This window comes from Carex rostrata, chromosome 24 (genome assembly GCF_964058835.1).
Source record: "Carex rostrata chromosome 24, lpCarRost1.2, whole genome shotgun sequence".
NCBI lineage: Eukaryota > Viridiplantae > Streptophyta > Magnoliopsida > Poales > Cyperaceae > Carex > Carex rostrata.
In genome coordinates, this window is record NC_135941.1 from 5,858,982 (window position 1) to 5,930,180 (window position 71,199).

Here is a 71,199-nt window from a genome sequence, read left to right on the forward strand (position 1 = left end):
TTAGATCAAATGATTTTAGTAGCTTGATAAAAAGTTAACAGGCTTGCATAGCAGAAGTTGTTTTGTACTCCAATTTGTCTTTCGTTCTCATCCATTGTAAATATAACCATATACTGATTTTTTCCAGCAGTTCTTTTTTCTAGCAAAAGTTATAGGCAAATATAGCAGAGATTATTTTGTACTCCATGGTTAGTCTTTGGTTTTTGGTTATAATTATGTACTGATTTTTTTTTCTTTGGTTAATGAATTATAGTAGGCTATTAAATTACTACTTTAGAAAAGAAACCATAACCTATCTACTTTTACTCGGTCCACAATTCCCGGTAGGATTCGTATAAGTCCAGCTCGGGACCAGATAGGGGCCAGGTATCAGAAAAATAGCACTCTTGACATACTGCAGCATAGCATATTAGCATGACATCCTAATAATTACATTGCAATTCATCATGCTTTACATTCAAGTTAAGCCCTACTTAAACAAGGAGAAAGAGGTAAATATCCTAAGGCATAATGATCCATCCATAGAACACACAAACTATATGGCGACCACACTACACAATTTATGCCTATTTATTTCTAATTAAAAACACGTACTAACATAAGATTATTCAGTCAGGCCAAGCACAGGCCAAAGGGTCATGGAACCAGACGGAAAAGAGGCCCGAATCGAAGGAACGCGCTTCACCACCGAAAGGGCTTCATTCAGACGGCCCGCACGAGTCTTTAACTGTGTGGCCCTCTGCAAAACATGAAAAGGAAATTATATAATAAAAATAAACAGTGACAGATATAAATAGGATGAATAAAGTATTAGCTTTGGTACTAGCAAAATATATATGCTCTAATTCGGTCAGCAACCATTAGCCAGTAGCGTTACGGGCAAATACCAATTTTTACCAGCTCAGTCAGAGATTAGGTATCATTAGGTTCCATTTAGTACCATACATCTCTGCCGGTCCATTCCTCTATTAATTTGATTTTGTTTTGAGTTTTTATTAAAGCTCAAGCTAATCTAGCGAAGAAAAAGTAAAATTGAAAATCAGTTTAATATCAGTTCTTATGTACCAGAAAGGCAGTATAAAATATCTTGGCTCTATTGAGGTTAAACTGTTAAAGTGATCCCGCTAAGTCAAAAAGAACCACAACAATTGGAACAGTAGGTGCAATAACAACGACAGCTATAACAACATAGTACTAACTATTTACTGCATTTCTATTGCATCTCTCACTATTTCATAAGAATTATTGAACAGTATATTCCTTTTATGGACTGTCCCAACATGCCTGGTGCCAAAGAAATCACAAGGCTGCCTGGAATTCTATGTGGCCACAAGGCTGTGTGATCTTGTGCATGCAGTCTATATTGCAACTGTAAAAGTGTATGTTGTCACATGCTTGTGGTCGCATGTCCTGTGATTTCTTCGGGACAGACCAAATCTAGAGTGGACCAAAAAGTTCAAATGTTTTTCTTCCTTTTAATATGAAGCACGAAAATAACATAATATATCTTCATTTTTCTTATTCCTGCTGAATTAAGAATTAAGCATCTTATTGATCAAAATTCAACCATAGTTTGAAACTTACAATTATACCCAATATCATGCATCACAATTCTAACTCATAGTCAAGATCTATATCTAACTTTAGTCAATAAACAGCTGTTGAGTGTTGACATAAACTTAATAATAATTTATTGATTAAGATTTTCATACCAACTTTTCTCAATTGCTTCAATGATGGCCAGAGTAATAAAATATATTCAAAATTGACCAATCAAACCATAATTAAGACCACAAGTTTGGAAGTCAATTAGTATTGAATGACCAACTAAACCATATCTATAACAATTGAAACAATATAACAAGAAATTGAGATGGTGTAATTTTAGTAGACATAAAGAAAGGCTCACCTTTTCTTCAGAAACTATCTTCAATGGCATTGGAGTCCTACTCTTATACTGGTGCTTTGATTTAACCAATTTTCCACCCAAAATCACAACCCCTAAAATTGCAGCCGCAACCGAAAGAGACCAAACAGGTCTAATTCGCAAAACACATAGTTTAATCATCTGAAAAGGAACTTTCCACCACACATCCCATCTCTTTTCTATCTCTTTCTCTCCATTTTCCGCAATCGAATTGCGGGTTTCACTTTCCAATTCAGAGGGACATCTTTCGCCACTTACCCGGCTGCTCTTGTCAGAGTAATACGACTCATCAGACCAGAATTCCCGGGGTTGATTCATAGGGAAAGATTCTGGATCGACCCAGCTTGGATTGTCTGAGTGATAAAGCGTCTCTTCATCTTCACTGGGAGCTCTTTTAGGATACTTGGCGCCTGAATCGAGACAGAAATAGTCAGGCTTGATCGCACCAGCATCAGATTCGTAATCGAGTCGTGGCGACTCAAGCTCTTTCATAGGCTTAGGAGGGGAATCGGAAGAGCGATAAAGATCCCAATCATGGAGTTCGCTGAGTTCATCCATATGGAGAGAGAGAGAGAGAGAGAGATCCTCTGCCAAGGTTTCAAAAGAGAGAGAGAGAGAGAGAGAGAGAGAGAGCAGAGAGAGGAGGACGGTCCTTTGTTAGTTTGGTGTCTCTCTTCGAATAGAGGGACAAACTCAGGAAAGAGAGGATCGTATCCTCCCAGGTACCTGACTCAACACAATTGAAATAGACGGCCCAGATTTAATTTCAGCTGGTGGGTGATCGGATGGCAGTAAGGTCAGTATTATTTGGGCTTTAAGATCCGTGCCAAGCCATTTTCAGACCGTCCGATTCAATTCTACTCAATCATGTAACCTGAGGGGATACGAATTCGGAAAGAGAGGGTGACAGATGTCCAACGTTTGTACATTAAAAAGACAAATACCGAAATACATAATTTTAGCTGAAACCAGAGCATGACCGTACAAGAAAACGGTTAATCTTAACCTCGGTTGGATTGTGGATTTGTGGTTCGGGTTCAGCGTAAGAATTCGCGACTACGCTTGTCTGTGGTTTAAAATTAATCAAATGGTAATTAAATTTCGTAATTTAAAATTGTGGTTTGCTGGATTGATGTTCGGATTCAGCGTTTACAAAGACTACGCTTGTCTGTGGGGTGAACTGGGTGCAGCGAAATTATTTGTGGTGTGGTAGCGGGGGAAAGTAGCTGACGTGCCATCTCGGAAAGATGTACCGTGAATCAATGGCGCTGTTCCGCAGGACATGCGGATTTATTCCGCGCTATGGAAGAGTTGTTCGGTAAGTTAAAAGAAGGGATAAGAGATTACGATAGCTAAAAGAAGAAGAGATGCTCTAAGGAAGTAGGGGATTAAGATTCGGACAAAAGAAATTAAAGAAGGTCTAAGACGCTAAAGAATCGGTATTTAATAAGATTAAACGGCTAAGAAAATTAAAAGATGTTACTTTAGTTTTAAGGAGGCTCTTGCAGAACAGCACTAATGAGTCATTGGATTGGATCATCTCGCATCTGCGTATTAATTTATGTTTTGACACGATTCAATTCTTTGAGTGTTATGGATAAAATAAGGCTATTTGTGTAATGTTTGGAAAATTTATCATATAAATTTTAAATTTTAATTTAAATAGCTCAGTAAATTAGTTATATAATGAATTTATAGAATATTAATTTTGTTATTTTTAAAATATTTTTATTATTTTTTATGATTTATGAAAGATGACAAAAAAATTACTAAAATATTGACTTTTTTATTTTTAAGTCTTTTTTTGACATCTTTTATAAATTATAAAAATAGTAAAAATATTTCAAAAATAATAAAAATTAGTATTCTACAAGTTCATTATATAACCAATTTAATGAGCTACATATATCGAAATTTAAAGTTTATTTGATAGATTTTTGAAGTCGTAGCACTGAAATTTTTAAATATACCATACCATACCCCCCCCCCCCCCCCCCCCCCCCAAAAAAATAAAAAATAAATAAATAACCATATTTTCTGAAAAATTCAAATTTTGACATGACCGCCTCTCATAGATGCAGCCCCCAGAAAAGGGTCCGCATCTAGGGGATGCGGCCAGGTATTTTTCAAATTTTCAGGATTTCATGATTATTTGATTTTTTTTTTTTTTTTGAAATATAATATTTTTAAAAAATTTGGATCGTAGCATGAATGGTCTTATGTTATCCATAGCATCCAAGCCTTACTCTTCTGCTTGATCTATTAAATCCGAATTTAAAAAAAAAAAAAATCTGGATCGTCCCCAACGGATCACATGAAAGTGAAACGGATAAAATTTCAAACAAAAGTAAAAGGTTCGTTCAAAACAACCACACTCCTGGGATTAACAGACCTCAATCAGATAACCAAGAGTTTGCATTAAAAATATATACATCGAAACTGGCGAAACAGATACAGTTCCTAGGCACTGGTAAACCAATACATACTAAAAAATATCAAAGGAGAACAAAAAGAACCTTCACAAAAAAAAGTATAAAGCAGGTGAAACAATGCTACAAGATTGCAACCCTTTGTAATACGTCTCGTGATGATATTGCAAGCGGATTCAAAGGGAAGAAACAGTCTACCAACAACATTTTGTGTTACACCAACAACATTTACATGAGACGTATCAAATAAATTTATATCGGTAGACTTCTGTTGTTGGTAGACCGATTCTATCAAAGGGAAGATACAGTCTACTAAAAATATTTGCAACAAAATTTATTTTCATCCGTTACACCTCAAACTGGGAGGGAAACCGATTCTATTAATTACAATGATACAAGGTTAAACCTTTCACCTCCCGTATCATTCACCTTTGATATAACTCTTGATGTGAATTATTACAATACAAGTAATAAATCCTAGTTGATACTCAATTCAGTTGCAAGTGTACAACCTTGTCAAGTAGTACTTATGGATCGTCTCCACAGGGACAAGTTGGAATATTAACTCTAACCTAATAATTTAATTTAGTAAAAGAAAGTAAAAATGTTTTGTGTTTGTTCAAGTGGTTTGGTTTCGATTAAAATGAATTAAACTAAAGTCTTTAAAGCAAAATCTGATTTTTAACAAGTATGAGAAATTAGGGTTTCTTAGGGTTCCTATCCACTAGTGTTACGACTAATTGGTTTGTAAATTTTGTTCTTATATTTATGAAGGCACAGTTGGGTGTTGTAGGTACAAAGTGATAACTTTATATTAATATCATCTTTCAATTAGAATAAACGTCACCTCTCGGTACTTGGCTACTCTAATCTAAAGTCATTAAGTTCTTACTGTCCCAATTGATCTAGAAAACTATCTTTCACCTCTCGGTACTTGGCACAATTTTCTAAACTATTAGGTGAAGCCCGTATAAGACAAGCGTCACCTCTCGGTACTTAGCCTATCAAATACTCTATTCCTTATGGTCTGGACCTAATATTTAATTTCTCAATTGCAAATACCAAATCCTAGAGTTTCATGTGATTTCGATTAAGTCCTCACAATCAATTAAAATAAAGAATAGATCATAACAAAGAACAAGAATATATAAAATAAAACCAACTAAATCATAACAAAAGTTTCAAGTACAACCCTAATCAACTCTAGAAAAGCCCTTAGCCAGTCATGGCTAAAGCACAAATGAAATCAAAAGAATAAAAGAGTTCACAAAGGAAAGAAATTAATAAAACCGGTTGATCAATGATCTCTTCTCCCTTCTTCTCTCTTCTTGCTTTTCCTTGTTTTTCCTTGTTCAAAACCAGAAATTATCTCTAAAAAAAACGTACTCAATCTGTTCTACAGGTTCCTATTTATACCCAAATCAAAAACCTAGAAATAACCAACCAAAAATAGCAAATTCGGGCTCTGAACCGACCTAATTGCGGGCCGCAATACATTCATTGCGGGCCGCATTGCATGGTGAAAGTTAACATATTGCAGCGAAGAATTCTGAAGGCCATTGCGGGCCGCAATCATACCCATTACGGGCCGCAATGCATGGTGCTGAAATCTTCTGGAGTTCTTGGTTCTGGCTTGCTTGGTTGTGGACCGCAAAGGATCTCTTCCGGGCCGCAATGCATGTGGCAGAAGCTCATTTCTTCGTGCTAACTCACCCGTTTTGCTTCGTTTAGCTCCAAACACTTGATTACCTGTAGAACAAACATAACTAGGGCAGTAACTTGAACTTTTGGACATTTCTAACCTAATCAAACCCAATTTAATCAAAACTTGGCTTAATTTACATAACAAACCCTAGGTTTCAATAGATACAATTTTGGCTTATCAACTCTGTCAACCAAACACGATTCGACGAAAAGTATATAAAATTTCCATGCTTCCTATTTCACATAAGAGGAAATTATATAAAATTTCACAGAATAACCAGTCTTTGATCTAGTGGCAAATGCACATGGTCTCTCTATGTGAGAGATCATAGGTTCAAAATTCGGATGGAGAAGATCATTTGTTGTAATAACATGTGTATTAAATAGCTAGGTGGATTAACCTCCAACCTTTACTCAAAATATATATATATATATAATTTCACTGTTTGCAAGTTAAAAAATTAAACAAGTACTACATTAGGTGCAAGAATATTATTAACTTAATGATGAGCTCCTCAAATTACTCAATGACCATCCTACAAAGCTCCTTTCAAAAACTATATTTTCTAAACATATTTTATCATTTGCAGTACAAAAAAAGATATCAATTGCATGTCAAATGATTGTGAAAAACAATAACATTATCCTGTCAAAATGGCATATTTTATTCAAAAATATCAAGCACATCAAAGAGGCAAGTACACATGCATCATTCTATTGTTCTCACTATGTAAACAAAATGGAGATAATGGCAGACATACCTTGAGGATATCAAAAACTTTTTCAGCTATATACTTTTGCTGGAGGGTAGCCTGTTGCACTTCTTTTTTTTTTTTTTTTGAGAGAAACCCGCAGGTATATTTCATTGAAAACTAAAATTGTTACATCAGAATTTAAATTTTATGAAACATGAAAGCATTAAAATTGTCATCAAAGACTTAAAAGAAGTAGAAGAGTAAACTAAAGCATTTAACTAAAAAAGAAGAACTGCTCCATGAGATGAGTTTTAATTCCTTGCGCTGCCACCATTTGCATTCCCAGTATACCCCTTGTATCTTGTACAGCACATCTGAAACCGTTCGCCAAGCAATGGGGCTGTACCAGTAACTATCTCCTTGCAAAACTGATACCAGTTGATTGACGATTTCTTCAAACACAGTCATGCATTCCACCACTGTTTCAATTGCTTTCCATGAGAGTAGATCCTCCACATTTCTATTCTTAATTGCATCAACCAGTACTTTGCAATCAGAGAAGATAGTGGTTGCTTGTGGGTTACCCTGCTGGTAAGTATTACGTACCAGTTGGAGCGCCTGCAACATGGCTATGGCCTCAGCGTGGAAAGGGTATACAGAAAAATGCTTTCTGTATGAAACCGAATCGTCTGCCCCTCGGAGCGCAGGAAATTCCTGCCCCCAGAGTCTCTGTAGGGTGGGACCGGGGTGGGACCGGTTACTGTTTAAGAGTTTAACTATTGTTACTGTTTTTAAATGGACCCCATCCGCAGAGACTCTGGGGGCAGACGATTCGGTCTCTTTCTATATACCTTATATGGATGGATCATGGATGTAAAGATTTGCCTTTCTGTAGTTTGCCATTGTGGCACCATCCTGACAAGGTTGTAGGTCAAAATTTGATTGAAATATTTTAATTTTAGGCGTGCCTTTATCATTTGTACAAATTAATTAGAAAACACTCTAGGAATAAGATTAGGGCTTCATTTCCACTTTTGGTGATTACAAGTGCAATATTAGAGCTTTCTGCTAATCATGACTAGTTTCAATCTGTTGAGTATAAATGTTTTCCAGTTTAAAAGTTACCACGTTTACAGTACAGAAACAACAATAGCATTTGCCAAGTATCAATAAGCCTATAATCAGTACAGTAGCAGCGGTGGAAAGAGCAGGGCAGCGGGCGTTGCTCTGCGGCAGGGAAAGATAGTGTGCCAGTAGCCAGGGGCGGAACCAGACTTTTGAACTATGGGGATCAAACGTGAATAGAGATCAATCATATAAAATATTTGTACTACGAATGAGGGTCAATTTTACATTATTCATAATATTTTACTCTAAACTATATTGAATATCGTGTATAATTATAAATAATTTAAAAATAAATGGGGGTCAATTGACTCAATTACTTGTAGCGATCAAAAGGTGCAGCAACAACCACCGAGACATGCATCAGTAGCAGACTACAGCACCGGCTACTGCCGAAATGGCAAGCCAGCGGCCGGTAGAAAGCAGCATGCACCCACAATTATTGTTGGCAGTGTTCAGGCAGAGGCCGGCACTGTAGCTGCAGTCATGACAAAAAAGGGTTGTATTTTTTAGAAAATAGAAAAAGAGATGATTGACATGGAGTAGAACTAGGGTGTTTAGGGTTTAGGGTTTAGTCTAACTCTAAAATCCATCAAATTAGTTTTAAATGATGAATCCGAACCGTTGGAACCCGCCTACTTTACGAGTGATGCGTCTACATGTGAAAATTTTAAATATTTGAATTAATTTAGTATAAAGTCAATCGGTCAAAATTAGAAGGTTAATAAACTAATTTTAGTGCATTTATTTTTTGAACGTTTTTTGACCGCTTGACTTTATACTAAATTAATTCGAATGTTTTAAATTTTCACATGTAAATGCATCACTCGTAAGGTATGCGCGTTTCAACGGTTCGGATTCGTCATTTGAAATCGATTTGATGGATTTTGAAGTTAAGCTCACCAAAGTGTTTGGTGAGCTTAAAAACACCTAGTTCTACTCGATTGACACAACATCAATTGCTTTAGCATTTCCACTTGCAAATTAAATTCTGCATAGATTATTTTTTCCAAAGTTCCATTAATAGAGTAGCGTGATCATAATAATTTTCAATAGATTGGATGTTTTCTTTTCTTTATCAATCAAAATGACTAACATATATACAAGTCTTTAATTTAGTGATAAGAATAATATTTTTCACGTAGAAAGTTGTAAATTTGACAAGAAAATTATCAATATGTAAAAGATTTAGATTCATCAGGTTGAATTGGTATCAATAACGTTGGATAAAAAGATAACATTTTGGTGCAATAGAGTTTGGGATTAACATTTTTATTCAGGCAAAAGGTAATATAGTTAGAATGGCAATTGGGAAAATGTTAAAGTTTCGATCATAAATTATAGTAAGGCCGGTTTTAAAAGTCTAATCTATTCCGTTCTAAAATGTTACAATTTTTTTTTTTGTCAAACATGATTTCTTAATTTCGGATTATGTTTTGAGTAGAACTCGGGTGTTATTAAGTTTATCAAGTTTCTTAGTGAACTCAAATTTAAAATCTGTTAAATTGGCTTCAAATAACGAATTTGAACTGTTAAAAACCGCCTACCTTACGAGTGATGCGTCTACATGTAAAAATTTTAAACATTTGAATTAATTTAGTATAAAGTCAAATGTTCAAATAATGAATGCATTAAAATTAATTTATTAACCTTCTAATTTTGACTGCTTGACTTTATACTAAATTAATTCAAATGTTAAAATTTTTCACATGTAGACGCATCACTCGTAACTCATTAGGTAGGCGGATTTCGACAGTTCAAATTCGTCATTTGAAGCCGATTTGATGAATTTTAGACTTCAATCATCAATAGACTTGGTGAACTTAAGAACACCCTAGTTCTACTCTTATGTTTTTTCTTAAAAAACAGAAAAACCGAACCCGATATTCGTTGGATCCGAATCTGCTGAAATTCAAAGTCGGTACTGTTCACCCTGAAATATCTGCAATCCGAATCCAGCCATCAAACTGTTTCGAGATACGTGCAAAAAACCAGTTGTTTCAAAATGCATTCTCGAAAAAATTCAATAGCTGAATTTCGAATTTCAAAAATTTCTGGATGAACAGTACCCGATCTCGGAATTTGCTGATTTATTTCCATATTCGTTAGATTTAGCCGGATATATTATTTATTTTTTATTTTTGCATTGAGCCGAAGGGATATTCAATATTGCCTAGGGAACTGGATTCAAGGTCTCGAAATCGGATATTCGGAATCAAATTTGTTTCGTCAGTTTATACACTGACAGTGACAGAATCACACAAGTCTAGAACACTGAACAGGGTTCCAGTTTGAACTGGATACATCCATTTCCACGAATAATCGCACTGATCATGATGATGCCACGTGGGTAAACGCCTCTCTCCCAAACCTTCATCTCGATCCCTCCATTCCTCTCTCCTCCCCTTATCACCACACACTCTCTCTCCATGCTCCATGGCATTACCCCCGGTTCGCGCATAATGCCCTCCATTTCATTCACCTCTCGCTTCTCTCTCCTCTCCCCAACCCTCCCTTACTCTCCCTCTCTCTTCCTTCGCCACCGCCATCACCGCCACTACCACCACTCGCTCAAGCTCTTTTCTTCGCTCAGAGAGTCAAAGAAGGCGACTCTGCGCAAAGCCTCGCCTAATATACCGAACAATTTGAAGTTTGACCGGCAAAAGAAGCCAGAGAAAGATGAATCGAAGGAAGAATCTGACAATGGTATGGCCGTTAAAGGAACTGTTCTCGCTGGATTATTGTTAGTTGGTGTAATCGGTGGAGTTGGGGGTGTTGGATATGTGTACAAAGATCAGATCAATGCGTTTCTCACACAATTTTCAGAATACATTGACGGTATGAGCTCTTAATTTGATGTTTTGTTCCTTCTAGCTTCTTTTTCCTGTATATATGGATTCAATTTTTATGAACTTTCTATGATATCAGGTTATGGCCCGGCTGGATACGCACTATTTGTGCTTGTTTACGCAGGATTAGAGGTATGTGTAGAAATCAGCTTTGCTTTCAGAACTTGTGGCTCAAATCATATAAACATATCTAGCAAGTGGAAACAATATCTTTCATTTGAATTCACATGAAGAACCTCACAATCAAGCAAACCTGTTCTCAAATCCATGTTTCTATGGATGCCAATGGTAACATAATAGATGTTCACTAATTGTGGCACCTGACAAGATTTTTACTCCCCGTAGGTTCTTGCGATTCCAGCAATTCCGTTGACCATGTCAGCCGGGCTTCTATTTGGCCCTGTTACTGGTACCGTCATTGTTTCTATCAGTGGAACGGTACGTTACTCATGAATTTGTGAAAGTTACAACAGAAATTCTTTTTGTCTTTATCCTTACTGGCAATAATATGCACTGGCAGTGTTATCATTAGGTCCTGATTGATTCCGTGTTATATATTTTTCTTTTATAAAATTCTCTTACTTTGTTTTGCTGTTTTATTATCTCATTAGTCAAACACCAAAATAAAGTTCAATAAAATAAAGAAGAACAAGTTCTGTACTGGACTGTATTTCTGTATTTGTGCTGGTATGAACCAAAAACATGGTAGATACCCCACTCCTATTTCTTTTGAATTTTCAGGTGGCAGCAGCTGTGGCTTTTCTTATTGCAAGATATTTTGCAAGAGAGCGCATTCTTAAACTGGTGGAAGGAAATAAGAAGTTTGCGGCAATTGATAAAGCGATTGGAGAGAATGGTTTTAAGGTTGTGACGCTTTTGCGATTAAGCCCTTTGTTACCGTTCTCTATTGGAAATTACCTTTATGGCCTTACCTCCGTGAAATTTTTGCCTTATGTTCTTGGCAGGTGAGGTTGAAATTTATTTAGTTTCCTTCTTTTGTGCTGTTGAGCTATACTGCTGTAGTATCATACTTTCGCTAGTAGCTGGAATCAACAATGGTAATACACAAGTAAAAGTACAAGAGGATCCCACAGGATTTCCTCAAAACAAAAATAGAAAAAAAAAAAAGGAAGCACAAGAGGAAATACCACAATATAATACGCTTCAGAAGGAGAATGCTTTGATTGAACAGATAAATAAAAATTTCTATTTTAAGTAACAAATTGCTTTAATTTTGGTTCACAGTTGGTTGGGGATGCTTCCTGGTTCATGGGCTTATGTTAGTGCTGGTGCATTTGGTCGAGCCATTATTGTAAGCTTTAATTTCCTTTTCGCCTATTATTTATTATTATTATTTTTATTTAAACTTGGCAACAGTTGTCACCAATAGAAATAGTAATGATGCTAATAGATCCCTCTGTGTACTCCATTCTGATAAGTTGATCATTTCATTGTACCCCTATATTGTGGGTTACTTTCTGATTTGATGATATTTTCCTTCTTTTCTAGCAAGAAGAGTCGGAGGTAGGATTGCCAGGTGGCAATGGGCAATTAGTCACATTAGGCCTTGGTCTAGTTTTTACAGCTATAGCTGCAACTTATGTTACTCGTCTTGCAAAGGTAACGCTCTTGCTTTGTATTTTTAAATTTCATTTTTGTTAATTTGTAAGGTGATGTTCTCCTTTCCTTTTGCACTTATTAAATTAATCATGTTTTTTAAGAGTTGTTATTTGAGATCCTGGGCTACTTTAATAAAGATGCGTTTTTCTCAGTAAAGGTACATCCTGGCTGGTATTGTGGTACAGTTCAGTACTGTGCTACTTTGATACAAACTCGGACGCGCATCAGTAAAAAGCTGCTTATTAGTTTTGTGTCAGAACATATGAATAAAGTCTTGGGTAACCTGGCCATGTAAATAAACCAAAAAAAGGAAAAAAGAAAGACGTTATAAATATTTTCTAGTTGCCAACCTCTTAAGTCTATTTAAATAGTAACGACATGTTTGTTCTCTTTTTGTGCAGGATGCGATGAAAGACATTGATGAATAGCATTATGACATTTTAAAGCTTGCACAAGATTACAAAGACAGAATGAACTTTTCATTGACGGTGTCAAATTATAGGAGTTTAAAAAGAGAGACATTTGCAGAACAAAAACAAATTGTCTAACAGGGAACAAAATACAAAAATCCCTTGAATTGAAGTCATTTTATGAAGCCATAGTGGTGTCAGGTGATATTCACACAGCTCAGATGTTGTAATGTTAGTTGCTAGATCATAATGAGGAGATTTATAGATTCCCTTGCCATGTACATTATTAGTACCTTCCTGCTTAATAGTGCAATCTAATCATAATCGTAGCTTAGTCCAGTTCCATTTGGCAACTTACATATGAGCAATGGCTTGTGTTAGATTCAGATACCAGCAATGTTTTAAAATGCGGTTTTGTTCATGCATGCGGAAGGCCACTGCATACCGCATAAGCGGTATGCGGATTTTAAAATTTATTTGGTATGCGGATTTTAAAATAAAAATTCACGTATATATATTCATATTCATATAGTTGAATTTATTTCTACATAACCAACATGAAGTATGCCTTATTGTATATAAAAAATACAATAATTTGAGATTAGATAGTAAAACTCTGCATAATGCATATGAACTTTTAATTACATGCGTTGCATATTACGTTTTTAATCCACATATCCGCATATTTGGACCGCATATGCGGTCCATGCGGTCGCATTTTAAAACACTAGTATCTATCACATCAATTTGGTGAGGCTAATCGGTTTTTGTGCTAACAAATTGAATAGGCTTTTAGTTTATGAGTACATGTACAATGGTCATTGGATTAGTGGATCTACTGCAGAGATGGGAGAGTTCCTTTGGATTGGCCCATCAGATTCAAAATTATAACCGATATAGCCAAGGGTTTATGTTATCTTCATGAGGATTGCAAGCAAAAAATTGTGCATTTCGATATCAAGCGACAAATATTCTTTTAGATGAAAAATTTAATGCTAAAGTTTCTGATTTTGGATTATCCAATCTTATCGATAGGGACATTAGCATAGTAATGATTAAAAAAATGCGGGGCACTCCGGAATATTTAGTACCTGAATGGCAAACATCAATGGTCACTGAGAAGGTCGATATTTATAGTTTTGGTGTGGTGGTAATGGAGATTCTATATGGAAGAAGAAACAGTGATGATTCCCATAGTGAAGGGAATTGTCATCTGATTAAACTGTTAGAAGAAAAATCTAAGAGCAATGCAATATCAGATTTGATTGACAAAAATGTTGGTGATGTCGAATTATATGAAGAAAAATTTGTGAATGTGATGAAACTTGCAATGTGGTGATTGCAATGGGATAGTACGCAAAAGTCTTCAATGTTAATAGTAGTTAAGGTTTTAGAGGAAGCAATGGAGGTTGAAACATCATTGGATTATAATTTTGTTTCTTCAATTCCAATGGTTGCGAATCTACCTAGCGTAGTGGATCAGTCAGCTCCCTTTCCAGCTTCAGTGTTGTCATGCCCTCGCTAAAATTTAGTGATCGTTTATTCTAAGCATTCTTACTCCAAGATGAAAGAGTCCTTGGTGCATTCCTTGAACTGCATTGGTGAGAAGTATGTTTTGATACGTAGTTTTTAATTATAAGGTTATTTTCTATTTGATGCATGTATATTTGAAGGTATTTACTATTGTAATGTATTGATGATTTTATGGATGTATGTTTCAAGGTATTATTATTATTTTATTTTTTTAGAAAAACAATAACGATCTAGTCCCTATTTATATTAACCACAATTGGTTACAAAAAAAAATTATGATTTCGAGAGTGCTGAAACCCTTGAACAAATAGAAATACAAAAATTCAAATAGAAACTAAAGCTTATGCCGACTGCATATGCATATGCTTATGCCGACTGCATATGCATATGCTTATGCCGACTGCATATGCATATCCTTATGCCGACTGCATAAGCATATGCGGCAGCATACGCGGTTCATGCGACCGTATTTTAAAACAATGGTATGCATCACATCAATCTGGTGAGGCTGATCGGTTTTTGTGCTGACAAGTTGAATAGGCTTTGAGTTTATGAGTACATGTACAATGGCTCATTGGATAAGTGGATCTACTGCAGAAATGGGAGAATTCCTTTGGATTGACCCATCAGGTTCAAAATTATAACCGATATAGCTAAGGGTTTATGTTATCTTCATAAGGGATACAGGCAAAAAATTGTGCATTTCGATATCAAGCTGGCAAATAATATTTTAGATGAAAAAATTAATGCTAAAGTTTTTGATTTTGGGTTATCCAAGCTTATCGATAGGGACATCAGCATAGTAATGACTAAAAAAATGCGGGGCACTCCGGAATATTTAGCACCTATATGGCAAACATCAACGGTCACTGAGAAGGTCGATATTTATAGTTTTGGTGTGGTAGTAATGGAGATTCTATCTGGAAGAAGAAACAGTGATGATTCCCATAGTGAAGGGAATTGCCATCTAATTATGAAGCATGCAATGGGATAGTACCCGAAGACCTTCAATGTTAATAGTGGTTAAGATTTTAGAGGGAGCAATGGAGGTTGAAACATCATTGGATTATAATTTTGTTTCTTCAATTCCAATGGTTGCGAATCTACCTAGCGTAGTGGATCAGTCAGCTCCCTTTCCAGCTTCAATGTTGTCAAGCCCTCGCTAAAATCTAGTGATCCTTTAATCTAAGCATTCTTACTCCAAGCTGAAAGAGTCCTTCGTGCAATCCTTGAACTGCATTGGTGAGAAGTGTGTTTCGGTACGTAGTTTTTAATTATAAGATTGTTTTCTATTTGATGCATGTATATTTGAAGGTATTTACTATTATAATGTATGGATGATTTTATGCATGTATGTTTGAAGGTATTGTTATTGTTTTTTTTTTAGAAACAATAACGGTCTAGCCCCTAACTACAATTGGTTACAAAAAAAAATTAGGATTTTGAGAGTGGTGAAACCCTTGAACAAATAAAAATAAAAAATACAGAAAATTCAAATAGAAACTAAAGCTTATGCCGACTGCATATGCATATGCGGTCCATGCGGTCGCATTTTAAAACACTGGTATCCATCACATCAATCTAGCGAGGCTGATCGGTTTTTATGCTGACAAGTTGAATAGGCTATTAATTTATGAGTACATGTACAATGAGTCGTTGGATAAGTGGATCTACTGCAGAGATGGGAGAGTTCATTTGGATTGGCCCATTAGGTTCAAAATTATAACCGATATAGCCAAGGGTTTATGTTATCTCCATGAAGAATATAAGCAAAAAATTAAGCATTTCGATATCAAGCCGGCAAATAATCCTTTAGATGAAAAATTTAATGCTAAAGTTTTTTATTTTGGGTTATCCAAGCTTATCGACAGGGACATCAGCACAGTAATGACTAAAAAAATGAGGGACACTCCGGTATATTTAGCACCTGAATGGCAAACATCAATGGTCACTGAGAAGGTCGATGTTTATAGTTTTGGTGTGGTGGTAATGGAGATTCTATATGGAAGAAGAAACAGTGATGATTCCCACAGTGAAGGGAATTGTCATCTGATTAAACTGTTAGAAGAAAAATCTAAGAGCAATGCAATATTAGATTTGATTGACAAAAATATTGGTGATGTCGAATTATATGAATTGTGAATGCGATGAACCTTGCAATGTGGTGCTTGCAATGGGATAGTACCCGAAGGCCTTCAATGTTAATAGTGGTTAATGTTTTAGAGGGAGCAATGGAGGTTGAAACATTATTGGATTATAATTTTGTTTCTTCAATTATATGGTTGCGAATCTACCTAGTGTAGTGGATCAGTCAGCTCCCTTTCCAGCTTCAGTGTTGTCAGGCCCTCGCTAAAATTCAGTGATCGCTAAAGAGTCCTTGGTCCATTCCTTGAACTGCATTGGTGAGAAGTATATTTTGATACGTAGTTTTTAATTATAAGGTTGTTTTCTATTTGATGCATGTATATTTGAAGGTATTTACTATTGTAATGTATTGATGATTTTATGTGTGTGTGTTTGAAGATATTATTATTATTATTATTTTTGAGAAACAATAACGGTCTAGCCCCTATTTATATTAACCACAATTGGTTACAAAAAAAAAATTAGGATTTTGAGAGTGGTGAAACCCTTGAACAAATAGAAATAAAAAATACAGAAAATTCAAATAGAAACTAAAGCTTATGCCGACTGCATAAACATATACGGTAGCATATACAGTCCATGCGGCCGCATTTTAAAACACTAGATACCAGTTCTTATCTTTTTGAGAGATTCTAGAAAATTGTGCACACTTTGTTTCATTTATTTGTTTTCATAAAAGTGCATCACGATTCACGTAGTACAATATAATCCTGACTGTGCTGCAGCTTTGTCATGACCTTGATAATTTAAATTAGTATTATTGCAGCGAGATTCATTTTGCTACCTAATACAGCGAAAGCTTGTCTATTAGCAGAAACAAACTTTCTTCATCAATTCTTCTCAAAATGAAACAGTTAGTAATGAATTGAAATATTAATTATTCGCCCAACAGGAATATCACCGAGTTTTTTAAAAATACTCAAATTTATAAATAACCACATTTTTGTCAGAATTTTATTTTTGCCCAAACCATACAGATTATTTATGGTTTCAATTAAAAATTCAAACTGTAAATATTCCTTACGGTTTGAATTTTTTTTTTTGATTTAAAAATTCGGACCGTATATATTCCTTACGGTTTGAGTTTTTTTTTTTTTAGCCCAACTTTGCACCTCTGGTTAACATATCAAAACACCTTCAAAAATTATGAAAATTTACCAACATGCATTTTTGACTTCATAAAATAAGATTGTGAAGTTTCATACAAAATCTCAAAACAGATCGTGAGATATCGCCCTCAAAAATTGCCCGAACTGCTGAAGAAATGCTTCTTAGCCCAAATTTGCACCTCTGATTAACATATCAAAACACCTTCAAAAATCATGAAAATTTACCAATATGCATTCTTGACTTCATAGAACAATACTGTGAAGTTTCATATAAAATCACAAAACATATCGTGAGATATCGGCTCTCAAAAATTGCCCGAATCATGAAAGTGACATTCAACCCTGATTATATTTCATTCCAATATTGAACAAGTTTTAGTTCAGTTTAGCTATGTATATTTTATATAGTTTTAGTTCAGTTTAGCTATGTTATATTTTATTATGTTTAAGTTTTAGTTCAGTTTAGATATGTTATGTTTTATTATGTTTGAGTTTTAGTTCAGTTTAGCTATATTATGTTTTATTATGTTTGAGTTTTCAGTTTTGTTATGTTTCATTATCTCACGATCTGTTCTGAGATATTGTATGAAACTTCACAGTCTTGTTCTATAAAGTCAAGAATGCATGTCGGTAAATTTTCATGATTTTTGAAGGTGTTTTGATATGTTAATCAGAGGTGCAAATTTGGGCTCAAAAGCACTCCTTCAGCAGTTTGGGCAATTTTTGGAAGCCGATATCTCACGATCTGTTTTGAGATTTTGTATGAAACTTCACAGTCTTATTCTATGAAGTCAAAAATGCATGTCGGTAAATTTTCATGATTTTTGAAGGTGTTTTGATATGTTATCAGAGGTGCAAAGTTGGGCTTAAAAAAAAAAACTCAAATTGTAAGGAATATATACGGTCCGAATTTTTAAATAAAAAAAAATTCAAACCGTAAGGAATATTTACGGTTTGAATTTTTAATTGAAACCGTAAATAATCTGTACGGTTTGGGCAAAAATAAAATTTTGATAAAAATGTGGTTATTTATAATAAAATATTTATAAATTTGGGTATTTTTAAAAAACTCGGGGAATATCAGGTACTGTTGGTGCTCAACAGGAATAGTCTGCTGTCTCTCGAAATAGAAACTGTGTGAAAACAAAGACAAACAAAAAATTTTGACAAGGCAGCGGCAGTGAAGATTAAAGAACGGTTCCATCTTGTTTTGTTGTGGAAGTTTTTAACGAATAGTCTGATCTTTTCATTCGTGCTGCACTCAAGTTGTGGGAACCATAGGTACAAATGAATTATTCGGGTTCGGTTCGGCGAAGTCAAAGATTTTTTATTCGGAATTATTCAGATCAGATATTTCAATCCTGCAAGAGAGTAAAAAAAAATGTTATGAAAAAAATTTGCGAATGATTCGTAAAATTCGCGAATTATTAGTGTTTAATTCGGTCAAAGTTCGGTCAACCGAATAATTCGGCGTTGGGTTTGGAATCACCAAAAAAATAAATTATTCAGATTTAATTTGAGTTTAATTCGCGAATCTTATGACTATGATGGAAACTTGTCACAAAATAATGGTTACCTAGTATAGCGAGTATCCATATCCTCTCCGGTACATACTAAAATCAATTCGGCAAAAAAGATGAAAAATCACTATTTTTGGATCAAGTGATTTTCTACCGTTGGATTTCTAAATAACTTAAAATTTGAAAACTTAAAAATTATGGAGATAACATTGAGCGTTTTACTGGAATAGTATCGTAGCCTCACTCAAATATAAAATTATACTTAAATATTTATAATTTTTATTTTTTAGATAAGAAACGAAATAAATAATAATAATAATAATAATAAAACTTGAAAAGTAGTAGCCCAAATTTAACAAGAAATATCAAATCTGAAAATCATTTCACATTAAATCGCTAATGTTCTCAATAAAACCTAACGTTAAACTTGAACAAAATTATCCTCTAAACCTAACGTTAAACTCGCAACAAAATAAAAAAAAAGTTTACCATCAATATATAATCAACTGGTGTTACATTTTCAAATTACAAAGGAAAGACGCCGTGACCATCCTCCTCACGAATCAAATGGTCGTGATCTAAACAAAAATATTATGTTACCTCATAGGATATGGATTCCTCTTTATGTGTGAACTTATCAAAGAACCCGATTTTTTTATTTATATCCAAAAAAATATATAAATTTAAAAAACTAACCAAACCGTTTGTTATTTTCCAAAACTACCCAAACCGGAAAAAAAATTTCCGGAAATTTTTTTTCCAAAAATTGGATCCTAAATCCGGAATAATTTTTTCCGGATTTAGGATTTCTTTTTTTTTTTTTTTTGCTAAATCCGGAATAATTTTTTCCAGATTTAGGATTTTTTTTTTTTAGGAATTTTTTTTTTCAGTTTTTATTTATAATTTATTTATTTTTTGTATCGAAGTATTACAAATATTTAATATATTTTTTAAAAAATAGATGGAATACTATATAATTTGATTTATTCAAAAAACTGCTACAAATAATTCGGATCAATATTTTTCATGCCGGATTTTTTACGGCCGTAAAAAAAAAAAATAATATAATATATGTATATGTATATGTATATATAATATAATATATGTATATGTATATATAATATAATATATGTATATATATGTATATATATGTATATATAATATAATATATATGAAAATGAAGATATAAAATATGAGGTATGACGAGGTATAAAAAAATGAGGTATTGGAACCCTCGTTTAGTGCCTCAAAAATTCAGTTTAAGTTTTCGTTCAACGGTAGGCATTCAATGATCGGTATTTTCAAAGTTTTCAAAGTCGAAACAGTCGATCCAAACCGTTCAACATGATGGATATTTTAAAATGTGCTTGCAGATCAAATTTTACATTTTTCTAAAAAAATTTACTATTTATTAAGATGGGTACAAAAATTCAATGGTCTGAATATAGATAGCGATTTTGTTAAATACTTAATAAATAGTAAAAAAAATCAAAAAAATATAAAATTTGATATGCAAGCACATTTTAACATATATATTATATTATATATACATATATATACATGAGGAGGGTTCAAATGCACCCAAAATTTTGTGCACCCAAATGCACCCTATCTTTCAAATCCCTTTTCTCAGTTTTCAAAGTCCGAATAGTCAATCCGAACCATTAGATGCGATCTATATATTAAGATGTGCTTGGAGACCAAATTTTACATTTTTTGAATTTTTTTACTATTTATTAAGCCACTTTAAAAATCACTGATTTTACATTTTCTGGACCATTGGATCAGCGATTTTCAAAGTGGTTTAATAAATAGTAAAAAAATTTCAAAAAATGTAAAATTTGTTCTCCAAGCACATCTTAATATATAGATCGCATCTAACGGTTCGGATTGACTATTTGGACTTTGAAAACGGAGAAAAAGGATTTGAAAGATAGGGTGCATTTGGGTGCACAAAAATTTGAGTGCATTTGAACCCTCCTCTATATACATATATTATATTATAAATACATATACATATATTATATTATATATACATATACATATATTATATTATATATACCTATACATATACATATACATATATTATATTATATTAATTTTTCTTACGGTCATAAAAAATCCGGCATGAAAAATGTTGATCCAGATTATTTGTAGCAGTCTTTCGAATAAATCAAATTATATAGTATTCCATCTAATTTTTTTTTAAATATATTAAATATTTGTAATACTTCATTACAAAAAAATAAATAAATTATAAATGAAAAATGAAAAAAAATTCCAATAAAAAAATGTTTCGGAAAATAAAATTTCCTAAAAAAAAAATAATAAATAATAAATAAAAAATAAAAAATAAATCCTAAATCCGGAAAAAATTATTCCGGATTTAGCAAAAAAAAAAAAAGAAATCATTAAATCCGGAAAAAATTATTCCGGATTTAGGATCCAATTTCCGAAAAATTTTTTTCCGGAAATTGGTATTGAAACCAGAAAAAAAATTTCCGGTTTGGATAGTTTTGGAAAAAGACAAGCGGTTTGGTTAGTTTTTTAAATTTATATATTTTTTTGGATATAAATAAAAAAATCGGCAAAGAATAATGGCTACCTAGTATAGCGAGTCAGGTTTTTGGGATAATGTTATCCAAAATTTAGGGATGTTCGGCAGTCCAGTAAGGAATAGAAATGGGTATAAGAATTGAAAATTTTGAACTGGATTTTATTGTTCACGTGAGAAAAAAAAATTCAATTTGAGTGAATTTTTTTTTTCCGACGTAAACAGTACTTTCGAAATTACTGTAAAACAGGACCTTACACTTTGTGACACATATTACTCTCCAAAATATTCAATTTTGAACAGTCTCGAAACTTTCGGTAATGTCACAATCACTCTCCTACTTACGTAAGTTGGAAATTAATGTTGTCGAGTATTTTTTTTTTTTTTTAGAATGTTGTTTTTCATATTTTATTAAATTTTATATTTAATATTAGTTTTTAAAGTTTAAGTTGTTGATTTGAATTGCTCAACACGATATTCATACTAAAATATGCTTGGGTTGAAATTTTATAATTTTAGAAATTTATTTACTATTTTTTAAGTAAGATACATAATTATTGTTTCTGGACCGTTCAAAAATAATAATTTATACTTATTTAAAAAATAGTAACAAAATTTTAAAAATTATAAAATTTGGTCTCCAAATATATTTTAATATAGATATCATATTGAGTAGTTCGGATCGTCAATTTGAATTTTAAAAATAAAGATATAAAATATGAATCATGATAAAGTATGAAAAACATGAGGTGTTAGAATCCTCCTCTTTTATTTTAAGTCTTACCTTCTCTTTTATCATATTTGGAAAAAAAAAATGATATTTTACTTCAGGAGAAGCTTTTCGTATTTGATAATTTAATTATGTGAAACTAATATTAAAAAATAGAACATGAATAACATTAAGATTTGCTTCTAATTTTTTTTCATATAGTACATTTTGACAAAAAAATTAATTACCAATTAGAAAATATAAAATTCTAATTAAATATTTTTAATTTTTAATTGTTAGATAAGAATCGAAATATATAATAATAAACTTAAAAAGTAGTAGCCGAAATTAAACAGGAAAAATCAAATGTCAAGATCATGTCTCGTTAAATCGTTAATGTTCTTCATCAAACTTAACGTTCAATTTAAAAAAAAAAAATTAAAATAGAATCAAAAGAGCCAAAAGGTTTAAAGTTGCTCGATTAGTATTAAGCATAAAAAATAGGGGAAATTTCATATGTGCCACTTAAAAACTTTGAATTACTTACCATCCCATTCAAATTTTATAACAACATATTTTTCATCCTAGATTTAAATAGCTAATATATTTTTCCAATATAGTTTAAATATATATCAAATATACCTAAAATTCAAATTAATTATGTTTAAGATTATGAAATAATAATTAATCAAAATTTATTAATTAAAACAAAACTTATTCTCCTATGCACACTCTCTCTTCTTTTTTGTGTTATATTTTTCATCTCTTTCGAACCCAAGCTCTCATCTAGATTGCAAGGGTTCTTTCTCCTCGAATATCATCTCCAACAAGCACAATTGGATTCAGAGGCGGAACTAGAAAAATTTAAACAGGCTAATCTATAAAATATAATATATGAATTAATTATGTTATGAGAGGTGCTAGACTATATAAAAGTTTAAAAAAACTCAAAAGTTAAACTAAAGTTTAATATACATAATTAAGAATTTTAAAATCATTGGGTGGCTTAGCACCCCCTGATCTATACATAAATCCGCCCCTGATTGAATTGGGGTTGGAGAGTGTTAGAAACAATCAAAAGGAGATGTTTAGTACATGTGGAGCGAGAAGGGATGCAATTTTAACGCTAAAGACTAAAGCAGGAGCAATCAAAATTTTACCGTAGAAGGAACGAGCATAGTTAGATACTTAATTATATTATATATATATTAAACATAACTAATTTGATCTTTTTATTAATTGAGTAAATACGTGAGTTATTAGAATTTAAAATGATAGATATGTTATTATAGAATTTAGGGGAAGAAATACATAATTTTATAATTTTGAGTGGTATGTATAAAGTATTCGAATAAAATAAAAGTTAAATTTTGAGTAAAACTAGGATGTTCTCCTGTCAAATCGACTTTAAATGACGAATCTAAACCGTTGAAACCCGTTTACCTTACGAGTGATGCGTTTACATGTGAAAATTTTAAATATTCAAATTAATTTAGTATAAAATTAATCTGTCAAAATTTGAACGTTTTTTGACTCGTTAAATTTGAATAAGGGCTTGCAACAAAATAAATAATAAAAATAAAAACTAATTAGGAAAAAAAAAAGATTTATGCTCAAAGTAAAGAATAAGGTCTTACATTTCCAAAAGGAAAGACGCCGTGACCGAATCTGTCTGTCTCACCCAGGTAACTGAAGTGCAAGTGTTAGATCTAAACCGTTCTTTTAACATGGCACGAATCTTAAAGCATACCCTACAGTTTCAATAAGCACTAGATTGAATTTGATTTGGATAGAATTAGTCTGGACCGTTCATTATTTTAAATTGCACGTCAGGTACCTTGGAATTCATATCCTCTGAGATATCTCATATTTTGCGTGACTTTTGGAAAATCTCAACCGTTCAAATACGTTCTGCACGAATCTCAAAGCTCAAATAATACTGGCCCCTACGGTATCCCCGAATAGGCACCGGACACGTCGGTGACGCAAAATATGAGATATCTCAGAGGATATGAATTCCAAGGTACCTGGTGGGACACGGACTCGCCGTGACCACCCCTCGCATAGAAAACGAGCAAAACCCTGCAATAAATAAATTCTGTTCTCTCAAGTCCCAAGTCTTTCTTTTGCCTTAAACCTCGCTGATCTGACAAATATCTCCCGATCGAAACCCTAGCCTCTTCCTTTCCAAAATAAAAGGGGGAAAATAAATACACAAAAAAGAGAGAGAGAGAGAGAAAGTTCAAGAAACCCTAACCTTCGGTCCGTTCGCCATGGCGGAATCAGACGGAGCAATTGTCCCATCGGAGATCTCCCCAGTGGATAGCCAAACGCAAGAATCTGCACCACCGTCTGAGGAGGCGGCGGCGGCGGCGGCGGTGGCGGTGCCAGATAATTCGGCGGAGGAGGTGGAGAAAGAAGTGAAGGAAACGCAAGAGAAAAAGGAGGTTGAGATCGAAATCGAAGAAGTAGCTGGTGGTGAGGAGAAGGCTGGAGAGGCGAATCAAGATTTGAAGAGGAAGCTCGAGGTGCAAGAGGAAACGGAGAGGCAACTAGAGGGAGCCGGTAATGGAGAGGATGGAAACGAAGGGGAAGAAGAGAGAGAAGGAACTGAGGCCAAGCGACAGAAAACTGAGACCGAGGAGGCTGTAAAATCAGGTATATTCTCTCATTCAATCTGTTCTGTTAGTTTCTTTGTTTCTTGCCAGAATTCTTAGTATTGTATGAACAATATTAATAATAACAAAAACTAATATATATCCCCAAATATAGAAACAAATAATATAAATAAGCAAGAGAAGAAGATCAAATTGTGAATTGTCAATGAACTTGCATTTTCATTCTCTTCTTGTTATTTCTGTACCTGTTAAAGGAGAATCACTTGAAGAGGAACCTCGAGGGACAGAGACTTTAGAGCACGATACTAATAATAACTTGGAACAAACAGCTGAAGGAGACATGCAGAAAGATGATTTTACCACTGACAAAACTGAAACTGAAGATGGTTCATCGGATACCTGCCGTAAAATTGAAGTTCCTAATCATAGGGTACTGTTTGTATAATTGCTGGTTAAACTTTACAATGCAAAATTTGTTTTCAAACTTGAACATATTTTGAGTTCTCCCACCAGCATCTACCTGCTTTTTGGGGTACTTGTTTTGTATGTATGAGAAGGAATTCAAAGACATACCTGATTCGAAAAATACTAAATGAACGTCACTATTGGTTAGTAATGCAAATCCATATGTTGTTTCTTACATTGTTTGGTACTTAACGTTAGAACCATTTTACATTCCAGTGTATTAAGTAGTCATGCTCTCTCACTCCTTTTCCTAATTGCATATATATAAAAATAAACTTAAAGACCATGCATTGACAAAGACCTTTTGTTGTATGCCTGTTTTATGAGATATGGAAATCAACTTGTATTTCGAAATGACCGTTGGTGCATTGGAATCTGAATAGGGTCCTAGTGACAGTTTCATAAAGATTTCCTTTTCAATTATCTTAGGTTGGTGTGCTAATAGGGAAAGCAGGGGACACCATAAGGAACATGCAAAAATTGTCGGGGGCTAGAATACAAATTGTCAAAGATTCTGATATAGCACCCGATGCCACCACTCGTGCTGTTGAAATTTTGGGCTCAGTTGAAAGCATCGACAAGGCCGAACAGCTTATTAGAGATGTTCTAGCTGAGGTAATTTATATTATATTGATATCTTACTTCATATGAGTTCTAAGAATCTTGAAATGGTTTTCCCTTGAGAGGTGATTTGGGTCCACAATTTTCTTATTTGTAAAAAAAAATGGAGTATTGACTTGTGGTTTTGGGGCTGACTAGAGTAATTGTGTTTTTTTTTTCTTGGCATTGTGGGGCTAAATTGCACAAGTGAGGGTAAGTTGAGGCAACATTTATTGAGGCAATAGATAGATATTTTGAGTTTATTTGGTGCTCAGTTTGTTATAATTGGGCTGTTTGATCAAGTGGGGAGCATATAATTGTTGAAGAAATTTCTTTCCGTACATAATTCTTTGTCTAAATAACAATATAATTTACCTTGTTGATTTTTTTTTTAAAATTAAGGCTGATGCTGGTCGTCCACCCCCTCTCTATGGTAGGGGATCCAATACTTCACAATCTAGTACCAGCGAAATTGAAATGCAAGTTCCGAATGATAAGGTCAGTCGATAGCCATATCTTTGTTTTGGTCCTTTTCTTAATTGGTGAAGTGACAGTTTAGAAAGGAAAAACAATGTAGGTTGGATCAATCATTGGAAAAGGAGGTCAAATGATCAAGGAACTTCAAGCACGCTCTGGTGCTCACATTCTGGTTTGTTTTAATACTTGAAGTATTTTATTGACAGTGTACATCTTTTAAAATTTTGTGCAAAGAGGTTACTCTGTATTTATCTAGTGCTATTTCTCTATTTGAAGCTAATACCTATTGAAGCTTCGGAGGAGGAAGATGTGAAGGAAAGAACGGTGAAACTTAGTGGAAATAAGCAACAAGTTGAGGCAGCCAAATATATGATAAAAGATGTTATAAATCAGGTACTTATTAATCTCCATACCATTTTTTTTTTAATTGAGAGAGATTTGTAAATTGATATAAGCTCTGGGCTTTAACCAATATAATAGTTTTGGTAGAAAATCATCTTATATATTCTGCAAATGGAACTATGTTCAGTTGGAGATCTGAGATATTTAATTAGAGTTTTTTAGGAAGTGAAATTTTCGTTCTTTTGTAGTTCTAGTGCCGTCTTGTTATGCTGACCCAGTTGTTCTTGCCAGGATATTCTGAAAACTGTAACGTGTTAAAAATGTTATTCTAGTTTTATTTTCTCAGACTTAACTTAATATTTTACCAAGACATGCTTATTCTATGTACTTTAGCAATAAATATTCTGTGAAGTTTCGTATAAACAAAATATTAAATTTCGGCGAATTCAGTTACTTCTCCTCCTGTTGTTGAGCCATTTGTTTTGTAATTTACATTAGATCCATTTGAGGTGCTATCTCTGGTCTCCCTTGATGCTTATTAACAAAGTGTATGGTAATTACCTGCTATATTCCGCCATGTAATGTTGCAATGCTGAGTCATAGCCCATTTGCATTAGTGTAATGTTTCAAGTTCTGTGGAACATTGGTTTTGTTATATCTTAGTGCTGACATTTGGTTATCTGATCAAGACATCATTATGCAATTCGTTATATGGAATGACCATGAATGAGATGGTAATCTTAGTATTGGAATATTTGTTATCGATTGTCTTGATGATCATAATGACAAAGACTTAGCAGTATGAACCAAAAGGAATCAAGATAATGCCATGGTTTTAACAATGCTCAAAGTTCCGCATTTGGAATTGGTTGGATTTCATAAATGCAGATGAAGCGCCATCACGTATTTTATCTACCAAAAAAAGGTGTTATTGAGGCTGTGTACCGAGCCACCTTTTAGTTGGTTTGGGTAGGGCTGCTTCAAGAGCTGAAGGTTAACCGCATATTTCTATTCTCACATGGGAGTAACATACGGTTATGCCTAATTCCTCCTTTTCTTTTTTTGCTTTCTACAAAATTCTAATTTTGGTTTAGTGTACCAGGGCCACAGTCTTCCTACTTGTCCCCACTTTGTTTTCTCATATTAGTTTTTTTACCAGATTGATAGATTTTTAGGAACTGTAACTTTGGCACTGGCTAATTTTGCTTTGTTATTTGTGGAAAAGTAAATTATAACAAGGGGGAATTTCATGTATACCCCTCAAAAATCTTAAAATAAAGTATTCCCCCCTCTAAATTCATAGTATCTTATTTGCCCTTATAAATTTCAAAGACTCACAAATTTACCCAAATTATTGACTATTTTATTAAAACTCGTTTTAAATTTATAAAGTACTCATTTTCCCCTTTTATTAAAAAATAAAAATATGTATTCTTTGTAAGAAAAATGTTGTCTTCTTACTGATTGGTTTCTGAAAACAAATAGTTCATTTCTCTACTTGTCATGCATACTCGGTAGCATTTGCATGTGCTTGTGTGTGGTCATTAGCAAGAAAATGAACCATTTGCTCTCAAAGCCGACCAATTAGAAGACTAAATATTACTATGAAATAGGTTACATATTTTTTATCTTTTTAACTAAGCTTAAAATGGATACTTCATAAATGTTAAATGAGCTTTAATAGAATAGTAAATAAATTGAATAAATCTGTTTGTTTTTGAAAATTAGAAGGGTAAATATGATATTATGAATTTTTGATGGGGAAATACGTAATTTTGTGGTTTTTGAGGCGTATACATGAAAGTCCCCCTAATAATAAAGATGAAAAGCTTGTGGGAATGTAACTGAATAAATTTGAATTGATCTGTACAACTGCTTTTATTCTTTCTTTCCCTTTGAAATGGCAAATTAAGGACCAGATGATATCATAATTAAAAATCGTATTTTAGTAGTTTTAGAGCGAGAATACTGACTTGTACATTTGCTTAATCCTTGTTTGGGGCACTGGTGCCAGTTAAGTGTTTTGGCTTAAAGCCAGTTATCCTGCTTAGTGCTAACAGTGGTTCTTTCCTTTAGTTGGTTTTATCGTCTGTTAGAAACTGGAACAATGGAACTTGAAGGCTGGAAGCTATTCTTCCCTTACAAATAGTGTTCATTTATTTTGTAGAATATTTCTTGTGCGTATTTTATTAAAATTTGTAGCTTGATGTTAAGCTAATTCTCTCCATGGTTTGTTGTTGCTTCTTATTTGGTTGTACTCTATTTATCGGACTTTTTCATCTATTGACTCTGTTTTTTCCTTCTTTGCTTTACTTTTACCACTAACAGTATTTCTCATTTTGAACAGACTGGAAGGTCATATTCACAGAATCGCGGTGGGTCGGGGCATCGTCAGAGCTATGGTTCACGAGGACCTGGTTCACATGGATATGGTTCACAGAATTATGGTTCACGACCACCTCGCCAACACCAATCCCATTCCCCTAGCTACAGTAAGTACCCCAACCAGAGAGGTAAGAACTATCCTCAGCAGTTCCCCCAAAACCCTCGTCAGAGCTATGGCAAGTATCCTCCTGCTCGGGGTAGTGGGCGTGGGGCCGCAATGGGCTCCTCTTGGGACCAAAGAGCTCCATATGCTGGAAACCAACCACCACCACAATATGGTGCCGGTGGATATGGTCAACAACAACATCCTCATGGCTATGGGGCTCCCAACCCGTACCAGCAGAATGCAGTGCCACCTCAGCAGGCGCCACCATCTCAGCAATACTATGGGCAACAAGCGGCTCAGCCTGGCTACCAGCAGACTTACGGAGCAATGTACCCGCAGGCTCAGGGGCAAGTGCCAGGTGGTACCTATGGATCCGGTGCAGCAGCTCAGCAGCAGAATGCATATGCAATGGGTCAGTATGGGCAGGCGTACAGTCAGCCGGCTGGGGCTGATGGATACAGTCAACAGTACCCACAGCAATATCCCCAGCAATCTGGTCAGGTTGCAGCCGGTTATAGTCAGGTGGCGCCTGTTGCATACAATCAAACAGCTTATGGGTATCAAGGTGGGGTGGCCGATCCGTCAACTGGGTACAATGCGGGTGCTAGTCAAGCAGGCTATGGGCAGATGATGCCGGCTACTCAGGCTGGTTATGCGCAAGAACAGCCAGTGAGTCAGGGGGGGTATGATCAAGGAACAGTGCAACCAGCTGCTGCTGCTGGGCCCACAGCTCAGGCCAGTGGAGCCCCAGTAGCTGGGGCTCAGTGGCAGGGTTGATTGTTTGTTGCACTTTGGTAGAGTGTGCATGCATGTTTAGGCCAGATTGTGGTCTTAGACTTGTCCTAGTTGTATTGAATTTTTGGTTGACAGTTTTCCTTATTTGTGAACTTTCTTTTACTTCGTTATGAAAATTTTCTATTTGGATAATGTTTCTTATGGGGCTTTTGAAGCTTATCTGGTGTTGTCTTATATTGCGTTTAGTGTCAGTGTCTGGAGCATTATGTTTACTGTTGCATTTTATCCTCCATTATGCAACTTCTTACATGTAAAATTGCTGGGTAAAACAGAACATCTGTACATATTTCTTTTACGTTTACATGCTTTCAAAATAATGTGCTTAAACCAGTGAGAAGGAAATTGGATAGAAGCAAGCTATGAAATAAGAACATAATATTAAACGAATTTGGGGGGCTTTTCGAATCTGTTTTTTTCTCTCGCCGAGGCCCATCGGCGCAGTAGGCAAATTTTTATTTAAGATAATTTTTCGTCAGGCAGCACCTTCTTTAAAGCAAAATTTTGTACTAACAAGCGCGAATAATGTAAGAAGAATGTATTACAGTGATGTAATTAATATTAAATAAATAAGTGTAAATGAGATACAAACAATATGGGAGCTGTTCGTTGAGACTTAATTTTTAAGCAGCACTAATCCGCACCTATTTGACAATAAAGTTTAAAAGTAATTTTCTTAAGAAATGCTTAAGCCTGGCAAAATGCTTGCCATGTGAAATAATGACTTAAACTTAGACAAGCTTAAGAAAAATGGACAAAAAGAACACTAGAAAGGTGAGATTAACTGCACTAAAAAACATCCGTTCAGTAAACTTAAGACTCCTTAGAACACCAAGGAGCTCTAACGAAGCCTAAACTGAGTTTCCCGAACAGCACCTATAAGACTTAATGCAAATAGAGTGGCGATAGACGAACGTGAGCAACGCTGTGGAATTGCAAAAAGTTTAAATCAAATGTGTTGTTTAGTAATGGCGTTCTTTGTTGGAAAATTGAACTAAAAATAAAAAGAATTCCCCGTTGGAAAATTGAGCTGAGAATCTGAATTTTTTTTTATAGAAATCTATGTAACTGTATTGTAAAACTGTCCTTCTTGAACCAGTATCTTCCGAGTAGGTATCCTCTGTCGTGCTGGAATTTTTCGGAGTAGATCTGATTCATTCAAGTGCATTGAGTGTGGAGCACAAATCTCCATGCATTTTAATGGACCAGATCTGCACTGAAAAGTTCCAGTCCTGCAAGGAAATTTGAATGGAAATTTCCGGCACTACAGAAATATTTGCAATCGTATCCTCGTCTGTGATTGATTTCAATTTTTCAAGACAAGTCCCTGATAAATTTGTGTCCACCCCTTTTAGAAATGTGCACGAGCCATCACAAGACGATGGATCACGGAGTTGTTTCCATAGTGATAAACGAAAAGTTCGGGTTCGGTTCGGCCGAATAAAAAATTGTGATTCTGGTATAGTTCGAAAATGATTTAATACAATCAGAAAAAAAAAAAAAAAAAAAGAACCGCCCAAATTTAAGTTGTCATACAAAATTTATATAATTCCTGAGTACAAAAGATCTTAAAATCCATTCAAATTGTCTAAAAGTGACAAGCTTTTGAGATAAAAGTCACGTTGGCACGACCCACATGGTTCAGTTTGTTTTGACGTTTCTCTCTCCTCACGCTTGTTCTCATGAATAATACCAGACAAATTTTTATTGAAAAGAACGCGCATAATTCGTAAAATTTGCGTTTTATACAGTCAAAGGTTCGGTCAATATATAATACGTTGTTCGGTTCAGAAACACTAAAAAAATGAATTATTAACAAATTAAATGCAAATAAAACACGAATCTTGTCACAGTGGTTCATCAACAATTTAAAGATTTGAGAATTGTGTAAAGCTACAGCTACAAGCTCTAGAACATCTTTTTGCGTCACATGGATTTCCGTCATTCCAATTTCCAAAGCACAATGAAATTCAAATCTTAGTTCAAGCACAGGTGAAGGGTGTTAACGACACTTCTGATATTAAGTTCCAAAATGTAAACAATCTCATTCAAGTAGCTTGATCCAAACATTCGCACCATGTACTTGAAGATCAAATTTTATATTTTTAAAAAACTTTTTATTATTTTTCTAAGACAAGCAGAAGATTATTTGATCTAATGATTTTTAGACCAATTAAAAATAGTGATTTTCTACCCTTCTATAAGAAAGTTAAAATATTAATCTCTGCATAATACCATAGTCTCACTCAAAAAGAACATAAATCAATCAAAGTCAGAACCGGACCCTTAATTTTCCTCAAAAAAAATATAATATAAAAAAATATAGCCGCAGATCAAGCTATCAAGTATGAACTACTGTAATATTAAGAGACAAACAACCTTTTTGAATAGTGTTCAAACAATCACATCTGCCATATAAACGAATTTTCCAGAGCCTTTGTAAAAATAAGAAAAAGAATCTCTCAATTGTCCGACAGTACAGCTATAAGGCGAAATGCCCGCTTATTTGTGTTATAAATTCAAAGAAATTTGTTATCTTGCATAACAAAATAGAAAAAGAAAAAGAAAAGGAAGATTGATTAAAGATGAAATCAAGCAGTGGATTCCTTGAGATAGGCAATCAGGTCAGCACGATCTTGCGGCTTCTTCAGACCAGGAAACACCATCTTTGTTCCAGGAATGTACTGTAAAAACAGATAACACAAATTTAATCAGATCTAGACATCCTTATCAGTGTTTCAAAGATATCCAATAATTTAAGAAAAATGATTTCCAACTTTGTGAAAACTGTTTTTATTTTATTTTTAATTAAATCAAATGAACAGATAGAAGTCTTAGATATAAACCCGAATACAAAGCAACAATACGATAATTTACCATTAAGCAGTACAAATGTAAGGACCACTGATCAACATAACCACATTTGCATGCATATTTTCTTTTCTTGATATAAATTCAGATTTGATTATTATATCCTTATTAACTAGAGATTTTTTTTTTTTTAAATACACTAAATCGTATAAATATACCCAAGAACTTGTAGCTGAGAAGGGCCAGTGTCTCTGTCTGCCCCTAAATGCTTAAGTTGCATAGTATTAAGTATTTTTTTTGGTACATCATGGAATCAATATGTGTAGACACGAATATTACTGTCTAAATCAGCACTTCTACAGGTAAAAATTTGAGCTGTGGATTTTATCAAACCATTTCCACCCCTAATGTAAGATTAAAAAGATAGCATGCAAAGATGAAGATAATAATTGCAAAAAAAAGTAATGAGAACCTTTTTGGGGTTCAGAAGGTAGTCATAGAGAGTATTCTCCTCCCAATTCACAGCCATGTTTTTGTTTGCAGCGGAGTATGAGTAACCCGCTGTGGTACCAGATTGCCTCCCAAAAAGACCATTCAGATTTGGCCCTGTTCACAAAAAACAACATTATTTAAAATGAGTTTACTATATTACAAAACTTTGGAATTTCTTGTAAATTTTACTCCACAAAATTCTGAAGCTTCTGCAACCAATAGGTTAATGCTCTCATGTATGTTCTTACTCTATGTAAGTTAACATTTTTGTTATCAAAGGAGAATTATGACAATATGCATAGCAAAGTATTTAGTGTATGATTAAGATGACTTCATATAGACCAATACACAGGAACTAGATGCAGATCTAGATCTCAATTTTTCTTATGGGAATTTAAACTATAAAGTAAGATATTATCCAAAGGAAAACATAGGTTGCTCTATAAGAAACAAAAAAGAAGCGGAAAAAAAAGAAGTAAATCAAACTTCCTTCCAAGTTCTTAATTTCGGACAACGAATGGAAATGGATGGGGCATGGGGGAATATCACTTTCTCATTTCTTCAATAATTATTATTTCCCAACTTGAAGATTAACAAACTTAAACCTATCCTCATTTTCTTTCCTTCCCTTCCCTTTCCTCATATTCTGAACTTGGAAGCAGACCCTAAGAGGGATCATCCAAATAACAGTTCCACGGTAAAGTTGAAAAGACATGGTCACCTCTCTAACCTTTATATCACTATATTTGTTCCTAGTCTTTCAAACCCGAAATAAGGTGAAGATTATAGTCATTTTAAGGCTGTGCTCCAGAAACCTTAAATAGGGAGAATGTGGTTGAACTATTTTCACTTCCTTCACACCCCATTTCGGAAATTAACAAAATTAATCTTTGAATGGTAGAGTGGTGATATCTTTGCCATCTACTAGCTGCCCTTCCCTTCTCTTTTATTATAAAGTGATGAAAAACAACATTCCCCCTATTATAAAGTTATGGAACAAGTATGTAATTCCCTCTCCTTTTCCTTCCCCTTGTAATATTGAGTCTTGGAGGTAGGGGTGGCAAAAAAGCTCGTGGCTCAATCGTGACTCGCTCGTTACTGGACCGAGCTGGTTCGTGGCGATTACAAGCTGAGATTTCAGCTCGGACCCACAAAGTCAGTTCGGTCCAGCTCTCTCGGTAAATAAACGAGCCGATTACAAGCTGGGCCCAGCTCATTGCCACCCTTACTTGGAGCATAGCCTTGGCCAACCGTTGAAAGAAAATTCCACAAATTAAGAAACTTCACAAATAAATTCTGACTGCTGGATGCATCTGAATTTCTTCAGATAATATTAACAATTACCAGATATCCTAAAAGGTACCATTAAATATTTCTTCAGAAAAATTGCCTCGAAGTTTACGGACCAGATCAATAATTTTCTGTATAGGTAACACAGATTTTTTACTTTTGAAAAATATTAACATAGATTATTGCTTACGAATTTGCACATGTGAAATACTGGATCAGAGAGAGAGAGAGAGAGAGAGAGACCTTGCTTGTGACCAGCTCCTTTGTCAACGGTATGGCACTGAGCGCACTTTGTCTTGAAGATCTTCTCTCCGGCCTTGGGGTTGCCAGGAGGTGCTTCCGCGAACGACGCCATTGACGAGATCTGAGATCTAGAATAGAATTGGGAAGGTCAAGCTTTGGGAAAATCGCCCCTGCTTGTAGCCTCTCTCGTGTTCTGTCTCTCTAGTCTAGAGTCTAGAAAAAACGCTGAGCCGGCGCACGCAAAATTGCCTTCCTCCTCTTTAAAAACTAGCAAAAGAGCTCTAACAAATTAATACAAAGAAATGGTATCCGATTTATAATATTTTTTAAGTTACTGTGCTTGGGTCCCATGACTGGTTTGCACCGAGGCTAGCCAATTTATAAGTGTCCATGGACTCTACGAGTCTACGAAAACCGATTTTTTTTTTTTAAACCATAAATAAAAAATAATATTTTACCAAACCAACTTGACTGCTTTGATTTTTACAAAAACCATAAGAACCGAAATACCATTTCAGTTTGAATATTTTTTTCAGGACAGAAATGACATTTCGGTCCGAATCATTTTCACATATTTCGATAAAAAAATGATGGTAAAACTTGTGAAAATATTTCGGTCCAGAAAAAAAAATGCGGACCGAAATAGCATTTCAGTTCTTATGATTTCTGTAAAAACCAAAGCAGTCAAATTGGTTTAGTAAAATAATTTTTTATTTATGATTTAAAAAAAAATCACGTAAACTGCCGGACCGGGATCCCGCTATATTATTATATAATATATATTTTTACTCAAAAACGATTAAAAATGAATGATTCAAATGTTTCTTTTTGTTTTATTATTTTATTATATTTTAATATTTTAAAATTAAAATTGCAAATATGAAAATAAAATTATTAGATATTACATATATTATTTTTCAATTATGTAAAAATTATGACATTTTGGCTGAATAGTATTAAGAATATGTAAAAATACATGATGTATATGGGTTTTTTATGTTAATTTTATAATTTATTTTTCATGTATAAATAAAAATGAAAAGTAATAATGTTTTATGTGGAAGTGGAGAAAATAACTATGTTAACGATTTTATTTTATCGTATAACTTTTTAATTTTTAGTATTAATTTTTTTTAAGAAAATAAATGTATTTAAACACTAGTAAAGTTTAGGGTAAATTTTGTTGGAGGTGACTAGATTTTGTTCTTTGTTACGAATTGATCACTCAAGTTTGATTTGTTCCTCCATAGCCACTAAATATTTAATTTATCCCAGTCAAATCAATCTATAACTTTTTATTTCAAAAAATTAATAAAATATAACTTTTCCGTTAGTATTTTGGACAGAATGAGTATATTCTACTAAAACTTTAGATGGAATGAGCATATTCCGTTATATTTTGGATAAAATGAGAATATTCCGTTAATATTTTGAATGAAAAAAGTTATAAAGTGACTTGATTGGAACAAATTAAAAATTCAATGGTTATAGAAAAATAAATCAAACTTAAATGATCAATTCGTAACAAAGAACAAAGTTTAGTGACTTCCCACGAAATTTACCCTAAAGTTTATGATAGATCCGGATCATGAGGCAGTATTTGGATTGCTGTTGAATGAATTCTTTGTGGGGACTCAAACTGGGGACCCTTTGCTGGTAATCATTTGTGTTCAACATTCCCATAAACCTGGTTCATCATTACTTTTTGTTTACTTTTTTTTTTTTTCTCTTTGGAAAGTAGTTTTGGAGGACCCTTTTTCCCTTGCTTTCTAGCTTCCGAGTTCCGATTAGAAGAATCGAGAAGGAATAAGTTCTAGAATGAGCGGAGAAAACTGGAGAACGGGCCACACGGTTGGTGAGGTGCCACGTTGACAGGGAACCCGTATCCTCTCAGGTATTGTACAATTATTGCAGAGGATCACTTACTTTACGGTTTGAGATTAAATCTCAACCGGCTTGGGATTCGGGTCACTGTAGGGGGCCCCATTTTTGGGCTTTGAGATTCGTGCCAAGTTAAAAAGTACGGTTCAGATCTAGTAATTGTAAAAGATTCCCTTATCAGGTATTGGAGAGGATGTGAATCCGTTGAACAGGAGCGTGGCTGGCGGACGTGTTCAAAGCTGCTTTTGTTTTGTTATTAACACGGGCTAGCGATCCACGATCCGACCCGATCCGGATCTCTATAAGAACCATCAGACAATTGGATCCGGATTTGAGAATTGAGTATTTTGGGGTTAAGTGCGCCTCTAGTTATATTTATTGAGTCTAGCATTCCTTTTGAGTTTTGAGAGAAGGCGCTTGAATTGCATTACTAAAAATAATCTGTTACAATTGCCAGAATGAAATTAAAGCTGAAAATAAAATAACTAACTATCAAACAAGTAAAATATGAGCTATCCTAGTCCTAGAGTCAACTGACAGACTTTACAGCAAGTATAAATTTTCTTCACTATCTCAAATTCTCAATCTTTGCTTTTCTGCCAAATCTTAACCTGCTACTTGAATTTGCACCTGGTACACCCTGAAAATCTTAACCTGCTACTTGAAATAAACCAGTGTCAATTGTTGTGGGAAGCTTGAGTTCTTGCGTGAAGTTTGCACCCGGTACATCCTGAAAAGTGGTATTGTTTCATCTCGTCCAATTTGCTAACAGATGAGGTGAGGGGAGCACCTCCCTTGGAGCATAGATTAGCAATACTCTTTCTCTGATTTGGTGATAGAAGTGTGCGCATTGTGCCGCCATCTTGGCTGCTGCCCACCACGGCAGGTTATCGAAATTCCGTTCTTGTACCGCTTTGATGAGTACCATGCAGTCAGTATATATATATCACATAAGTACCTGGTTTTGACCTGCCTCTATATATTGCTGATTGGATGTGTTGTATAGTCGTTAGTAGCGCCACCGCCTCTACTTCCAATGGGTTTCGGGCGGCCATATGCTTGCCGTGCGCCTCAATTAGCGACCCATGTTCGTATAATACCACTCCCACACTCAGGGGCGGACGACCCAGCATGTAACAGGGGGGCAGCTGTCTCTCCTGAATTTTGAGTTTTAGTGTAGTGGTGATCTATCGGTACTTATCGATTTTGTTATTTTTTGAAAAAAAATTTTGCCTCCCTCTGAATGTTTAATTTATAATTAAAATTAAATTTAGTGTTAAAATCAAAATAAATTTCTTGAATTATGATTGGTAATTATAATTATAAGTTAAAGTATGAAAAATTACAAGTCAGAGTATTGAAAAATAGAATAATTATTTCAATCCCCACACTCCAGTACCCTCATTGTACCTCCATCTCTTAAACAGATTTTAACTTCCCATAAACTAACTTAACTAACTAATTTATTCAAAACACTAGTATAAATACTTGAAGATAATAAATTAATACTTGCAAATTAAGATATTAATACTTGTATGTCTAACTTGATATAACTATATGGAGGGACCACTCAAACTACATGGGGAGAAGAATCATACATATTTTTAGAGGTGGATTTTTTTTTCTTTTTTTCAATATCTTCCACATTTCTCACGTTCTATGAGGAATTTTGCGAATCTAAAACCACGAATGTATTCTATGCAATTTTATCTTTCAAATGAGATTCATGATGACGTACTTTCGGATTCATCGTCACACAAGTATTTATACCTCATTGTGCAAGTATTTATACAGCATCATACAAGTATTTATACCTATACTTGTAAGTATTTATCCCCAATCGTGGACCCCGCATCTCCGCATCACATTTCCCTAATCGTCCATGCGTCAACCTTTCTCTAATAAAAATAGTTGACCACATAGGTATAAATACTTCAGTGCATAGATATAAATACTTGTAATACTTGATATTAATACTTTTAAATGTCAGCAGTGTCATATGTGAAAAATACTAGGTATAAATACTTAAATGACGAGGTATAAATACTTGTATGATGACGAACCCGAAAGTATGTCATCATGGATCTCATTTGAAAGATAAAATTGTGTAGAAGACGTTCGTGGTTTTAGATTTGCAAAATTTCTTATAGATCATGAGAAATGTGAACAAGATTGAACAAATAAAATTGGGGGTACAATGGGGGGATGAGAGTGCGGGTACTCATATCATCTCCCAAATATAAGTCAAAGTATTATTTTTTTATTGAGTACCCAATTAGTTAACGGGTTTATTCAATTAGCTATTTAAATCCAATTCAATATTTTTTTGCCTCTGACAAAAATTCTGAATCTGCACCTACCCACACCAGTCTTTCCTGTCGGTTTCCATTGTGCAGCTGAAACACAGATTTTTTTTTTATGAAAGGCCCGTAAGCTAACACAGAGAGATTTGTCTCTGTGTAATTATTTCAGTAGCTCTGTTAATATTTAATTTAATATTTTGAAGAATTATTTGGAAAATGGATGTGCTTAAGCTCTCCTAACTGTTTTGTGATGTATTGTTGTTTCTATATTTTAATGGAAACAGGCAGCAGTAAGCTGTTTTTTTTTTCTTTCAAAAAATAAAAAATACAAATGGTGCTAGTAAATCTAGGATTTTCACATACATTTCCGTGAAGAGAGAACAAAACAGCGGTACAAATAATATAATGCTATATTTGGATTTTGGAATGATGTTGTTATGTGCAAGGTATATATAGAGACGATATGCAACTCGAATTTATTTGTTTCTACAGTTCATCATGCCATGAGATAATGATGTTGATGATGGTTGAGCAAAAATTGCACGGAGGAGAGTTTCATTTTATATCGCAGCTGGCCGATAATTTCTTCTGTTTCAGAACAGGTGAACGGGAGAGAGAGCAGAGGTGAAAGCGTACTGTTCAGAAGAAAGAGCGGAGTTACAAAGTGTTGATTTTTGAGAAATTTCATCACCCTCAAATCGGAGTGTAAAAACACTGTTCAGAGATAAGACCACCTCTAATCTGTCCTCTTTCTTTCTTTTAATGAGAGGTTTACCCCTCTGTTCTAGAGCATCTGTAGTGTTTTTAACTTTTTACAGGAGACAAGGAGATTAATATAGGCCATCTAAGAAAACTAAATCATATATGCCACAGGACCCAATCAACGGTGAAACTCTCTGAAATTTCTATTATTTATGGGATGAAAAATAATGTATTATATATCTCAAGAACCTCAAACATGCAAACCTCATATTTATTAGATGATTTTTCTTTTTTCTTTTTTTAAAAGTCTAATCCAAGTGCAGACTTCTAATACAAAGTTTAATTTTTCATTTTTGAAAGAGTAACTCGATTGCAAACAATTTGATTACGCAAATTGAGTTCTACTTGTTAGAGCAACATTTTTTGTTCTTAAAAAAAAAATGGTTTTTAAGTTTTATTCACAGCCCACAGCGAGTTTTCGGCCCAAAAAACATTCACGTTGAATTATGAGATCTATTGTTGCTTTTAATAATTTATGAATGACAATGGGCCAGATGGGCCGTCTTTGTCATCTAAACCTGAAAATTGAGATCAAATACATCTTATTCCTCTTCTAATGAAGTCTGGCCCGGTTATGTCGTTCTAAAAATTTTAAATTAAAAAATTACCTCAAGAATGTTAAATTATAAATAAATAAATTTAATTATTTTAGTATGTTTTCCTATTTGTAATTGTATTTCACAATTTAATTTGAATCTGAATCATGCATGCATACATTTGTATATGATTATTTAAAAGAGGAGGGATTCAATTACATTATTTTTTGGTGACATCAAATTACACTATTTATTTTCAAAGTTTTCAAATTTCAAACAATCAATCTAAACCGTTCAACATGATAGATATATTAAAATGTGCTTTCAAATCAAATTTTTTTTTTTTTCTTTTTTACTATTTATTAAGTATTTTTGTACTCATCTTAATAAAAAAATTCAAAAAATGTAAAATTTGATCTACAAGTACATTTTAACATATTCATCGTATTGAATGGTTTGGATCAACTGTTTGGACTTTGAAAATATAGAGTGTAATCCGGTGTCACCAAAAAAGAGTGTTGGATCCCTCTATTTAAAATTGACGGGAGTTACTAATTGATGGTTATGCATCTCAATCTGCTGAAATTCCAAACGAAATTTCAGAGACCCTTCAATCCACTTCTCTGCCTATCTCTCTTATTTCTCTTTCGTCAACTCTTTGATGAGAGAGAAAGAAGAGAGAGAGGAGAGAGATAGGCAGAGATGGGGATTGCAGGTCCTGAAATGGAATTTCAGCAGATGTGAATTCGATGGTTATATCAATTCACTTGGATCTGAGAAGAATTAGAAGCACAACGTTCTGGGTACTTGCTCATCAAAATTTTGTGCGCTTAATTAAACAAATCATCATATTGGTTCTATTAACAAGTTAAGCATTGATTTTTTATATATGTATTTTTCAACTCATTTGTGTAAGGTCATAGGTAGAGTGAGAAAAATAGCACGATGGAGCCGGTTTCGTTACGGAACAACACGGTTATGGTTAATGGCATAGTCAGGATTTTAATCAGCTGGGATAGACAAAAAAATATTATTAATTAATTATTATTTTATTATTTATTATTTTTCTTATTTAAATACTAAAATTGCTAACACACTATTTCTAATGAAGATTCCTTTTATTTTCAAACAATTCGGCAAAAGGTCAAGACAAAATCACGGTTTTAAAATCGAAATTACAAGTAGAATCGATAAGTTGACCTAGAAATCAAAATTAGATGAATTTCCACACAAAATAAAAAAAATTGTTGTGTTAAAATTATAGGAAAAAATAGGAAAATAATAATAATTTGTTCAAATATATTGAGACAAAAGAATGTCACTTATGCAATCCACTAGTACTCATGGAGAATTGTGTGCAAAAGTAAAGATCAGGGAGACTTAGGGGTTTTAGACCTTCAGCGTATGAATAAGGCCCTTCTGGCTAAATGGTGGTATCGGTTTCTGGATAATTCTGTTTCTGGTAGATGAAAAAATATTTTGATTAGTAAATATGGAACTAGAACTACTCCTTCTCTTTGTTCACCATTTTGGCAATCAATCTTAAAAGATCATGTGGTTATCAATTTAGGGCTAAATAAAGAAATAGGTAACGGTAAAACAACTTCCTTTTGGTTGGATAGATGGTGTAGTGAAAATACCTTAAAAGATCAATTTCCAAACATTTATTCTATTGTTACTGATAGATTTATTTCTGTAGCTGAGGCATTCTTTACTTCTCATTTAAATTTGTCTTTTCAAAGGCAAATAACTGGTATTTATAGAGAAGAATTACTTACTTTGCACCATAAATTTCAGCATTTTACTTTGTCTTCTCATTTGAAAAATAGATTGATATGGTGATGGTCACAAGATGATCATTTTACTGTTCATTTTTTTTATAAATAGTTAGAATATGGTGGTATTCCAAATTTTGAGTATGATACCATTTGGATCTCGCATCCCTTTAAAAATCAAAATATTTCTTTGGCTTGTCCGACGCGATAAAATTCTCATTAAGGTTAACTTGGCAAAAAAAGGATGGCCAGGAGATCTTACTTGTGCATTTTGTGACCAACATGAGAGCGCTGACCATTTATTTATACATTGTTCATATATACGCTTGATATGGAATTGGATTGCAACATACAATTCATTCCCTTTTACATGTAATTCTTTAGATGATTTATGGTTACTTGATGCTTCTATCTCCTTAAAAGATAGACTACTTGTAGAATTGTTAAGATGAGCTATCTTATGGAATGTATGGTTAGAACGAAATTGAGTTATTTTTAATGATAGTACTACTATTATCTCAGCTAAATCATTAGGTTTTAAGATAATCTCTTTAGCTACTTTTTGGTGTAAGTCTAATTCAAACAATTCATACTTACAATTAAGTATAATGCTTCCATGTGATGTTAAGGACCTTCCAGATCAGCTCTTGGAGGCGGAAGAGGACCCCTCTCAAGCTCCTGGAGCCGGCAACCCCCCAGATCATATGTCTGGAGAAGAGATGTCGGATAAGGATTTATTGGATTACTAGTCTCCTGTGATATGATTGTTTTTTTAGACTTGTTCTTTTGCTTAGTATTCATTTTAATTTCCAACTTTAGCTTTGCTCTATACCTATGTGTATGCTTTTATGTTTCATGATGGTGACTTGATGTATGACTTTTCATATTTGATTTTGGTACTTATTTTAGGTACCATATCAGATATGCTTGATTTCTATGAAATCGGTGGTAATATCACTATTTTTTTTAAAAAAATATGCAATCCACTAGTATAATTAAATACAAGCGTACAAAGTATTATACTAATTAATCGATAATTAATATACAGCATATACATAACTATATAACATTCTAAATTAAAGAAAATATAATTAACCTATAGGAAATAAAAGAAGTCAGTGGACAAATGTAAGAATCCACTAGTTTTTATTATGTTTTAATTGCATGGTGCGTTTTTATAACCACTAATGTGGCAATTCAGGATAATATATGAAATTGACCCACTATATATACGTTGGGAGCACCTAAGCACCGTTTAGAAATAGAATAAGAAAACAAATGTTCTTAGTTTAAACAACGAACCTAGTCTATTGTCAACCATGCAACATATTTAAAAGTGTTGCAAGAATAATATAGTGAAAAAAGTCTACTCAAAAATCAAAAATCAAAAATCAAAAATAAAAAATCAAATGAACCTTTTCCCAACGCCTCATTCTTCTCCAAAATAGTAGAGTTTTAACCCAAAATCTAAATTTAGGGTTAGACAAAACTCAAATTTAACCCAAGTATACACGAGTATGGTAGCGTTTTTGAAAATTCAAAGGTAGACAACTGCCTACCCTGCATGGCTGTAGCTTCGCCCCTGGTTACGTGCCGTGATCTTTTTTGAAAATTTAGCACAGCGTGACACATAATCACAGGAGTCATGTATAGTTAGAATTATTAGATCTTGATGAAATAGTGAATCTTGAATAAACTAATTTAAATTATGAAAAAAAAAGTCAAACGTGGCCAAACGTGATTAATCATGTCACGTTTTGTTATAGCATGACTCCCGTGATGTAACTATTCGCGTATCGTAACCCTCCTCGACATTTTAGTCACATCATATAACCAAAGTCACAGCACGACACAACATTATAAAATGAATTTTCGGTGCATTTTTTATCGAAGAAAAATTATTTGATGCATATATATTTCAATAATATTTGATTAATTATTGTGAAGGTGATCGCTATACAATCAACTGCTGTCGACGTCAAACAAACATATTATCCCTCCTGTTTTTCTTTTCATCTTCGCTGGTGTCCGAAATAATTTATAAGGTGGTAGGAAATGGATCACAAACTGGTGTCAAGAGTGTGGCCACATATGATCATATTCACTCGTGACCGTGTCGGCATGCCACTATAGACTATAGTCCTAAACATTTTTACTAATTATTCATTAATGATAAATATTCAAGCGTTCATATTAGAGATGAAAACGATGTGAATAATTATATTCGAAAAATTAGATGTGATTATTTGATATCTGTGTGGATATTGAATACAAATATGATTTTATGTTTCAATTATATGTATCTGAATAATAGATAGTAGATTATATAGTTTAGTATATATTATTAATAAATTATGTTATTCACCATTATATTTAGAGATAAATATTACTACTTTAGTATTTTTTAATAAATTTTTTTTAAAAAATTATTTGATTCAATCTGTATCCGTATCCATATCCGTCTAATGTCCGATCCGTATTCATATATAAAAAATTAAAAAGAGATGGATATGTTTTTTTTTTTATCACTATCCGCTCCGTATGTGCTATGTTTTCACCCCTACTTCATATCCATAAGTATAATTTTGTAGTTTTGATTGCTTGTTATAATTTTTTGTGAATTTAGAAAAGAAACCCCGGAACTCAGATACGCTTTTCTTTTATTAAAAAGGAAAAAAAAAATATGTTAAAGATGTCATAATTTTTTCTAGTGAAAATTAAGTTGATTACTTTTGGGTTTGAAAATAAAAATGTGAGAATGCATTATTACTGCATGAACATGAACACTGTAATTTAAGATAAGTCTGTAGTCTGGCAAACATCCAGCAAAAGAAAAAAGACCATAGAAATATCTCTACTCTACATGACTACATAGGCAGAGTATGTATAGCTGTCATATACTAGCAGCCAACCAAAGTCATTGAAAGGAGCTATCAGCAGATGGATAATACAGAATCCAGCCATTAGCCAGCCAATTCCTTTGGAGTTTGGATAGCCTTCTTTAATTTGCCTCATCTTCTCCATTCTCCAATCACAGGTTATCTCCATTTATACTTAAAAGGATGCTTCTTTTTTTTTTCTACTTCACTGTCTTCTTAAAAATGTTTCCAAATATTTTACTTCTGTACATTTCTAATCCCTAATTTCATATTATCGAGTCCAGCTAGTATGATATCAGTGTCACATGAAACTAACTTCAAAATTGATTAAATAAACTTCACGACTAATTTAAACCGTTCAAACAAATTTACTTTATTAGTGATGCTTTTACATGCAAGTTTTTTATATTTTTGAATTATTTTAGTATCAAATCAAGTGATAAAAATGTTGAAAAATGAATGTATTAAAATTAACTTGAAAACTCACACGTTTGACTGCTTGACTTGATAACAAATAAATTCAAAAAATTATAAAATTTTACATGTAAATGCACAACTAATAAAGTAGATCGGTTTGGATTCACCGTTTAAAGTCAATTTGATAGATTTTGGAGTTGGTGTTATATAGATTAAAATGACACTAATGCTGTACTAGCCAGACTCCATATTATCCTATCCTTTATTTCAAATTTTCCAACTAAAAATCTATCCTTATCATTATTTTTGCTTCCTATTATTCCTATTAAATTCTTGAAACTACCACACTACCCAAATAAGGTCTTAAGTTGTCTGACTACCGCCTGTCTAATGGGCACCACAACACTGGTCATGCATCACTCAGTAATTAATACAATTGAAGGAGATCGCACCTTCACATAAATTCCTGCATTTTCGTGCTAGACCCATAACATGCTACTTTAGTACCAGCAATTTACGCTTATCGCATCAAATAGTGTATACATTACTCTTCCCATTTTTTTTTTTGACAATTATACAAAGTATAATACCCATCAGGAATATGTCATTTCATTGTTTGATGAACATATGCCCCAGAAAATATGTAAAGAAAAAGGATGCCAGAAAACACATGTAAATTCGCAAAGGGATTCTAGTAATGCTTCATTGCTAGAGCTACTGATTGTTAAAAGAAAAACTTTACAGCAAAACCTTTTCTCGTTACCACAAAACTGTTAACATTACTTGATTCGCTCCCAAAAACAAAAAAAAAACAAAAACAAAAAAGGGTAAATAAAATATTTCTAGGTTTCCATTTTTTAACTACCCCACTCAACTTCAATAACTCGGTACTTCTCTGAGCGGTAGCATCGGCCTTGAAACAGATGAGGGTGATGAACTGGATGGGGACCCGCTAAGGAGGCCCGCCCGGAAGTAACCGGGCAAGTCGTCAGACATCCCCTCTGACCCCACCATGGTGCGAAATGACATAGACCCCTGCTTTGTACTTGTCTCAGAGTTTCTCTCCAGATCCTGGTAGCTTCGGTTCCCGATTAGAGATGCTCCATCAGAATAATAGTCATCATAAGGCAACAACTCGGTGATTGTTCTACCATTCTGCCCCAGTTCCCATTCTATGACGAGTGCATCATTCACCGGGTAAAAGACCAAGATCAAAATCCCAATTGAAATGCCACTTAGGCTTGTTAAAAAGGATGAGAAGGTCATTAACTGAACCCAGAAGCTTCCCGGGTGGGGCATAACTGAAAATCCCAGGAGAAGAAGGCGTAACAGTGAGAGGCTAGGAACCCAGAAGCCGATACATGCCACCCGGTTTTTCAACCGCTTGTTTACTGCTTCTTTGAACACCACACACCCTTTATAACCCAAGTTGCATATCAATATCAATTCGATTACTGCTAGTGAAATTGTAACAAGAACCGGGTACATGCATAGGTATTCTTTGGTTCCTCCTACATCAACTGATAGAGAGGTTCTTGTAAAAGATTTCGGCAGTTTTTGATTGCCACTTTGATCAGTTAACTTGGGCACCAAGAAAACCAGCAATGATATCAAGACCAAAGCAGGTATACAGAGAAGCAACATGTAACGTATGGTCTTTACATTCCATCTCCGACTGAGTGCCCCCGAGTCACGCTGTTGTAATGAGGCCCGCAAAAGAAATACAAATCCAAATAGAATGCATGGCTCAGCAAAGCCTAGATTGAATACCAGATACCCTTTGCATACATTTTCCTGTGCAGCTAGGTCAGTGAAGAGTTTCCTTTTCACCAGACTTGTTCTGAGCACCTCCCCGATAGATAGAAGAATTGAAATTAGGGTTAGTAAAATGCGGGTGATCCAGGGACCATTAAAATAGGAGAGATGGGAGGATCTGAACTGTTGGATCTTGACATGGAGGTGAAGGCATTTGATAAGAGAAACTATACATAGGAGGACGAAGAGAAAGAAGAAAGAAAGAGATGCCCAACTGAACGCATCGGCGGCAGAGGTGTTGATTATGAGGTCGGGCATCAGCCGATAAGCGGGTCCCACGCATGCTCTCCTCTAGCATCGATACCACACAGTGGCCCGCACAGTTCTCCCGCCACAAGGCTGAGAGCCACTCCTTGTATATTTTAGGGTTAAGCTACTATTTCACACAAGAAAAATAACAAGTAGAAAAGAGCATCTGTTAGTCCTTGAATAATAATACAATAATTATTAACAGTTTACTTGGTAGTAACTCTTGAAGAAGAGACAAGATTTTAAATGGTAAAAATTGGATGCACATCTAGGTATTAAAACTACAAAAGTATTCAATTGCAGTAAACACAAGTGGTGAGGTACGTAAAAGTGGCCTCTTGGGACTTAAAATTGTAAGAGAAAAGCTCAAGTAAAACAGGTCTATGACATGTTTATAGGTGCTGACAAGGAAACAAGTATTTCAGTGCTTCTGCCTCTAATACCCTAATTGATAGATCCAAACAAATAGTCGACAGGAAAAAATAAATGATCAAATGACATCATTCCTTGATCATACAATCAATTGGCTGACATTCCAAAATTAGACCAATAACATCCCTCGATCATTCAGCCACACCGCAACAATAAGCCAAAGAACTCAAACGGTCAAATGATCTCCATTTGGTAGAGAAACATGACAAACCCCTTAAATGCATAATATACCCCGAGAATACCTCCACAGTAAAACCCACATGAGAAGCCCTGACATTCCATTCTGTTAACCATCAGCATATCATGGTATATGTGAGATCAAGGGATGCCTTCGTTTGGTCCCAAGTGGAGATGAAAATTCCCCATAAATCAATCCATCTAGTGGGTCACCAAATTGATACATAAACCCCTTAAAACAAATTTAACACCACAATTTTCACAAGCTATAAGGTTTCCAATAAGTGTGATAATTTTAAATCTCAATACTGTCTCACCAAATTTATCATGTTATCAAACAAATAGTCAAGATATTCATCAACCAGGTTAACTGTACCATAAACTTCGGAGAAAAGTAAAACTACAAACCTACATTCAACCTTCGATTTCTAAACAATCAAACAAAACAAGGAAAAGAGAAATAATGAAATGTTTCGCTGAGGAAATCAAGAGAAGTGATACCTAGAGAAGATGTATCAAGCAAGCAAACCCGCATGGACAACCCAGCCGAGGTAAAATCGGTAGAAAATGAATCAATCCAGGGCTCAAACAAGAGCCCCCAAAGAAACAATCTCGGATCCACCAATCGGTCAATGGTCGCTCGATTGATGGCCGCTCCAAGAGGGCCGAAACCCTAGATTCTAACAGAGAGAAAGTGAGAGGAGAGAGAAGGAGAAGGGAGGCTAGAGATAGAAAGACAAGGAGACGGGAGGAAGAGAGAGAAAAACGAGAGGAAAGAGAGAGAGTTGATTACAGACTGTCACCAGCTGGCCTTCGGCTCGGATTTACCGAAGCTAACCTCATCCGAGCCTACGTGGCGGGGATCATGGCCTGTCTCTCTGATTTTCTGCGGACCCGGAGTATGGTTATTTTGTCTGAAATTAAAATTGATCTTGTTTCTCCTACTGTGATTGGTGGGTATATGGATTATTTCTAATATTTGGAAAACAAAATGTAAAATTCAAATAATTAATCTAAATTAATAAATGTGATATGTATATAAAATATAATATTTTCAAATTTGCTAAAAGAAAGTATGATAATATTTTAAGATTTTCTAAATTAAAGCATAATAATAAAAAATATTTGCTAAACTTAGACAGCAGTCACAGCAGATTAGAATTTCAGAAAATTAGACCTGGCCAACCAAATCTTTTGGTATTGACTCTACGATTTTATGGTGGACCAAATCCAAGCAAGGAATTCTAAGCTTTGAGTCTCGCTGTCCCGTGAGCTGGGGTCTGGGGGCAGCTCAATCCGGTCAAATGGCCATTTTATTCGCAATCTCACTGTAAATGACACTTTACCCTTCAACGCGCGCATAGTAAAAGAAAGAAACAAACAAACACGGCCGATAAGCCGAAAAAAAGGGGGAATTTCATGTATACCCCTCAAAAATTTCAAAATTACGTATTTCTCCCTTTAAATTTTAAAATTACATATTTCTCGCTCTAAACTTTAAAAACTCACAAATATACCTATTTTATTGTCTTTTATATTAAAACTCATTCTAAATTTATAAAATACTCATTTTACTCTTTATTAAAAGTATAAATGCCCATTGGACTCAAATTTGAATCTGAAGAGTTCATCTACCGTCCAATCTGTGCGCATCGCATTAAGATCTGTATGTGTTGCTTCAATATACATGTGTGTTCGCTTCAAGATTAGTGCTGATCTAGCTCGTACAGATCTTAAAGCAATTCCGATCTGCGTGCACTGCATTAAGATATGTGCATGTCGCTTCAAGATCTGTGCTTGTTCGCTTCAAGATTTGTGTTGATCTAGCGCACACATATCTTAAAGAAGATCGATGATAGAGGAGCCCTTCGTGATTCAAATTTAAGTTTAATGGGTGTTTTATGCTTTATATTAAGGATAAAATAGGTATTTTATAAATTTAGAATGAGTTTTAATTAAAAGACAATAAAATTGATAAATTTGTGAGATTTTGAAGTTTAGAGAGAAAATACTAATTTCAAAATTTAGAGAGAGAAATACGTAATTTTGAAGTTTTTGAGGGGTATACAAGAAATTCCCCCCAAGAAAAAAGAACACACGGTATCTTTTTAGACATTCTTTACCTCCACTTAGGCTTTGGAAATAATAAGGTTCGGAAATTTTGTAACGTGTTAAAAATATTTTTGCTTGGTTTGGACGACTCAGGCCAAACAGTTTTGGGTTTGGAAATAGCGACCAAGTTTTTCTGAATAATTTTAAAAACCATAATAAAAAAAATAATATTTTATCAAACCAACTTTGAATTTTACAGAAATAATAAGAACTGAAATGTCATTTTCGTCCGAATTTTTTTTTTTGGGACCGAAATGTCATTTCGGTCCAAGGTGTTTGCACAAGTTTTACCATTATTTTTTTTTTTATCAAAATCTGTGAAAATGCCTCGAACCAAAATAACATTTCAGTTCCGAAAAAACAAAAAATTTCAAACTGAAATGACATTTCGGTTCTTATGATTTTTTTTAAAACCAAAGCAATCAAGCTGGTTTGGTAAAATATTATTTTTTATTTAAGGTTTTTTTTAAAAAAAAAAAAAAATAGTTTTTCTGGGATCAAGGTGCCGGGTCAGATTTGGATTTATATTGGCTATAATATTTACTTGCCTTGGATCCAATTCACTTTAGATCTAACATTAAAATCTGATCCGATTTTCTGACTTTTATTAAAAATACCAAACCGTGACCTAAATTCACAGTTTGGGATTTTTGTTTTTTACCAATGGTTGGAATTCAAATTTTTAGATATATATTATTTTATTTTGTGGTTATTTTTCATCGAAGACCTTGGAAGTATAATCGCCGATAGCCCTAAATTAATTCTTATTACAAAGAAGTCCAATTAGATATATATTATTTTATTTTGTTGTTATTTTTCACTAAGACCCAAGAAATTTAATCGCCAATAGCCCTAAATTAATTTTTATTACAAAGAAGTCCGATTAGATTAATTTAGGACTATCAGCGATTAAACTTCTAGGGTCTTCGGTAAAAAATAACCACAAAATAAAATAATATATATCTAATTGAACTTCTTTGTAATAAAAAATAATTTAGGGCTATCGGAGATTAAACTTCTAGAGTCTTCGGTGAAAAATAACCCACAAAATAAAATAATATTATCTAATTGGACTTTTTTGTAATAAAAACTAATTTAAGGCTATAGGCGATTAAACTTCTAGGGTCTTTGATGAAAAATAACCACAAAATAAAATAAATATATCTAATTGGACTTCTTTCTAATAAAAATTAATTTAGGACTATTGACGATTAAACTTCTAAGGTCTTCGGTAAAAAATAATCACAAAATAAAATATATCTAATTGGACTTCTTTGTAATAAAAATTAATTTAGAGCTCTCGGCAATGAAACTTTTAGGGTCTTCAGTGAAAAATAACTATAAAATAAAATAATATATATCTAAAAAGAGGAGGGATCCGATTACCACAAAGTTACCATAACCATTTTCGATAAATTCAAAGTCCAAATCGTCGATCCAAACTGTTCAACATGATCTTCACAATAAAATGTGTTTGCATATCAAATTTTACATTATTTTTTTTTACTATTTATTAAGTATTTTACAAAAACTAGTCAAATTCAGACTATTGAATTTTGTACCCATCTTAATAAATAGTAAAAAAAAATTAAAAAAATGTAAAATTTGATGTGGAAGCACATTTTATTGTGGAGATCATGTTAAACGGTTTGGATCGACGATTTGGACTTTGAAAATGTAGAAAATGGTTGTGGTAACTTTGTGATAACTCAAAATTGTGGTAATCGGATCCCTTCTCATCTAAAAATTCAAATTCCAAACATTGGTCTAAAAAAAAACCCCAAACTATGAGATAAATTCACGGTTTGGGTACTTTTAATAAAAGTCAGAAAAAAAATTTCTGATCAGATTTGATAATTTGTATTTTAAGTTATATATTAGTAAAAATGTCTGGTAATCCTCTTGTAAAAAAAAAGAGTTAGGCTAATATGACACTAGTGTTATATCAAACTAAATAACATCACATCTTAAACCCTTAGATCTGCTTTAAGATTCGTACAAAATGAAGTGCTTGAACAGTAAAAGCGGATAGTACGAATCTTAAAACAGATCTAAGGGTTTAAGATGTGGTGTTATTTAGTTTGATATAACACTAGTGTCATATTAGCCTAACTCAAAAAAAAATCATCAGCCATGCTATAAATTTTCTTTCGGACAGGAGATTTTAAAGATCCCTCTCCGACATAAGTCTGATAAAAATTAAATAAAAAAAATGATTGTGTCTCATCATATCATGTTTTTATTGTATATCGTAGCGTGTCAATATTACAATCGCTACCTCTTATTTTTTTTGTTTATTTTTTATTTACTGATATCGCTACCTCCTTTTCTGTTTATTTTTTATTCTGGACTATGAATTTGGAGAGAAAAAATTGAAGTCTCTCAAGTGACAATATAAAAGAAACTATTAATGTCTGGACAAATAACAAAATTAGAAGCACAGAAAATGAGAAATAGCAAAATAATTAAAAAAATTCTGATGTTTTTAATTAATGTTAGATTTATAAACAACAGCATATAATCTACTTGTTATTCCAGTTATAATTAGGGGTGTTCATTGGGTCCAGTTTATTCGGTTTTGAACCGAACCGAATTAGTTTGGATCAAACAGTTCGGTTTTTTCGGTTTAATGGTTCAGTTCAGTTTGTCTTTTAAAACCAAATTATAACTCTGGTTCGGTTTGAAAATTTTCAAAACTGAAATAACTGAAACCGACCAAATTTTCATGTATTATGAATTTGGTCCGAACCGCCCAGGTTTATTTCTTAATCAATTGCTTTAAATACTTCGGTTTATTTTTTGATATCTCACTTTATTTCTTAATTCTCCGATTTATTTCTTAATATACTTTGGTTTATTATAAATCAATTGCTTTATATAAAAAAATTAATATATTTCGGTTTGAACCGAACAAACCAAAATAAAACTTTGGTTCGGTTCGGTTCGGTTGCAATGCTAAATCGGTTCGGTTCGGTTATATTTTTGAAACCGAATTATAATTTTGATTTGCCTAGTTCAACCGAATCAAACCGATGAACACCCCTAGTTATAATCACACAAAAAACAGCAGAGGTGATATCTAATCTACCTCAAATATTAGCTTAGCCAACATAAAAGGATATGAATAGTGAGATAGCGGATCTAATTAAACGCACAATAAAAATATGTATGAACAACAAAACCAAAACAAGGTCAACATAAAATAATATAAATTATATTGAAAAACTTATCAAATACAGATATGATTAAACACAACACTAATAGGATGAATCTATTTGCAATAGGAGTTTGAGTTAGCTTTACATTGAAGAGACAAGTAAACAGAAAAAAGAGATCATATTTCCTGAAATGATGAAAAGAGAAAGCAATCAATCTAGCTTTATGTACTCTGATAACATTGAGAGAGGAGAGAGAAATGGAAAAGGCGAGGTAGAGAGAGAGAGAGAGGAAATCACACTTAAGAGAACCACAAATCACCATTTGTATGTACCTATTATTCCAACCATAATGCGAAATGAATATGATTACAACAAAGTAGACACTTTTTGCGAGGGAAAAAACATTTTTACGACGGTCGTCCGTCGCAAAAAATTATTTTTTTATCCTCGTGAAAAGTGTCTCATTCTTGTTGTGGTATATATATCAATATATATATGGTGAAATCACCTTACGCGAGGGAGAAAATGAGAGACGAAGGAGAGATGCAATATGAGAAAGAGAGAAGCAATTTAAAAGAGTGAAGAAGATTTATAAGTTAATTAGTTGTTAAATTCAAAACAAACAAAAGTTTGGAACTTTTTAATTAGATAAATAAATGTATAGCAGAAGGCTGCAAGTCAATTAAGTATTGACGTGAAGTGTTTTTTTTTAATAATTTCCTGATTAAAATATTTAACACTGTGTTTAACAACTAAGTTGTTATTATCACGATTTCTTTTTGTATGACTTTTTTATCTACATTGTATTTTAAACGGATGTGGTGAGTAACAAAAAAAAAAGTAACCATTTTGCAATTCTAATCTTTACTTTATAATGGGTATGTTTGGTTGGAGTAAGAATAGACTATTCTTCGAATAAGGTTATTCATGGTAGCTTGTTCTTTGTTTGAATGTGGTTGAATAACTAGAATAGTGAATTCAACTCTTTTGTCTTATTAAAATAGTTTATTCTTATAAAAAGTTAGATTTGAGTATTATAATAAGACAAATAGCAAGAGAGATATTTTAGTTATTATTGTTTTGCAACCAAGCATACCGAATTGGAGTAATAGAACTAGAGTGTTCTTAAGTTCACTAAATCCTTGGTGAACTCAAGTCTAAAACCTGTCAAATTGGTTTTAAATAACGAATTTGAATCGTCTAAACCTGCATATCTTACGAGTAATGCGTCTACATGTGAATATTTTAAACATTCGAATTAATTAAGTATAAAGTCAAGCGATCAAAAACTTTCAAAAAATTAATGCATTAAAAATAATTTATTGACCATCTAATTTTGACCGATTGACTTTATACTAAATTAATTCGATTGTTTTAAAATTTTCAAATGTAGATGCATTACTCGTAAGGCTGGCGGATTTCAACAGTTTAGATTCATCATTTAAAGCTGATTTGACTGGTTTTAAACTTGAGTTCACCAAAGAACTTGGTGAACTTAAGAACACCCTAGTTCTTCTCATCTTTATTTGCTATTGATGTTGGAATATGGAGGTTTCTCTCACATTTTTTTTGTTTGCACCCTGATAAAACATAAAATTATTTTTAGTGGAAATTACTAATAGAATAATTTTAATAAATTTTTATGAGTAGAACTAGGGTGTTCTTAAATTTACCGAGTCTTTTTGTAAACTTAACTTTAAAATCTATTGGATTAGCTTCAAACAACGAATCTGAACTGTAAAAACCCATCTACTTTATAAGTGATTCATCTATATGTAAACAAGCATTTTATTTTTTGAAATTAATTTAGTGTAAAGTCAAGAGGTCAAATTAGAAGCTATATACATAATTTTAATGCATTCATTTTTTGAATATTTTTTTACCACTTGATCCAATACAAAATTAATTCCAAATTTAAATATTTCGCGCAGAGACACATCACTCGTAAAGTAGATAGATTTTAACAGTTTGGATTCATCGTTAGAAGCCAATATAATAATTAAGTTTTAGAGTTGAATTCACAAAAAGACCTGATAAATTTAAGAACAACCTACTCAAATTCTATTGGTAAATTAAGTTTCAGATATGTCATATGACTGTTTTACATTCTTTTATGTCAGCTAAGTTAAGATTTGATGTAATATTAAATATTGCCTCGTTGTTTTTTCTGTGATTATGATTTATGACTGTTGTTGTTTATAGACAGTTTAAAAAAAAAGATTTAAGAATTGCAGATTTAGTGCAGCGGTACAAGCTTTTGTTTCTTTGAAAGAGATATAAGATCAATTCTCAAAAATAACATCTATAAAATGCTCAAGTGTAATGAGATTCTTTAATAATAAAAAAAAAATTCAACACTATATGCATGATTTATATTATTCACATACAATGTATATAAATATGATGAAATTTAGTGTATTTTTGCCATATATTAAGTGAAATTTTAGTAGTTCAAATTAACGGTCCTTGATGCATAACCTCTCAATTTTAAATTATTTTCAATATATTTGAAATTTTATTGTCAAAATTGTTAAAATATTAATTGTTAAGTGACTTCACAATTCACATACATAAACGAGGTCAATTGATATCATTCTATTTTGTTTCCAAAAATTTTAGAGTTATATATACATCTCTACATATTTTTAATTTGTTATATTTTTTCTTAAATTGACTCTCAATTTTTTTTGTATAAAAATCTTCTATACTCGTCGTCTATATTTTTCTCAAATATATTTTTTTTAAGTTGACCTTCATAAATTTAATATTTGTCCCTGAGATAAAGACCTGTTGACTCGCAAGACCTATATTATTGATTCCTTAGCATGATTATTGGAGGAACATGTAAACCTAGCTAGCATGAGAACCTATGGAATTTGTACCGATTTGGATAATGATTTAGCACCTATCACAGAATTTTTTTATAAACCATAATTAGAAAAAAGATTTTTATCAAACCAACATGATTACTTTTTTTTTAAATCATAAAAATAAAATGTCATTTTGGTCCCGAATTTTTTTTTGGGACTGAAATAACAATTCAGTTCCAGATATTTTTACAATTTTTCAACGTATTTTTTTCTCAAAATTTGTAAAAATAGTTGTGACCGAATTGATGTTGGTTTTATAAAAATCTTTTTTCTAATTATGGTTTATAAAAAAATTCCCTATCACAGGAAAAACTAATTGATTAATAAAGAATAAACTTGATGAATTAATAGATTTGTTTTAGAAGACAAAAAAACAAAGAAAGAAAGTTGAAAGTTGAAAGTTATCAAGTGTCATAGTATAAATTGACCATGGATAGATTGGAGAGCAAGCATAATGATGTCTTTTTCTTTAGTGAGATATTGCATGTTCCCAAATCTCCTCCAATCATATCCTCGTACTACTTGTGCTGGTTCTTTCAAAAAAGCGCCTCTTCGTGTTCATTTTTTTTTTTAACTTTATTAAGTTTCGAAGTTTCAATTAACAAATACAACGTTAGATAAAAAGTGCTATAAACCGACGCGTTTGGCAAAAATTATAACTGCTTGGTTGTTCCTGGGAGTGTTAATGGTACTCTTTTATCCGTTTATCTGATTCGTATTGTATTCGAAAATACAAATAAGGGTAAGATTTTCTTTTCGTTAGCTTATCAAGTACAGATAAGGATAACGGTTTTTTTTCTATTATCTTACCCATTTTCATATAAGATAGTTTTTTAAAATAAAATTATATATATATATAGAGAGAGAGAGAGAGATGGACTACGTTGAGCCATGGAGTAAAATGAGTTGGTGCTCCATGGCACTCTATTTCTATTTTGAAAATTCAAATGACCGATCCGAACTACTCAACATGATCTCCATATTGAAATGTGCTTGGAGACGAGATTTTACATTTTTTTGGAATTTTTTTACTATTTATTAAGCAATTTTGAAAATCGCTGATCCGATGGTCCATAAATTTTTATTGTTTTACTGTTCACAGCAAAACAGTAATTTTCAAAATTTCTTAATAAATAGTAAAAAATTCCAAAAAATATAAAATTTGGTCTCCAAGCACATTTCAATATGGAGATCACATCTAACGGTTCGGATCGATCGTTTGGACTTTCAAAATGAAATACGGCGTGGAGTACAAACGCATTTTACTCCATGGCTCACCGTAGCTCATCTCTCTCTCTCTCTCTCTCTATATATATATATGAGTTGTGCTATGGTATTTCCCGAAGTAAAGCGAGTGTTTTACTTCACATCTATATCTTCAATTTCAAAGTTCAAAATATCGATCCGAACTGTTCAAGTTGAAAGAACGAAGACTCAGGAATCAAGCTAGCCTACCTCTCATTTGGCAAGAAAAATCAAAATAAATATGTAGTTTTAAAAAAAAATTATTCGCCTTTTTTTGTTATTCTTAAGTATATTTTTATTATTTAAGCATATACTTTTTTTTTGTACGCGCTCACATCCACAAAATCTGAAAATTACAATCGCCTCCAAATGTAATAATGTTTATTGACTCATGGTCCAAAGCAAAAAAAAAACATATCAACAATTGACAATTTGATAAAGAGAGGATGCAACACACCCAACATATGTTACCTGTGTAGGTAGCAATTTGAAACGATATATGCTGATATGCACCACAAATCTTATCTCATGATTTGCAAACAATATACTGACAGTCAGGGCGGATCTCAGTGTATTGGAATTAAGGTGACTAAGCTACCTCTATGATTTTAAAATTTTAGTTATTTATATTAAAATTTATTTTTATTTTATTTTTTTAGAACTTTCTATATAGTCTAGCTCCTCTCTATAATAATTAAATGTTTATTTGTAGTCTAGTGGTTAGAGTTTTATTTTGTAGTTGAGAGGTCTTGAATTCAAATTCCACTAACATACATTTTAATTTCTAGCCCCCTCCATCAAAGTTTTATAGTTCCACCCTCACAGCTTCACTTAAATTCACAAGACAATTACAAGTTTTGATTTGCTTCATTGTATGGTGAGAAAGATGTAGTTGAATATTACGATAACAATGTCAAGATGGATTGGAACTTACGGATGATATTACAAGAGAGAAGAAAAAAAGGAAAGGTAGTACAGTTGGCTAGAAAAGATTTTAGAATTATTGGTTATTTAAAGGTCGAGAGTTTGATTCTCTCTCACGATTTTGCAACCTCTACCAATATTTTCAAGAAAATAAATTACAAGAAAGAACTTGTTTTCAACTTGATGCTATAGTAATCATACAATACAAAAACAAAGTCTATGCGCGGCCTTTAAATGGCAAACCCTACTGGTATTAGCCAGGTACAGCCGGTACCAGGTCAGGTACATGATCAAATTCAATGGTTGTGGACTAATGACAAGGAATACACATCCAACTCCTTCTATAAGCAGGTCATAGCTGCTGGTACAGTGAAATGCGAATTCCGATTCATTTGGAAGCTCAAAATACTGCCTACAGTCCGTGTATTTGGGTACCTACTCTTGCAAGGAAGGCTGTTAACCGATGATGTAATGATTACCAGAGGTTTGAGTTGTGATACATAGTGTGAGGTATGTCATCAGTGTCCCCTTGAAACTGCGAAGCACCTCTTCTTTCAATGCGGTCATGCGAGGCAGGTATGGAGGTTATTGAGTTCGATGCTAGGCTTTAACTTATTACAAACCAGAGACATAGTCCAAGCAGTTGTATCTAACTCGGGAAGGGCATGTCAGAGGAAAATTCCTCGCTCGCAATGGGAACTTTGTTCTTTGCAGTTTGCTGGTTCATTTGGCGCAGTCGAAATAGAAATTTTTTTTATGGCATTGAGTCAGACCCCCACTGGATAGCTCATCAATCGATCAAAGAATCAAAGCTGTGGAGAAAATTTTGTTGATTCTAACGGTAGATGTTGTTTTTATTTTTTTGTACCTAAGTTTGTTGTAAACTCCTGATAGCCACTATCAGTTATTTCAAAAAAAAAAAAAAGTCTATGCGCGGCTTAATTTTCTTTGATTATAATTTTGCTTCCTTCTAAACTTTTTTTTGTAATTTACACTACTAATGTTAAATTAATAAAATTTAGGGGCTAGAGCTCTCTATTATGCACATCATAAAATTTTACACTGGTAGCTTTTTTTATTCTACTAATGTTATAATTCAAGCTGGTATTAGAATCATTTGTTTATGCACATTAGGGAAGTTCTCATATTATATATTGAGTCCATATCCTCTTAGTCTTAAGGTATCTGACAAGGTACAATTAATAAATCTAGACTCTTCAAACATTTAAATGGTTAGGATTAAATTATATTTCACAAAGAACGGTTTGGATTAATGGAATAAAATATAAAATATTACGTTGCCCGTACCCAGACTGGAATGTGTCTCCGGCTAATGTCATAACGTTATAATTTCAGACTAAGTTATAACAAGTCATCTTTTGTAATTTTAAAGACTAAATAGTCGATCTGAACCGCTTAACATGATCTCCATATTAAAATGGGCTGGTAGACCAAATTTTATATTTTTTTGGAATTTTATTTACTATTATTTTAAATTGGTACAAAATCACTATTTTGGATGGTCTAGAACTGAAAACAGTGGTTTTGTACCTATCTAAAAAAATAGTAAAAAAAAGTTCCAAAAAATATAAAATTTGGTCTCCACACCTATTTGAATATGGAGATCAAGTTGAGCGGTTTGAATCGACTATTTAGACTTTGGAATCGCAAAAACTGACTTGTTATAACTTAGGCTGAAATTATAACGTTATGACATTAGTCGGACTCACATAATACATTAAAATGTCTATTTACAAAAATGGATCAATAAATTTCAGATCAGACAATCCAAATCCAAATCTGTCCATACAAAATATTTAGTATCTATAATTATAGCCGTCTAATCTCAAAAGAACGCTTCAGATTTTATGAACTCTCTAGTCTAATAAATTCTACAATTAGATAGGCGCCGAGCAGAGGCCCGAAATCAAGTTAGACATACCCATATTACATGTCTACATTTTGGACAAGAAAGGCCCAAATAACTAATTAAACCTAAGCTTTTTTTTTTCTCATGTAAACCCATTTTCTATCATTCATATTTCATCCCATGCCCAACTTCCATAAAAGTAATAGACATGTACCAACTTCCAAACATTCCACAAAAGTACGCTTGTCGCTTGGCAGTTGCTCCTTTCAAGCAACAGCTTGAGATGTATGCTCATCTTTTACCTGAAATCGAAACGATTAATTAATCGAACGAGATTGAGATGTATCAGCATCATGGCATATCTAAATTCTCTCTTGTTGTATAAACAGTCGAATATCAAATAATAGCAATAGCTGTCTCGGTCAAGAATGAAATTCTTTTTGAAAAGGTATAGCAATTCGGCATTTATTTTTAAATGGTAACTGAAAAAAATTCGGTTTTAATGTCACATTTTCTTTTTTACAAATACCAATCTCACATTTGAATTTATATTTGATATTTCAAAGTTTGGAATTCAAACAGTTAACCTCATTCAACTTCACAAGGGATGTGGCTTTATAAAATTTTATTATTTTCCAGTTTTACTTTATACTATGTCAAGGGCAAACAATAAACAAATTAAGTAAACTCAATTCTCTACTCCACGGACAATTTCACATCTCCTAAACATGCCCTTTGAATTCTATTTTAAATATAAAGATCTCCAAATTTCTTTCAGCGTGCATAAACTTTTTAACAAAAGGAGGAAATATAATTACCCTAATAACGGAACAAGTCTCTACATAATGTCATTTTTAAGTATATACATAGCATCATATTCCATTGACAAGTAGTAACATTACTAAAACAGATTGTAAAGGAATACAACAAAAATGACACCAATTACAGAAGACCACTTGACTATCTAACGAGGATGAACAGAGGAGATGGAATAGGTACAGACATTTATAAGATGGCTAACAATTGATGGTTCCAAGTTTCTCTTCAGCTGAAGCAGGCATTGCTCCAAAGGTGCTTCTTTTGTGATTTCAAGCTCAAAACTGTCAAATTCAAATTACCTCCATGTTTTGGTCTCCACTCTGAAACACACCAGGAGAGGCCAGTCAGAAACAAAATTCACCTTGAAGTAGTCATACTCAATTTATAAATATATTTTGAGTGAGGCTTATGCTAATATGCATATTACGGATTGGCCTATGCTAAGTTCACAGTCGGTCCGAACCGGTAAACATAATCTTCATACCAAAATGTACTAGCATATCAAATTTTAAATATTTAAGAATTTGTTTACTGTTTATTTAGATAGGTAGAAAATCGCTGCTTTCGGATGGTCCAGAATTTTCAAATCAAGTGATTTTCTACCAATCTAAAAACATAGTGAACGAATTCTAAAAAATATAAATTGTCTGCAAGTACATTTCAACATGAAGATCATGAACACGGTTCAGATCAACTATTTGAACTTTAAAAACGTAAATATGAGTCCATAGCACAGGTCTTTGTGTAATATTCATATTACCATGGCCTCACTCTTATTTTTTCCTGTATACCAGTTATTTTTTACCATCACTAGCAGTTACATGCACAACAATCTTAAAGAAGTCAAAGTTAATTTGATTCACAGCATGCAAGAAAATGTGACAAAAATTAGGAAAATAAGTATGTACTTTGGCTTCCTTGCATTGACAGAAGAGCTACTCGTGGGATGTCTACTCCCGACACGCGGTGTCTCACTGGTACGGGGTGGAATAGGCTGAAACATTATAGCACAAGAAAGTTCAAATAATTGCACGTAGATTCAAAATTATATGTCAGCCTGGCAGGATATTAGGATGGTATCCTTGTGAGTGGTACAGCAAAAGGCCTTTACTGGCAAGCCATACCAGTCTGCACCTGTAATGCATGGTAATTTTGAAATATTGACAAAGTTGTGGGAACAAACAAAATGAAAAGGTAACATTTTCTCCGTTACTGGAATGAATGTTTAGAGATTACCAACCAGGTCCAGCCAAACAAAAGATAACTAATCCACACTTACAAATTTTAATACCATCTTCACTTGCAATTATTATTATATTTCATGCAAAGCCTGTCAAATTTGATTTTAGTTTACATTCAGGCCTTAGAATGAAATAGAGCATGTTAGGGTCAGGGCAAAATTGTCCAACATTAATCAATTATGTTGTTCCCACTGCATTGATAAACGAATTCATATCCTCCTTGGTACCAGACAAGAGCATCTTTAAAAATTAGTGGATTTGGACCATTCCTTTAACTTTTGCACGAATCTCAAAGGACAAATAAAATTGGCCCCTACGCTATCCCCGAATAGGCACCGGATTGAGTTAATCTGGACCCCACCGTCCAATGCCTGAGAGGACACTTGTCCTCAGTGGCGAAGCCAGAATATTTATTAGGGGTAGGCAAATATATATAGTTGCAAAAAAAAATTCAACATAATAAATTTCAACATATATAATTGTAGTCCTGTACCCGTATCCGATATGTATCTTATTGCCGTATTGATACTTGTATCGTGTTAAAAAGTATTGTATCAATGTATCCCGTATCATATCTGATACGGTATCTGTACTTGTATCCATACAAAATAGCTCATAAGCAAAGCATTGTTGAGAGTATTATAGATGGACTACAAGTAACAAAGATTCAAACTTGATATCTATATTATATAGATGTGCTCTTATTAGTTTCCCTTCTATTTAAAAACAAATCTGCGTTGATTAATAATTTATAATATTTATTGATATATTAAGCCTCCACTATGATGGTATTAGAATTTTAAAATGGGTACAAGTATATGAAATTTTAGAGGGTAAAAAAAGTCAGGGACCATTTGTAGAGAAAAGATCTCGCCTCTAGGTGAAGCATTTCGAAATGGATAAATAGTGCATAGAATAGTTTTCCTATCATGTGCACAAAATAGTTCAATAGAAGGGATCACTTGATTTCTCTTTTCAGCACTAAAAAGGTAAGAACAGTTTTGAGGAGGTTGATTGTAAACTGTGTCTACGCAGAAAAACAAAGTCAATAAAAAGTTCCAAACCCACCTTTTCAGATGTACATCTCCAATAGTGCGGCTTTATGTGTAGATAGAATTTGAACGGTTAATTATATATCAAACGGTCTAGATAAAAAAATTACAAGTGTGCTGGTGTTTTCAGGGGTAGGCAAATGCCTACCCCTGTAATACACTAGCTTCGCCCCTGCTTGTCCTTGATAAACAAGTATTGATGTCATGAACATAGACAAAACAAATTCGGTAGGCAAATAAGTGCACAAAATCTTTAAAAAAAGGTGATACCTTCTGAGTTCCTATCTTATTGCTGTCATTCATACGTGAAGGGGTTGCATTTCTCACTGGGACATTGCTTCGAGCTGGCGTCACATTATTTCGTGTAGTACTGCGAGGTTGTGTTGTACTTGGGGCCTATTTAGAAAATAGAACCAATTCTTATAATATTATAATATATAATTGAAATAAATAAAAACATACCATAAACTTCAGTATAACTGAAGTCAATTCCTAAGCTGATTGGTAAAAGACATGTTATATAATACAAGCAGCAGATAGTGCTGTTTTATGAATAATTGAAGTTTCAACCTTATAGACATTTCAGACTTGGGACAAGTATGATATGGAGAGATTGACACTAATAATGAATAATCAGATTGCCTATATTACCTCTTTCGTTTTGTTTCTAGAAAATATTTCACTCGCACCAGAAGAGCTTGGATTCTTCTTAGGAGGTAGGTTGATTGACCTGTTTACATAGAAAGAATTGTAGATGTATAGAAGTCACTAGCAGAAAAACAAAGATTAGAAGGCCATAAATGAATATAAAATACGATGACATCAATAGACTAGTATTATGATCTCAAGGCAGTCATTTGATTAATTTGGAAAAGGGAAAATGGTACCTTGATTTCTGAGCATCAAGGATATATCTTTCAGGTCTTTTCACGCTTGTAGAATTGTTGTTCAAGACCAATGGCTCCTTTGAAACTTGCCTATGAAGAATAATATATTATTGTTACCAAAATAATAATATAACTAGAACTAGCCTTTGGTCTAGTGGCAAAGACACATGGTCTCTATGTGAGAGGCCATGGGTTCAAAACCCGGATGGGGGAAATCCTTTGTTATAATAACAAGGATATTAAATAGTTGGGTGGCTTGACCCCCAACCTTTGCTCAAAAAATAATAATATAACTGTTATTTAAGTGATACTGATCATGATTGCCCTTTGTCACAAAAAGTAATGACAAAACATTAAACTATTACAATATGAGGTAATTTCTTTTGAACTGAACAAGAGAATTTCTTCATGCCTTCCTTCCCTTTTTAAAATGCCCAGAATACCCCTCTAGTTCTCCCAATATATCTTTGTGGAGAACTGCAATGGGAAGTCTAAGGGGCATTTACCATAATTGAAGGTAAATAAATTTACCACAAAATAGTAGGATTAGGAACTAACCTCTTAGATTCAGGTGTAATACTTTTAACAGTACTTGGTATGATGTTCATTCTTGGAGTGACCTGTAAGATCATACACAAAAAAACAGTTAAAGTACATACTGGTAAGATAAACTCATGTATCAGGAGCAAGAAGGAAAAGGTCTTTACCAATATGCAAAACAAAATTATAATGAAATAATGTACTTTTACAGCATTAAATGGTAACACCAGCAGTAGACTATTTTATTGGTAAATTTAAAAAAAAATAAGGATTATGTCTCAATGACAGTACAGATAGTTGACAGGAAGTTACATAGTTTCCCAGTTGGCAACTACTAATACTAACAGGTGACAAATGAGTCGTCGTGTTATTACTGGTACAAGAAATCAAACTGAACTTACATGTACAGAGGGGCCCATCTTCCCATGAGTAACTGCTCCCACTCTATTGCTACTCAAATCTGATCTCTGCATTTTCTCTCTCATCCCTCCTCCCCTATCTCCAGCTGATGAAAGTGGGCGCCTTGGTGTCGAGCTAGGACGGGTCCCACTGGCACTAGGAGGCCTACGCATAGATGCACTCGAGCTAGGCCTCTTTGGAGTTGCAATAGTACTTGTAGTTGCTGTACTAGCAATTGGAATTGTTCTAGTAGCTGATGCACTTGAACTAGGCCTCCTAGGAGTTGCAATTGCACTTGAACTAGGCCTCCTAGGAGTTGCAATTGCACTTGTAGTTGCTGTACTAGCAATTGGAATTGTTCTAGTAGCTTCCTTTGTTCTGACTTTGAGGTTGCTTATGTTGTTAGTCTTTCCTGTGATTTTTCGCGGCGGTGGTAGTGGCGGTGGCTGTGGCTGTGGCTGTGGTTTATGCACAACAGGTCGTGTTTGAGGTCTGGAGTTTTGTTTTGGACCAGGAGAGAATCGTGTAGAACTAGAAGGTTCCTAAAAAGAGAAAAATGCAGACATGATAGAAAACAAAGGTTCAGCTGTGCACACTCAAGAATTGCTGTAAGAGTTACTATGTCACTAGTACAGGTTTCGGATCATGACAAATAACTTGTACAAGAAAATACTTTGTTATATTATCATTCCTCACCTAAGAGCAACGCAATCTCATTTTCCTCTCAAAAATGGGAGAAAGGTCCGACATAAATCAACCCTTAATAAATTCAGAATCCCCAAAATGACCTTCTAATTGGGTGAGGGGAGCATAAATTGCAACATAACCTGAACTTTCAAGAATATAAATTTTACCTTAGAAATAGTCTTGCATTCTATTAGCCTCTTCGAGACTATCCTGCTACCTCTCTTATCGCTTCCCTTCACATCCCCAACGATTGGCATCTCCGACTTGGTGTCCCCAACACTAGGATTCTCCGCCACAGTACAGCCTTCCGGATCTTTCCTTCTCTCTTCAATAATTTTTTCTGTTTCCATTTCAGCTTCCATTTTTCTTCCAGTTGCTGTTTCCTGTTCTTCCTCAGAGAGGCTCCCATCTACACTATAGTCTAAGGTGAGTTCAGTCTGCTGGATCTGCTGCTGCGCTTGCTCCTCTTGCTGTTGCTGCTGTAGCGCCTTCAGGGCCCGCATCCTCTTGTAGTATTCCTCAAAATAGGCCTTTTTTTCGGCCACTAAGCCATTGAATTTCTCAAGTTCCTCTTGCCGCCTGTCGTGCCTGAAGACTGACCATTTTTCCCATGACAGCGATTCGAATTCAAATTTGCCGAAGGAAACCGAGCCATGGTCTAGCATTTGCGAGATTGTGACCCCCTAAAATATAGAAAGAAAAACATAAATATAAAAGTGTAACTTTTTTTTTTTTGGAAGAGGAAAATCACAAGGATAGGTAAAATTTAAGAACACACAAACAAAAACAAACAAAAGCCGATATGAAATCAGACTTTTCACCACTGGTAGAGTTCCATGAAGGTAACATTTTTTGGGTTTGAAATACTTAATAGCACCATTTAACGGTGTCTAAATATAAAAATTCATCTGATAATAGTAATATTTTCAAAATAGCATCTGAAAAAAAAGGAAAGGAAAATTAAAAATACCGTGGAAGCATCTCTTTGGGTTAATTCCTCTTGTGACCATGCAAAATAGCCTTGATCCACGTCTGTTGTCATTTTTTTCTACTTGAATTGCTATCTCATACCGCTTAGCTTATATTTCTCGATTTAAAGACAACAATTCCGCTGCACTATGAAACAAAGGAAAGAAACTAATATAAATAAGTTCATATTCAACAAATTAACAATTCAAAAAATAACAAAACAGTAAGAATGGAGAAAACTCAAAATTGCTCTAAATAGTTCTCCCAATTTTACTTTAAGAAAATTAAAAAGTAGCAATTATGACAACTGTTACTAAGATTTGAACAAATTTATGCCTCATGAAACCTACTCCTCTAACAATGTTCACAACTTATAAAGATAAAACAGAGAACTCTTTAATTATAATCGAAGTAAAAAGTTACAAAACAATGAATACAGCTAGAACAGAAATATAAATCGAATTACAACAGCATTACAGGAAACAATGTTTATTCACACAATTTTGAGTTCTACGAGAACTATCTCTCCAAGCCTTATGACAAAAGTACAGACAATTACAGAATTTAACCCATTAATTCGAGCAAAATTCGCCAAAAGATATACACTGATCTCCAAAATTTAGTACTCAATGATCTCCAAAACTCGACAACATTACGCGAGAAAATACCTATCCAGGCTTTCAAACTGCCAGAAAACAATTTCTCGAAGAGATTAAGTCCCCAGACTGTTCAAAAATCACATCGTTTTCACGGGTAAAGCAAAATTAACCGAAGGAAAGGAAGAAGAAAAGAAACTCCGAAGCCTCCAAACCAAAGAAAAGAAGCAGCAGGAAGAGAAGAAGAAGAAAGAAGCATAGAATGAATTCAAACTCAATATACCTGAGAAAAAAAAGGGGCAAAAACCGAGAAATACTCCAATCAGGGATTCGAACTGAGAGGTCTGGTCACGCACTGTCATGTGAAGAGTAAGGAGATAAAAGTGACGCACGCACTTCGAACCGTCGGTAGGTGGGAAAACTACGGTATTTGTATTTTCGTACCTTTTTTACGTATATTATATACCATCAAAAACTATTGCTTCATTAAATATACCCTCGGGCTGGTCTCAAATGTATTCAGTTATTAACTAATTATTCAAGCGTAAAGTAAATTTTTCTGTATTTAATAACTCAGAATTTAAGTATATTTTTTTTTCAATAATACATAAAGAAATATATTAATTTTTCATATTGTTGCGAAAAATCCGGCCTAAAAAATATTGATCAAGGTTATTTGTCGCAATTTTTCTAATAAATCAATATAAAAAATAAATAAATTATAAAATTTTCTATTTTTTAAAATCTCACTGGTTCGTTTTTTTGAAACTGGCAAAAATCTCACTGGTTATAGGATTCATTCCTTGTCCGGGCAAAATCTCACTGGTTCATTTTTGCAAAAATCTCACCGGTCCCAATTCTGGAATCAGTTGGAAAATAACCGGAAAGTAGATTAAAACCGGTGATATTTTGACTGATTTGAACAATTTTGAAAATTCTGTACAAAAGTTGGTAGAATTTGAAATTTATTAATTTTTTGGGATATTATAAAAATTTCGGCTTATTATTCAAGCGTAGAGTAAATTAGAAGGATCTTTCGATAAGGAAGTATTGGAAACGTAGAACTAACTTTTTTGAAGGGTTAATAAGTAAATATTTTCACCCCCAACCAAAATTCTGATAACACTTGACGTGCACAAACTGAGTGAGACGTTAACGTGGAGGTAACATGGGGTCGCCACGCCTAAAGTTAATCATAGCAAAGCATCGATTATCTTACATGTACCCGAAAAAGTCCCCCAAAGACTCTGGCTGTGCAAAGTGCCGAAAATAAAATGAGTCCGTTGATTCAGTAATTATAGTATCTTGTGACTCTTTCTTAGGCAACCGCCAGCATCAGTAAAGAAGGCAACAAATATAATATCTTGGCAAAAAGGAAAAAAAAATATTATATTCTTCAAGAGGAAATGGCATTTATTAGAGATGTCAGATGATCAGAAGAATTACAGCTGCAATAAAAATTAAAGGAATTTGTGGTAACTTTGCTCATTAGCTTCTATCTAATCTAATTGTTTAATGGAAGGGATTTTGTCCAAATGGTTTTGAACAAAATTTCATCTAAAATCGGACTTAAACCGTCCGATCTACGTTAAAATTCGTATAGACATATAGATTCAAGAAACCATTTAAATTTATTAATTTTAAAATATGTTTGTACGAATCTCAATACAAATTAAACGTTTGATTATGAAATAGACACAAAATAATTAAACTCACCACTAATATAATTTCTTTTGTACTTCTTATTTTATCTTTCAACCAATTTTCATTTCATTTTTTTTTATGGTCTTGAAATACAAGCAGCCGATTTGTTTCCTCTCCAATTATTGACGGACAAGGACAAGATGTCAAGAACTAGTTTTCGCTTACTTTTTGCCCATTTCTCGCGACCTAAATCTTAGTCCAGAAAGAGAACTTATGATCTTCTGTGGCAGATTTAATTTTCAAAGGCGTGCCAACACATAAAATCCAAGGGTACCGCTAAGCGATTAATAAGAAATAATCGGTCATAATTGGAAATAATCAGTCAATTAGTCGGAAAAATCCATGATGGTTTGATCACCGCCAACGACTAATTGGCCTAAATGGACTTTTTTTACAACACTGGTCTCACATAGTCACAAGATTAGCGAATTAAACCGAATAATTTGTTTTCTTAGTGATGCCGAACCGAAGGCCGAATTATTCGGTTGACCGAACTTTGACCGAATTAAACTCGAATAATTCGCAAATTTTACCATTTTTTCCCAAATTTTTCCGAGAACTTTTTTTTTTGCTCTCTTGTAGGACTGAGATCTCTGGTCTGAATAATTCCGAATCATTTTTGAATTATACCCGAATTATTTCCGAATCACAAATCTTCGACCTCACTAAACCGAACCCGAATAATTCATTTGTCACTATTCTCGCCAAGGTCACACATGATTTATTCTCACTAGCCACAGAAGATCTACACTGGAGGTGTATGGTAGGAGCGCGAGTTCCCTTGTCCTTTTCTTGCGGGAAATGGAAATGGAACAGTACAAAGGCACTTTGGTCCCGGATCTGGATCCTGTGCTTGTTTTCTTTTTCCTCGAAGCTTAATGCCATTAATGCGTATTCGCGTGCCTTTTTCTAAAATTTAAATCTGATCCAAGTAACGTGATATGATTTGATTGATCCATGTATATCGTCAATAATTTTCCATATCGTTTTGTATATTATAATCTAACAATAATGATAACAAATTAAATTCTTCACTGTCAGACACAGTTTGTGTAAAAATATTCACAGAGTAGTTTTTGCTTCATGCAGCGCACCATCCATATGCGGCACTCTTTTAACTCTACTTTTCGTGCACTGCATGAAGCAAAAGATGCTCTGTCAATTTCTATAAATAATTTTAAATAGGAAGGTAATTAAGGTTAGCACGGTTGACGAACCAATCAATAATGACAACAAATGAAGTTCTTCACTATCAGACACAGTTTGTGTAAAAATATTCACAGAGAAGCTTTTGCTTCATGCAGCGCACCATCCATATAATGCGCTCCTTTAACTCTACTTTTTTGCGCTGCAAGAAGCAAAAGATGCTCTGTCAATTTCTATTAATAATTTCAAATAAAAAGGTAAGTAAGATTAGCACGGTTGAGGAACCTAGATTGGTCCCATTATTCCCCTCGCTTGCTTTATAAAGAGGACCGTTTTATTAATGACACTTTTGGAAGCACTCTAGCACCATGGCCTAAATGATAAGATTTGAGTTAGACCAGGGACCCACTACTATTAGTGTTGCGCCTGATATCTAGTTCAAGTAGACCATGTAACCATGTTGCATCTGATTGGAACCTAGCATGTGGGGTTCATGTTGTTTTAGGGTTTGGGTTTAGTTAACTGCTAGAATCAATGAATGAATGAATGAATGATTGATTGCTCTTTTAAGCGCCTCTAATCTTGGTTGTAAGTTAATTGTCGGCAGGATTAGTAATTTTCTAATTTTTACAGTTTAATTGTCGGGAATTTTATTTAACGGTCAATTGGTCTTTAGTCATTTATTTGCCCTTTAAAACAGGGAGGTCGTACCACTCTGTACCTTTTTTATTAGATTGCAATGGAGAGCTCCATTTAACCTCTGACAATAATATCTTATTGAAAATGGCTAAACAGTTATCAATA

The 71,199-nt window shown here is 33.6% G+C and overlaps 6 protein-coding genes, 1 long non-coding RNA gene and 2 pseudogenes across 10 annotated transcripts; 5 read left to right on the forward strand and 4 right to left on the reverse strand.

Annotated features, from left to right (window-relative positions):
• Nucleotides 1-392: 392 nt before the first annotated feature.
• LOC144575580 (uncharacterized) lies at nt 393-2,565 on the reverse strand. The gene is made up of 2 exons (XM_078325774.1): nt 1,910-2,565; nt 393-739 (listed from the first exon to the last, which is right to left on the reverse strand). Exons 1-2 carry the CDS (start codon nt 2,483-2,485, stop codon nt 605-607), a joined length of 711 nt encoding a protein of 236 aa, XP_078181900.1. The 5' UTR covers nt 2,486-2,565; the 3' UTR covers nt 393-604.
• A 7,608-nt stretch (nt 2,566-10,173) lies between these two features.
• LOC144575546 (SNARE associated Golgi protein family) lies at nt 10,174-13,093 on the forward strand. Its single transcript, XM_078325731.1, has 7 exons — nt 10,174-10,718; nt 10,809-10,861; nt 11,075-11,167; nt 11,471-11,694; nt 11,975-12,041; nt 12,239-12,349; nt 12,751-13,093. Exons 1-7 carry the CDS (start codon nt 10,310-10,312, stop codon nt 12,775-12,777), a joined length of 984 nt encoding a protein of 327 aa, XP_078181857.1. The 5' UTR covers nt 10,174-10,309; the 3' UTR covers nt 12,778-13,093.
• A 223-nt stretch (nt 13,094-13,316) lies between these two features.
• Nucleotides 13,317-14,366, forward strand: LOC144575296 (G-type lectin S-receptor-like serine/threonine-protein kinase SD2-5 pseudogene; annotated as a pseudogene).
• A 1,567-nt stretch (nt 14,367-15,933) lies between these two features.
• Nucleotides 15,934-16,434, forward strand: LOC144575297 (G-type lectin S-receptor-like serine/threonine-protein kinase SD2-5 pseudogene; annotated as a pseudogene).
• Nucleotides 16,435-24,374: 7,940 nt separating this feature from the next.
• LOC144575809 (KH domain-containing protein) lies at nt 24,375-30,249 on the forward strand. Its single transcript, XM_078326053.1, has 7 exons — nt 24,375-24,987; nt 25,202-25,377; nt 25,842-26,027; nt 26,415-26,510; nt 26,590-26,661; nt 26,766-26,882; nt 29,179-30,249. The coding sequence occupies exons 1-7, from the start codon at nt 24,603-24,605 to the stop codon at nt 30,097-30,099; spliced, it is 1,953 nt and encodes a 650-aa protein (XP_078182179.1). The 5' UTR covers nt 24,375-24,602; the 3' UTR covers nt 30,100-30,249.
• Nucleotides 30,250-32,482: 2,233 nt separating this feature from the next.
• Nucleotides 32,483-39,040, reverse strand: LOC144575810 (cytochrome c). Of its 2 annotated transcripts, XM_078326056.1 has the most exons (4): nt 39,011-39,040; nt 34,951-35,082; nt 33,398-33,531; nt 32,483-32,798 (listed from the first exon to the last, which is right to left on the reverse strand). In XM_078326056.1, exons 2-4 carry the CDS (start codon nt 35,060-35,062, stop codon nt 32,706-32,708), a joined length of 339 nt encoding a protein of 112 aa, XP_078182182.1. In that variant the 5' UTR covers nt 35,063-35,082; nt 39,011-39,040; the 3' UTR covers nt 32,483-32,705. The 2 variants fall into 2 exon arrangements, with proteins under 2 accessions (XP_078182182.1, XP_078182181.1); XM_078326055.1 differs by lacking the exon at nt 39,011-39,040 and having other exon boundaries at nt 34,951-35,252.
• On the forward strand, nt 34,022-35,155 carry LOC144575811 (uncharacterized). The gene is made up of 2 exons (XR_013518533.1): nt 34,022-34,468; nt 34,653-35,155. It is a non-coding gene; the product is annotated as an uncharacterized LOC144575811 (long non-coding RNA).
• A 7,140-nt stretch (nt 39,041-46,180) lies between the features above and the next one.
• Nucleotides 46,181-48,965, reverse strand: LOC144575393 (uncharacterized). 2 transcript variants are annotated; one of them, XM_078325526.1, is made up of 2 exons: nt 48,678-48,965; nt 46,181-47,694 (listed from the first exon to the last, which is right to left on the reverse strand). In XM_078325526.1, exon 2 carries the CDS (start codon nt 47,574-47,576, stop codon nt 46,380-46,382), a length of 1,197 nt encoding a protein of 398 aa, XP_078181652.1. In that variant the 5' UTR covers nt 47,577-47,694; nt 48,678-48,965; the 3' UTR covers nt 46,181-46,379. The 2 variants fall into 2 exon arrangements, with proteins under 2 accessions (XP_078181652.1, XP_078181653.1); XM_078325527.1 differs by having other exon boundaries at nt 46,181-47,691; nt 48,678-48,956.
• A 12,179-nt stretch (nt 48,966-61,144) lies between these two features.
• Nucleotides 61,145-67,996, reverse strand: LOC144575422 (uncharacterized). Of its 2 annotated transcripts, none has more exons than XM_078325561.1 (10): nt 67,829-67,996; nt 66,951-67,096; nt 66,148-66,663; nt 65,296-65,835; nt 64,913-64,974; nt 64,355-64,444; nt 64,119-64,197; nt 63,738-63,863; nt 62,083-62,168; nt 61,145-61,494 (listed from the first exon to the last, which is right to left on the reverse strand). In XM_078325561.1, the coding sequence occupies exons 2-10, from the start codon at nt 67,020-67,022 to the stop codon at nt 61,470-61,472; spliced, it is 1,596 nt and encodes a 531-aa protein (XP_078181687.1). In that variant the 5' UTR covers nt 67,023-67,096; nt 67,829-67,996; the 3' UTR covers nt 61,145-61,469. The 2 variants fall into 2 exon arrangements, with proteins under 2 accessions (XP_078181687.1, XP_078181688.1); XM_078325562.1 differs by lacking the exon at nt 67,829-67,996 and adding an exon at nt 67,618-67,823.
• Nucleotides 67,997-71,199: the final 3,203 nt, after the last annotated feature.

What these genes read in the sequence shown, in the direction of transcription:
- LOC144575580 (XM_078325774.1), bottom strand. Translation starts at nt 2,485, where the DNA reads ATGGATGAACTCAGCGAACTCCATGATTGGGATCTTTATCGCTCTTCC. An exon ending in AGATAGTTTCTGAAGAAAAG is followed by an intron (nt 740 to 1,909) that starts GTGAGCCTTTCT and finishes CATGTTTTGCAG; the next exon opens with AGGGCCACACAGTTAAAGAC.
- LOC144575546 (XM_078325731.1), top strand. Translation starts at nt 10,310, where the DNA reads ATGCTCCATGGCATTACCCCCGGTTCGCGCATAATGCCCTCCATTTCA. An exon ending in TTGTTTCTATCAGTGGAACG is followed by an intron (nt 11,168 to 11,470) that starts GTACGTTACTCA and finishes TTGAATTTTCAG; the next exon opens with GTGGCAGCAGCTGTGGCTTT. An exon ending in ATGTTACTCGTCTTGCAAAG is followed by an intron (nt 12,350 to 12,750) that starts GTAACGCTCTTG and finishes CTTTTTGTGCAG; the next exon opens with GATGCGATGAAAGACATTGA.
- LOC144575809 (XM_078326053.1), top strand. Translation starts at nt 24,603, where the DNA reads ATGGCGGAATCAGACGGAGCAATTGTCCCATCGGAGATCTCCCCAGTG. An exon ending in TTGAAGTTCCTAATCATAGG is followed by an intron (nt 25,378 to 25,841) that starts GTACTGTTTGTA and finishes CAATTATCTTAG; the next exon opens with GTTGGTGTGCTAATAGGGAA. An exon ending in TGCAAGTTCCGAATGATAAG is followed by an intron (nt 26,511 to 26,589) that starts GTCAGTCGATAG and finishes AAAACAATGTAG; the next exon opens with GTTGGATCAATCATTGGAAA.
- LOC144575810 (XM_078326056.1), bottom strand. Translation starts at nt 35,062, where the DNA reads ATGGCGTCGTTCGCGGAAGCACCTCCTGGCAACCCCAAGGCCGGAGAG. An exon ending in AGGAGCTGGTCACAAGCAAG is followed by an intron (nt 33,532 to 34,950) that starts GTCTCTCTCTCT and finishes TTTTGTGAACAG; the next exon opens with GGCCAAATCTGAATGGTCTT. An exon ending in ACCTTCTGAACCCCAAAAAG is followed by an intron (nt 32,799 to 33,397) that starts GTTCTCATTACT and finishes CTGTTTTTACAG; the next exon opens with TACATTCCTGGAACAAAGAT.
- LOC144575393 (XM_078325526.1), bottom strand. Translation starts at nt 47,576, where the DNA reads ATGCCCGACCTCATAATCAACACCTCTGCCGCCGATGCGTTCAGTTGG.
- LOC144575422 (XM_078325561.1), bottom strand. Translation starts at nt 67,022, where the DNA reads ATGACAACAGACGTGGATCAAGGCTATTTTGCATGGTCACAAGAGGAA. An exon ending in CTTGATGCTCAGAAATCAAG is followed by an intron (nt 64,198 to 64,354) that starts GTACCATTTTCC and finishes CTATGTAAACAG; the next exon opens with GTCAATCAACCTACCTCCTA. An exon ending in ATAAGATAGGAACTCAGAAG is followed by an intron (nt 62,169 to 63,737) that starts GTATCACCTTTT and finishes ATAATGTTTCAG; the next exon opens with CCTATTCCACCCCGTACCAG.